Source organism: Melozone crissalis, unplaced genomic scaffold (genome assembly GCF_028551555.1).
Source record: "Melozone crissalis strain CALT ecotype California unplaced genomic scaffold, PUWL_Pcris_2 ptg000251l_1, whole genome shotgun sequence".
Lineage (NCBI taxonomy): Eukaryota > Metazoa > Chordata > Aves > Passeriformes > Passerellidae > Melozone > Melozone crissalis.
This window is the reverse complement of record NW_026536010.1, coordinates 423,579-493,811: the sequence shown is the minus strand read 5'-3', so window position 1 is coordinate 493,811 and position 70,233 is coordinate 423,579. Positions and strand designations below refer to the sequence as shown.

The window sequence follows — 70,233 nt, the reverse complement described above, 5'->3', positions numbered from 1 at the left end:
ACAGGAGCACTGCAATCTCTGCTGTGTCCCCTTCTCTCAGCTCCTCAGAGCAGCTCTGGGAAGCTGCTAGCATTCACGTTGTCCCAGATAAGTGAAAATTTGAACAGTAGGAATGTCCTTGCTAAGTACAATTAGCTGCCTGAAATAGCCCAGCGGAATTCTCCAGAGCCAGGCCTGGTCATTAGGAAAATCATCAGGATCTTACTGAAGAGAGAGCATTTATCAGCCTGTTTGGGAGCTGCCCCCGTGTCCCTGGAGCAGAAACAAGAGCTGTCCTTGCTGCAGGAGGTGTCTGATTGCACACCTTGAACTGCAGCCTCTGCCAGGCAGGGGCCCACAGCTCCTCCCGAGCAGAGCCACGGGAAAACCCCTCTGCATTTGGCTGGGATGAGCGCTGGGAATGCCAGCTGAGGGACAGGGAGCTGGCAGGAGCCAGCTGAGGGACAGGGAGGCAGGCAGGTGCCCGCTCAGGGACAGGGAGCTGGCAGGTGGCAGCTCAGTGCAGGACTGGCAGGGGACAGCATGGCAGGGCAGGGCAGGGCAGCACAGGCCTGCTTGCAGCAGCAGCAGGGGGTTAATCAGCTGGCTGCTTCCGTGACTGAGCTCCAAGCTCACAGAAAAGAGCTCCAGAGAGGAAAAGGCTTCTCCCTCATGAAAGAAACATCAGGGCTAATTGAATCCGGGTCCAGCCCAGCAGCACGCGACAGACCACGCTGCCTCATTCATATTTCATGCCTTGCTGTGCTTTGGCAGCAGAAAGCACGGTGCAAGAGGCGGGGGAGCCCTGCCTGGCATGGGAGAAGCCCAGGAGCATGAGGAGTGGCCAGGGGAGAGGGGAGCCCAGGGCTGAGCCCCATGTGGGCTGGGGCTGTGGGAGGGCCTTGCCAGCCAGTCCGTGATGTCCCGGGTAAGATCGAGACAGTGCTCGCCCATTTCAGGTCCTGGCCCCTGCAGGTCAGCAAAGCAAGTGAGTGGAACGGGAGTCTGTGGCTGCTGCAGGCTTCTCCTGGCCCCTGCATTTGGGCAGTTGCTCCTCAGTGCTGCTAGAGGTGGGTGAGAGCCCAAAGAAGTCCGAGCAAATCATGGCTAGCGAGGTGAGGAGAAGGCAGCCCCTATGACAGACAGTGACCGAGGTCTGTTTGCCTCCAAGGCATCTCTTTAGGGGCTTTACCCTTCTCTGGAAGGGACTGGGGGGGACCCTGCTGATGTGAGGTGGGGTGTGAGGCACAGGGACATTGCTGGGGCTGGAGAGGCAGACTGCAGGCAGGAGCCTCAGCCCATGGCAGGAACTGCACTGAGGTGCTGGAGCATATCCAGAGCAGGGCAGTGGATTTGGGGAAGGGCTGGAGCACAGGTTTGAACAGAAACAGCTGAGGGAGCTCAGGCACTCAGTTCAGAGGAAAGGAGGCTCAGGGGGGCTCATCACTCTCTGCATGTACTTGAAAGGAGCTTGGAGCCAGGTGGGGGTCAGGCTCTGCTCCCAAGTTCCTGTGCTCCCAGGGGAAGTTCTGGCTGGATATTACTGAAAATTCCTTCACTGAAAGGGCTGTCAGGCATTGGCAGAGGCTGCCCAGGACAGTTGTGGAGTCACCATCCCTGAAAGTTTTCAAAAACCTTGCAGATGGTGGCACTTGGCTACAGGGTTTAGTGGTGGCCCTGGAAGTGCTGGGTTTAGTGGCTGGACTCGATGACGTTAGAGGGATTTTCCAGCCTTAGTGTTTCTATGATTGCAAAGTTTCTGCTGTGCAGCAGCAGAGCAGTTTCTGTGATAGAGTAGCTGTGGGGGGGCTTGGCTGCAAACTGCCAGCAGGAATGGTGGAGGGAGGCATGCAGGGAAGGCTGATGAGCAGGAAGAGATAAAGCAGGATTAAAGAACACACAAGCTGGAAGTCAGACAAATGGGCAGGGAGCCATCCCCACTCCTTTTGGAGCTCTAACAGAAGGCACAGAGGAACAAGACAGGAAAGTCCCATTTTAGCTCCACTTGGCCCATTGCTGGTGCCTCTCCCCAGCGTGCCCAGGCAGTACAGCAGCTGGTGGCAGCTGGTGAGCCTGTCACTGGGAGAGCCTGCTGCCTTTCTCTTGCCTGTGCCAGGTTTCCAACCCCCGGCAGTTATTTCTGCTTTGGCCTTTCCTAGAATTACAGAATCATTAAGGTTTGAAAAGCCCTCTAAGACCATCAAGTCCCAGCACTAGCAGCTCCATCACTAAATCATGTCCCCAGGTCCCTCATTCACACATCTTTTGAATCCCACCAAGGATGCTGACTCCACCACTGCCCTGGGAAACCTGTGCCAATGCCTCACCACCCTTTCAGGGAAGAAATTGTTCCTAATATCCAACCTAAATGGATATGCCCCAACCTGAGGCTGTTTCCTCTTGTCATATCATGTCCTTCGATGTGGCTCAGGGATGCCATGGAGATTGTGTGGAGAAGCAGCTGATTTTGGTGGAAATATCACTGGTGCTGGCCTAGAACAGCCTGTGGTTGTCTGCAGGACAATCCATCCATCCCACCACTGTAGGAACGTGTCCCCTGTTGACAGAGTGACTAAATTATTCTTTGTCTGCTTAAAAAGGCAAAAAGCCCAGAAGTTTCTCTCCCAGTTTGGTACGAAGACACCTCATAGGACCTTTGGGACTTCAGACCTGGGGCTGCCAATTAGACAGAGGCCAAAAGGTCCCACTTAGGTAATTCACTAGAAAAGGAAGAGAACAAAGGAAATAATTGCTTTTGTGGGGTGTTTTAGCAGGAGCAAGAGCCTCTTGCCTCTGGCTCAGTTTTCCTCTGTAAGAGCTTTGTTATTTTGTCTTTTATTAAACCTTTTTCTGTTTCCAACACTACCTCAGAAGCCATCCTGCTAACTTTATGCCATTTGGGGTGGCTGGGCTGTCTCGGGTGTTATGGGTTCTCTGAGAGCTCATAAAAGCTGGCTTGAGGAGGAACCCATCACAGCCCCTTCAGCCCTGCCTTACTTCCACCCCTACTCCATGCCTGTGTCAGGAGCACAAAGAGCAGCAGAGATCCTCCTGCAGTTCAGTGGCAGCTGGTGGCTCCTGCCCTCCCCAAGGTGTGTCCTGAGCGCTCAGGCTGTGCTCCAGGGGTGACCAGGCTCCTTGCTGTGGCCAGATATGGGGTGTGAGCTCCAAGAGTAGAGTGCAGACATGTGCCAGGGAAAAACCTGGGCACCCCTGCACAAGACTGCTGTCTGCCTGGGACTGCAGCTGCTTCCAGCCAGAAGGCACCTCCTGGGCTCCCAAAGCCTTCCAGCCAAACCTGATGGCTCCTTTTGGCACCACGGGCACTGCCAGGCAGCTCCCCCCAGCTCTGTGGTGCCAGTGGGTCAGAGGCAGGGGAGACAGATCAGATCAGTCCTACAGCAGGAAGACACTGAGGCAGGAACTTTGCCAGTCAGGGGTACCAGAGCTGTGCAGGAGCAGGGAAATACCATTGAGGGAAGAGCAAAGGAAGGACTGGCAGGGGCAGCCACTGAGGCTGGGGCTCATCAGGGATTGCCACGAGGCTGTGGCATCCCTCACCCTCCTCCCAGGGCCCCAGAGGATGCTAAAATGTTCAGGGGTAGTGGCTGAAAAGGTGATTGAACCCTCCAGGCTCCAGGCTCCCACTGGTCTGGGGTGTTAGGCAGCATCCCACACTGTGACCTGTGCACAGGGAGGGGGCTGGAACTGGGAACCAGCAACCCCACATGTAGCAAGGGGCTCACCTGAGGGCAAACCCAACCTCCTGGAGGTGACCAGGTGTGGGAACTCAGCACATCACTCCTGATGTCCAGAGTTACCAAGACAACCCTTGGGGATCTCAGAAATCCTGGAATGTTGCCAGAAGCACCTGGTGAATTTGACCCTTCGAGGGATGTGCCACCTGTTTGAGGACATGAGAGTCACTTGGGAATGAATGGTGTAAGAATGATGTATTTACAGGGTGAAATATAGATTTTGGGATTTTGGTACAGGCGGGTTATGGAGACAAGAGGGAGGGATCAGGGCGTGTCTTGTCCTTCTTCTTTCTTCTTCTTGTCATCTATTTCCTGTGGTGATGTTGGCACTTTGGGATTGGTCCTTGGTGAAGGTGCATTTGCTAATATGGGTGAAAGGTATTGGGAAATAAAGGTAAATATGATGTACGTAGTTTTTAGTATAAAAAGAGACGACCGCCCAGTGGGAGGCCAGAGTGCCCTTGGCTGCCTTGCTGGTCAGACCTCTGTCGGGCTGGAAGAGAATTTTGTAGATAAGAAATAATAAACAATTTGAAGACTGAAAATTTGAAGAGTCCAGACTCGTCCTTTGAAGCGCGGGCTGTCCCAAGGCCATCCTACGTGTGTCTGAGCAGAGACAAACAGCCGGACTGGTCAACCAGCGCAGGGTGTACCTGTCCTGGCCCCATAAGCTGCAGGCTTGCATCCCCAGCTCTGCCCCAAGGGAAGATACTGAAACCACAACAGGGAGAAGAAGGATTCAGTGCAAGCAAACAAAAATACCAGCAATTTCCTGCATGGCCTCTCCAGATGGAGCCTTCCCTACCTCCTCTTCCCACTGAGTGTAAACTCACGACGTGTCTGCTCTCATGTCCTACACTTGAGCTTCCAAACCCACGCAAACACACAGGCACAGAAAGGGAGAGCCACAGCAGGATCTGTGGGCAGTCAGCACAGGTGCCTCCCATGGACACTGAACATTCTTTGAAAGCTGTGAATGTCACCCCAGCTGTGATGCTGGCCCTTGAAAACCTGCCCTAGGTGCCAACCCTCTGTACCAGTGCACCCTTTCCACTGCTCTTAAATTCCACAGTGTCCCCCAAGCCCCCCAACAGCCCTTGCAAAGCTCTGGGATGTAGAGAGGCTTGAAGAGTAAATGTGGATACAGACATGGTGGTGGACCTGGAAAATTGAAACAAATGATGCAGGACTAGAGAGCAGCAGCTGCTACAGAGCCTCTTGTCTTCCAAGGCTGTCTCATCAGGCTGCTGGAGAACTGGGCCTGGTGCTGCTCATCCTTGGGTTGCTTCTTTTCACCCCAACAGCTTGATCTTCAACACAGTCCCTCCCCATCGCACCACAGAACCAAAGAGAAGTTTGGGTTGGAAAATACCTTAAAGCTCATTCCATCCCACTCCCTGCTGTGCACAGGGACACCTTGACTGTCCCAGGTTGCTCCCAGCCCTGTCCAGCCTGGCCTTGGACACTTCCAAGGACAGGGCAGCCACAGCTTCTTTGGGCACCCTGTGCCAGGGCCTCCCCACCCTCACAGGGAAGAGTTTTTTCCCAATATGCCATTTAAACCCAGTCTCTTTCAGTTTGAAGTTTTTCCCCTTTGTCCTGTCACTCTCTGCCCATGAAAAAAGTTAAAATCCCTCTTTTTTTTAAGACCTTTGAGTACTGGAAGGCCACAATGAGATGTCCCAGTTACAGGCTGTGAGAATAAAGGTTTTTGCAGACTGCACCAGAGCTTTGGAATGGAACAGAATCCAGCTGTGGATTCTCAGCAAGGGCAGGGTGGGCAGGGAGGGCTCAGTCCCTGTTCCAAAGCTGTCATGTCAGGGGAAACAAGGGTGTGTAAAGGCTGAGGATGAGGTTTTGTCAGTGGTGGGGAGAGGATCAGACTGAAGGCACGGCTTTGCAGGGGCAGGGAGCTGGCAGCTGTCAGCTCTGGAGGGCTCATCAAAGCTCCCCCAGCTCCCAGAGCACACCCCGAGCATTGCTCAGCCCAGCCACGTCTGTCTGTCCATCCTGTCCTCCCAGAGGGGGGCGTCTCTGACAGGCTCTCTGCAGAGAGAAAACAAAACCCAGCTCCCCCAGTCCAGGCCCCTCCTGAATACATGTGCAGGGAATTTCAAATGTGCTGCATTTGCCAGGAAGGAGCTCTGTGCTGCCATCCACTTGCAGGCAGGGTATTGTCCCTGTCACAGCTGTCCTTCCTGGGCACTGCCCTGCTCACAGGACACTCTCAGGGAGGTGAAACAGAGTCTGAGACTGGGAGAGATCCTGCCATGGGCAGGGACACCTTCCACTGGCCCAGGCTGCTCCCAGCCCCATCCAGCCTGGCCTTGGGCACTGCCAGGGATGGAGCAGCCACAGCTGCTCTGGGCACCTGTGCCAGGGCCTGCCCACCCTCAGAGGGAAGAATTTATTCCCAATATCTTGTCCTAACATCCTAGTATCTATCAGAATGTCTGACATCCTAATTCCTAATATCAGGAGTGGGCACGTTGCCTAACCCTGCCTTCTTTAATTTTAAAACCATTCCCCCTTCTCCTATCCCTAGGTGAGTACCATGGAACCCCTGAGCACCCCAGATGTTTTCCCACCCTGCCCACTGCCCTCAGGAGGCTGTGAGGAAGCTGAAGGAGAGGAGGTGGAAGGCTTTCAGGAGCAGCTGAACATAGGGCAAGGGAAGGGTATGGAAACCAGAGCAGGTGAGCTACAAGAAGTCTCGTGGTCGCTTTCTTCCAGGACAGCGTCTCCAGGCTCAGAGCACAGCAAGGCTCTGCCTGCAGTCCCTGCTCCATTCCTTCTCTGCCATGTGCACACACAAGCTGAGCCTGCCACCGTTTCTCTCCTTTCCCAAGGCTGTCAGCTCTCCCTGCAGCCTGGACAGACCCACAGCCAGCCCTCCTGCTGCTGCCTGTGCACCCAGGGGATCTGGGACAGGCTCGAGGCAGGATGCTGCCTCTGCTGAAGGGCCAAGGCCTTGCTGCTGGAAAAGGTGAAGGTGGGGAAATGTCTCAGAAAGCTGTGTGATGACATTTAGGTGCTTTATGGGCAGCATTTATCAATGGGTTCTACTGCTTAGAGAGGTTTCACTGCCTGGAAATTGCATAGGATGGGGCAGGGCTGGTGACAGGGGCCTCGAGGTTCTCCTGGCCTGCATCATGTTTGTGGTGTCGCTGTCCCTTGTCACAGGTCAGGCTGTCCTGCAGCACTGTGTGTCCCATGCAGGGGTCCTGCCAGCCTCTCCTGATTGCAGGCTCCTCTGCTGCCTCTCCCCTGGCGGCCCAGCCCTGGGGCTCTCTGAGCAGGCAACCCCAGCCCACTGCAAGCACAGGTGTGTTTGATCCCTGTCAGACACAGGGCAGGCAAAGGAGCTGAGGCATGCAGGGCCAAGAGCTCAGTTTCTGGCTCAGAAAGGAACAGCACTCAGAAAGCACCAGGAAACAGAGGCAGGAACAGCACTGAGGAGATTCACACCTCCCCTCAGGCTGGATGTCCCTTACCCTGACAGAGCCTGAGAGGGGCTGTGCTGGCAATGACAAACCATGTCTGTGCCCCTTCCCTGAAGTACCAGAGCACTGATAAATGAAAGGACCTGGAAAAGCAAGGATTCAGGGAGGAAGATCAGGTATGGATAGGAGCAAGGGCTGGGGTTTGTTTTCTTGGTGAGACATGCACAGAAATGTGCCCATGGGCAGAGAAAGGGCGACACGCCAGCAAGTCCCATCCTGTTTTCATCTCTCTGAGCAGAGACACCAAAGATTTCACTAGAGCTTTTGTTTCCTTTGCAAAGCCTGTGCTCAGTAAACTTTTGCCTCTACTTATGAAAAGCCCTTTTCCACGCCAGGCACAGCTTGCCCTGGGCTCTTATTTCATCTACTGCCCCACTCAGGCCTACCTTGACTTCCCTGTGCTCCTTGTCTCCCTTCCCTCCTCCTCCTGCCTCAGCCACATCCTACTTCACCTGAATCTGTCCTATCCACCTTCCTGTGCCCACCACCCATCCCTCCATGTCTCCTGAAGAACTCTACTCCCTGGGCAAGGTGTTTCCTTGCAATGTTTCCACCTCAATGACAGGACTGCAGCAATGGAGCTGCTGGTGGACTTGTGTCTCCTCTGAAGTATCTGGAGTTAAGGAGGCTGCTGCTCTGCTCCTGAGACCCTGCAGAGCCCAGAGATTTGCAGCTGCCCAGCAGTGGGGACCTCTCCCCACACCCCAGCAGTGTCACATCAAAGAGCACAGCCTTTCTGTTTAGGCCCTGTTTGAAGTTTGCTGCTAATTTTTGGTATGCACGGAGTGGTGTTTGGCTCCTGCTTGTTCCTGGAATAAATGCTCATTGCATTGCTCTTAAATGATTGGGGACCTCCAATTTTAATCTTTTATTCATAATCTTCTTCCAGCTCAGATACAGAAAAAACATGTACATTCAAAACCTGCAAGAATTGAAAATTTCATAAGTGCTGCTGACCCTTCACTGGCAGCTCTGAATGTGAGAGAAATAAAGGAATTGCAATGAGGAACCTCGTTTTTGATAACAGGTTTAGAGGACCCAGGCATTAAATGGGGTTTCACATGTTCCTGCTGTGAGATGCCATCAGTGCTGCTGGGCAGGGACTGTGATCCTGCTGCTCCTGCCTCTCTGCCATCTCCTGCCTCTCCCTCTCATTGCGCCTGCTCTGAGGTGTGAGCTCACCTGGTGGCTTTGGGACATCCCTGCTGGTCCCCAAGCTCATGTCCCGTTGGCCACCAAAGCCCATCCACCCCAACTGCCTTGGTCCTGCTGTGTTCCCTCAGCTCCTGCCCAGGCACAAAGGCCACTGCTCCCCATGGCCTGCACCACATCCCTCACCTCTCTTAGAATCATGGAATGACAGAATCATGGAACATTCTCCATTGGGAGGGACCCTTGGGGATCATCCAGCTCAGCTCCTGGCCCTGCCCAGGACACCCCAACAATCCCATCCTGTACCTGAGCGTGCTGTCCCAATGCTCCTGGAGCTCTGGCAGTGCTGTGCCCATCCCTGGGGAGCCTGGGCAGTGCCTGCACCCTCTGGGGGAAGAACCTTTCCCTGATCTCCAGCCTAAACGTCCCCAAGCACATCTTCTGCCATTCCTTTGGGTCCTTGGTTCACCCATCCTCTGCAGCACTCTGTGCTTGGGAAGGAATATACCTGAACATTACCTGTTGTTACCTGCTCAGTGCCACCCCTGCCCACTCCCTGCAAGGACCACTTCTCAGGACAACTTTGTGAGAGGAGGTTTGGAAGGCAGGGAGGAAATGAGAGACATGATGAGTAATAAGAAATCTTTAAGAGTAAAAGGCTCTGGGGTCAGGCAGACAACAGTGAGTGCTGGGACAATATCACCTTTTTTCAGCATTAGCAAAATAAAAGACTTGTCATGGCTGAGGTTCAAGATCAGCAAGTGCCAAAGCCTTTACCCTTTCCACAAATTTCCCATGTGGTGTGCAACCCCTTTGTCCTTTTAATTCAGTAAACAAATTCTTGCTTTTTGTTTTTTTCTTCCTGCAATGAGTAGGATGGTGTAGGGAAATACTTCCAGCTCTGCATCCAGAAACTTTTCTGGCACTTGCAGATTATCTGCACTTCTATTCTAGACAGGCCATCATAAGCAGGAGATGTGCACTGGGGTTTCCCAAAACACAGCTGTCAGGAGTTTTCACCCAGGAAATGAAGAGGCTTTGTTTGACTGGATACTGGAGATTTTTTGACAGTGTGATATGTAATGTAGTTAATTCATGCTGTATAAACAGATATGTGTGGGTATAAAATATTGTAGAAATTATGTTTTAACCTCCCCAGCCAGGAATGGAGTTCTGTTCAGATTGTAACTAATTCCTGGCAGCTCAAGATATCGTGTTTAACATCTGAATGGGACCTTCCTGGACCATCATACCATCGGGGCCTTCCTGGCCCGTGATTAATTGCAGTGTCCCAAGAATTTCACTGGATTTAGACACATCCTGATTGCACCTGAGTACTCAGGGACTGATACCAACTTATTACATGTGAAAGCAAACTTCCCCTGTGTACCTAGACTTCTGTCTGCAGACCAGGATCCGTCTTTGTCTATTTCAACATTTGTATGGAAGTGGATTTACGTTCGAAGAAGTGAATAGAAAGATGTGGTCATCTTTGCCTCAGGCAGAATAAACTGTATATAAACTGGAGCTGGAAACACTCAGTGTGAACGTTTGAGGGGAAGCCATCACTCTGTTGGACAACGCTGTCTTGATTGTGGTGGTTGCTCGAAATTCTATTTTTTTTGTAATTGACCAAATAAATCATTGTTCAATTTTTCATAAATTTGGCTATCGATTTGATCATTTATAACAGACAGCCTGTTCACAAGAGGGCCCAACAAAGTGCTGAGGGTGCAGAGATGAGGATCCTGCTCACAGGCACAGCAGACCCTGCCATGCCAGGCCGTGGGGCTGGGACATTGCTCCCTGAGGAGCTGGGCTGTGGGGCTGCCCCTGCACTCCCTGAGGAGTGGATGCTGCAGGAGCAGTGGGGCTGCCTGGGATGTGCATCCCGTGCCTGCAGGCTCAGCCAGGCTCCTTAGTCCCGGGTTGCACCCACAGGAGAGAGGGGATGAAGGGCCATTGCCTTCCTCCTTCTTCTGTCACAGCAGGGACTGCTCTGAGATGTGAGACCCGCTCTCCTGATGTGAGACCCGCTCTTCTGATGTGAGACCTGCCTCTCTGCTCTGAGTCCTGCCCATATTCCAGGCCTGCAGCAGAAGTCAGGGTGGCTGCAGTCCCTGCTCATCTCTCCCCAAGCCTGGCTGGCTTGAGGTGGGGAGACATTGGGCTGGTGGCAGAGCAGGCACTTGTCATCCTGGGATGAGCTATGATGGAATCTCAGTCCTTGATGGTGATTTTCAAGATATGACCTATAGAACACTTCAAAACCCATGCAGAACTTGACCCATAATCCTTCCAAGAGTTAAAGCAGCAGCTGGGGCTGATATTTCTATCTTACATCAAATTATCCTGAGTAATTTATTTGGACATGATGCTAAACGACTGTGCTAAAAGCAAGGAGAGGAGGTGCTTTGGGAACACAGCCTTCTTGGCAGAGGAGGCTGGTGTGTGATCAGACAGGAATCGTACCAGGAAATCCGAAGCCGAGTTCACCATCTGTTTCTGCAGCCCCGGCGCCGTCTGACCCTGCACGGGGGCTGGCAGGAGCGAGGGGAGAGCCGGGCCGGGCTCAGCAGGGCTCAGCAGGGCCAGACTGCCACCTCCAGGCACTCGGAGCTCACAGAGCTCCCTGCTGATGGCACAGCCAAACCAAACCAGCCGGGAGCTGCCCGGGAAATGCTGCCCACAGGAGTTACTGGAAGCCTGGGGTGGTGCTGGTGTGAGTGGGAAAGAAAAGTGTTTTACCAGGGAGAGACCAGCTCCCAGTGTGCAAGATGGGATGAAATCCTCTTGGGGGACGTTTAAGCAGGTGTGAAAATCCTGAGGTCTCTTTTGGTACGGGAAGGGGTTTATTTGCTGGTGTATATGAACGAGGATGTCCATCACCTCTCCTTGGGTGGAACACCTTGCCTCTGGACCAGCCCCAGGATCCTCTTCCCAAGGGGTTTCCTGCTGAGCCATCAGGATCCTGGTGCAGCCCTGGCCCCAGCCTGGCCAGATGGGAGTGCAGGAGGTCTGAAACCATGGCTCTGTGTCCTGGACAAGTGTCTCCAGTGATGGACCTCTGCCAGGATGGCAATTCCCTGGCAATTTCTTTAACAATGACACAACTGAGCCTCATCTTCCTGAGGCTGTGAGCAGGGTGATGCCCTGGGCAATGCTGTAGTGGCCAGGCCCCTCCCCACACAAAGCCATGCACAGCAGCCTGGCTGAGTGCCCCTGCCCAGGGAAGGAGCCAGGCACCAGCATCATCCACCCTTCCAAAGGTTTGCTCTAAGGAATGTAAGAAAATCTTGCACGTTTTGCACAATGTGGACACTGGCTTTATTAATAACTGAGATACAGCAGTGACATGTGTTTGTGTGTCCTCAGTGCACAGCAACAGTTCCAGCATGCCCAGGCTGTCCCACTGTGCACAGTGGCAGCACTGGACCACGAGCAAGGGATGATGCAGCTGCTGCCCCGTCTGCATGATGTGATGGGGCTCTGAGCAGAGCCTGCACAGGTGTGTGCACTGCACAGGCACCTGGAGGGGTGGGATGAGGTGACCTTCAGGGATTCCATCTAACCATATTTATCACAGAATGGTTTGGGTTGGAAGGGACTTGAAAGCCCCTGTTCCCCACCACGTGCCATGGGCAGGGAGGGACACCTTCCGTAATTCCAGGCTGCTCCAAGCCCTGTCCAGCCTGGCCTTGGACCCTTCCAGGGATGGGGCAGCCACAGGAGAAGGGTCTGGAGAGAGTCAGGGTTATAGTGATGGGAGATGTAAATGCAGAAATGGGATAGGTGAAGGGGAATGCAGAGCACAGGACTTGTAAGCTCAGCCTCAGCACAGGGGCACTGAGCAGGAGCAGCCTGTCCAGCTGGGGCCTGTGCTGCTGTGAAAGGCCCCAGAGAGAGCAGTGGGAGGGAGCCTGTGAGGAAGGGAGCTCTGGATGGGCTGGCAGGATAACCTGGCAGTGTGCAGGGCTAGGACAGAGCCCTGGGCTGGCCTTTCCCCATGGCTGGGCTGGGGAGCAGAGCTGGGGGCAGTGAACAGTCACACTCCCTGTCCTTGAAGTGTGGCAAAGGCTGGGAGCACAAGAGCAGGCAGGGACAGCTTTAGAGCCAACCCCAGCCTGTGCTGTGGGGCCCTTTTGCTTTTATAGGGCATTTCCTGAAAATGGGGCTTTCTTTGTCCTGCAGCTCATCTGCTGGTAAATCCTTCTCTGAAGGGCAGCTGGAGCACAGCTAAACACCTTCAGGAAGAGTTTTGCAAGCAGACCTACAATATATTTCAGCTCAGATTTCAGGAGATGAGGGCTGAGGTTTTACTGGTTTGGTTTTTTGGTGTTAATTTTTGTTCTTTCTAAAAAAAATATATCTGCATCTCCAGAAGAAGTAAGGCTGAGTCTAGGGAAACCTGTAAGACACCCCTGAGGCTGAGAGCAGCCTGTGCACATGAGGAACCTTGTTCTTGCATCATGTCCTGCATGAGATGCTCCTACACAGCGAGGACTCGGTGGTTTTGGGGTGTCCTCTCCAGCCCACAGCACCCTCCCTGTGAGCCTACAAACATCCTCCAGGCTGTTCCCTGTGGGCCCATCCCGTGGATGCTCCTGCTTAGCAGGAAAGCATCCTTCACTTGTGGGAGGCTTTCTGGAGCAGGGGAGGTGGTGACTGGCTGAGATCTCAGTGCTGGTCCCCCTGAAGCAGCTGGGGTGTCCCCTGTCCTCACTGCAATAGTGACAGCTCTGTGCAGCCCAGTGACAGTAACAGGCAAGGAGATGGATCACGGAAAGAGGGATTTTTATTGTCCAGGGGGAAGCACACACTCTGAACATAAAAGGCAAACCCCGCCCCACCATCCCCACAGCCAGGAGCAGCGCAGGGACCCCACACTGCAGGATCTGACTCATGAACCACCTGCAAAGCGGCCATCTGGCAGCTCCCAGCCTCAGATCCTGCAGCCCACCTGGCTGGGGCTGCCCAGCAAACCCCAAGGACACAGGTGTGGCACTGCTCTGGCCTCTGCTCTCACAGGTGTCCATGACAGAGTCCCAAATGTTGGGAAGAGAGGACAGGGCCAGCACCAGCCCCCTGTGCTGCAGGGCTTGGCTGAGCTTCATCACACGCTGGCTGTGGGGAGGGAGTGTGCCAGGGCTGAGTGCAGGATGCAGGGTGCAATACAAATGAAACAACACATTGCATCTGTCCCCCTCACAAAAAGCTTCCATAGGAAGAAGTAAAATACCCACCATAGTCAGAGAATCCATCAGCACGCAAGTGCTCTGCATGGACAGCCAAGCCAGCCCCGGACAGGCTGGTTTAGCCAGGATTATTGCAGCTGAGAAATGGCTTTAACCCACCCCCCACCCCCCTGTGCCCCTGTGGCCTGGCAGGAGCAGCCCCCAGGCCCCATCCCACAGCACCTGCACTGGAGTGCTGCTGGGTTTGCTGTGCCGTGGGTTGAGCAGGCTGCTGTGGTCAGGCTGGACTCTGCAGGGACTGAGGCTCCTCCCCAGTGTCCCTCCCCTCCTGTCACCCCCCAGCCATGCTCCCAGCAGGTGTTTTTTGCAGTGAGATCAGCCCCACAACTGAGGCTTCTGTGCTTTGAGACCATTTTGTGTACCTAACATCCTACTTCAGTAAAACAGCTCCCAAACCCATAGAAAATTGTATTTACACCAAAAGGAAACTCCCAGCCCACAGCCTGCCCCACTCCCCAGTTCATGTGCACCTCTGCACCCAGCTCAGCTTCTTGGACCAGCTCCACACATCTCTGGAGGCCACTGCTCAGCACCAGGCAAGCTCACCCAGAGAGATGCTCCTGTGGAGGACAGACCACTCTCCCAGGGTCACCAGCAGGGAGATCTGTGCCCAGAGCCTCTGTCCCCAGCCACAGGATGCTGGATTGCAGCTGGAAACACGGCCAGGACCCCTCCTGTGCAGGTGATGAGCAGCCCTGGGCACTGGCAGCCAGGTGATGGCACAGCTCCTGGGCCTCTCTAGGACAGTGTAAGAACAAAGCAGAGCTGTTTCTCTGTCCCTCTATCGTGTGACATGGGAGCACACTCTCCCTTTCCTCTCTGTTCTGGGGGAGGCCAGGACGATTCTGCTGGCAGAGAAACCTGAGCTTGTGGCCCTAGAAAATATGCCTGGGCTGCCTGGAGGGCTGTGCTGGATCCATGGAGTAGTGCTGGTGGCTTGAAGAGGGGGAGAGTGTCCTGCAGCACGCCAGGGCTTCTTGAGTCTCCAGGCAGAAGGCCCTGGACAACTCTCCTCCCAGCTGGGCAGGATGGTCTGAGGGCAGAGCCAGGTGCTCCTGGCACTGCCACCTTGTTTTCTGTCCCCTGGAGGTGGGCCATGGAGTCACCTTCAGGCAGGTGCAGCTCGGGAGGCCCAGGCTGGAGCGTGCTGGGAGGTGCAGGGAGCAGGGCAGGCCCTGCTGTGTGCAGGGTGCAGATCCTGCTCCGTTCTGAGATCCCAGGAGCTCCCCAGCTGCCTGATCCACAGGAGCTGTGTGCCACGGCAAGCCCAGCCCACTGCTCCTGCTTATTGCTGATGTGGCTGATGCCCCTGCACCTGCAGGAGCAGCTGGACCATCCCACTGGGTGAAGGGGTTGTCTCCTGTCCTGCACAGCTGTGGGCAGACCCCCAGTCCCACAGGGAAATGGCAGAATCATGATGTGTCTGCCTGGAAGGCTGCTCCCCCCTTCCCCTGGGGGAAGGAAGCAGCAGGACCCCCAAGGTATCTGGAACACCACGTTTCCGCCAATGCTGAAATCACAGAGATGCTGGCAGGGCTCCAGCTGCTGGCGCCCCTGTTCCTGCTCACCACCCTGCAGCCCCTTTGCCAGGGTGAGAGTTAAGGAATGCCTGATGCAGCTCTGCAGAGCTTTTGGTCAGAGATGCCTCCTGGGGCCGTTTGTGTTCAGCAGCTGGGATCTCATGGCCTGGATGCTGCTCAAGATCTTCTTCTGGTGGCCCATCATGGTGATGCCCAGACTCCGAACATCCCTGAGAACAAAGACACTGTCAAAGACACCTGAGCCAGGCCCCAGGGAGACAACTGCACCATGGAGCAGCCTGTGCCTGGCTCTGCTCCACCTGCACATCAGCACAAGGCTGGTCCTGCCCAGGGTCCAGGGACATTCTCCCAGGGCCAGACAGACTGCCATTCTCTTGGACATGTCCTCCTGTGACAGCCCTGTGGGAGCAGGAGCAGCATCACTCCTGACAGGCTCACAGGTGACAAGATCGATGCTGTGAAATTGGATTCAGTTTTAGTGAGATGCCCTCAGATAACCCACTCAGAAGGATGGATGATGAGCCTTCCCCATTCAAAAGATTCTCTGATGTGCATGACAAACAAGGATCACTATCAGCTCAATCCCAGAGCAAAGGCCCCGTGTACAGCCCTGACCAATGCACATGACAACTCTCTGTATCTCTCTGCCTTCTCTTTCACTGCTACAGGAACCCCTGTCCAGCAGCTCCCTGCCTTTGGACAGGGAACAAGGCTCCTTAGAGGCTGAACAGGCTGTCACTCCTGCTAACAGCAAGGGATGAGAGATGTAAGCAGATATAAGGGAGGAGCTGACATAGTTGCCTTCTCTTCTGGTACTGCTTGGATGCTCCACTTGGAAACTCCCTAGACAGGTGGGAAATCAAGCTCCTTACAGCAGGAGAGTGATGAGACAGATCTTCTCCAGCTCTATCTACTTAACCCACCCTTGGTAACGTGTGAATGAGCTTCCAGTGATGTCTCCCTCCTGGCTGCACTGAGCAGGGAGCCAGTCCTGTGCACAGGGATCTGACAAAGCTCCAAGGTAATGCCCAGCCAAGGTTGTTTCCCAGTGATCCTGGAGAAGCTGTGCAGAATAGCACAGCCACACTCTAGTCCAGAGGTGCCTTTTGCAGGGAAACAAAGAGAAGAAGCACAAGAAGACAGCAACCCCCTGCCTGACCCTGCTGTGACCAGGAGGCTGGGTCAGCAACCCAACCTGAATCGCCCTATGGTGACATTGGAGAGCCACCACAGAGCACTGGAGGTGACCTGGAGCTCACAGCCCCTCAGTACAACTCACACACCTTCCCTCAAAGCTCAGTGCAGCCTTGGGCATTGGCCCAGGTGTCACCAGTGTGCCTGGAGATACCTCTCCAGCCCCAGGGACCAACCAGGCCGAGCAGCAGAGGCAGGAGGTCACTGTTTGGGGCTGGGGGGGTGCTGTGGGCCTGGGCACACCCAGACAGTGCTGTTTGCTCCCTGCTACTCACTCAAGGTTCATGTGCATCACCATGCCCAGGGAGGAGTAGCCAGCCATGGCGAAGTTGTCGCGGTAGTGCCCCAGGCGGATGGAGTCCAGCCAGTCCTCCACAGTCAGGCAGCTGCTGAGGTCCAGGAGACCCCTGTCCAGGCGTGTCTGGGTGAACCTGGGAGAGAACAGAAGGGGTTACACGAGAAACGTTGGTCCAAGGTGAGCAGGCTGTAGGGCCACCTGAATGCAGCTATGTGATCAGGAAAACATTAGGGATGGAAAAGCCCTCTAACATCATCAGCTCTAACTGTTGACTCAGCACTGCAAGGCTGCCACTAAACCATGTCCCCAAGTGCCACATCCACACCTCCAGGGGCGATGACTTCACCACTGCCCAGGGCAGCCTGTGCCAGGACCTGACCACCCTTTGTGTGAAAAAACTTTCCCTAATATCAAATCTAAACCTCCTGTGGCACAACTTGAGGCCATTTTCTCTTTTCCTGTCCCTCATTCCCTGGGACCAGAGGCCAACTGCTGCCTGGCTGCCCCCTCCTGTTGGGGAGTTGTGGAGAGCCAGAAGGTCCCCCTGAGCCTCCTTTTCCCCAGGCTGAGCCCCTCCCAGCTCCCTCAGTCTGGAGCCAGGGTGCTCCAGACCCTTCCCCAGCTCTGAACACACTCTACCCCTCCATTTTTGTCTTGTCATGAAGAGCCCAGAACTGACCCCAGGATTCAAGGTGGGGCCTCACCAGTGCCCAGCACAGGGGGGCAATCACTGCCCTGGTCCTGCTGGCCACATTACTCCAGATGCCATTGTTCTCCTGCCCATGTGGGCACACAGCTGTGACACAGCTGATCTGCAGATCGTGCAGAGCAGGACAGAGAGAGCCCTAGCAGGCAGGTAAAGGCAGGGATGCTGCTGCATGGGCACTGCTGCACTTCCTTGGCCTTGGCATGGGGATGCCGTGGTGGGAGCAAGGGGATGAAGTGCAGGAAGTTCCTCCCTACTCACCACAGCCTCTGTCCACGGGCCCTGTGCACGTCCATGCTCCCAAGGGCAGCCACTGGTGCTGCAGCCAGTCAGAACTGCAGCCCACATGCTCTGAGCAGGATCAGGTCATTGGGCCTGGGAGCCCTCACCTGTTGATGGTGCCTGTGCACTTGAGGCTGTCGGGGTTGCGGATCAGCTTGTCCAGGATGCCCACAATGTGGGAGAAGCGAGGCCGCTCGCTGCGCTCCTTCTGCCAGCAGTCCAGCATCAGCTGGTGCAGGGGGCTGGGGCAGCCCATGGGCGCAGGCAGGCGGTAGCCTTCCTCCACTGAGGTGATGACCTGCAAGGAAGCCACAGCTGCGGTGGGGCTGCACCCCATCCCACTCCAGCCCCACCGATGGGAAGGTGCATGGAAGCTGCTGGGGCCGTGGGATGGGAAGCAGAGGGATGTGCACAAGCTCCATGCTGAACAAGTGAATGGCTGCCTGCAGGCTCTGTGCAGAGCTGGCAGCGGGCTGGACTGTAGCAGACCCCATAGAATTGTCTAAGACCCTGTGGAGGGCTGAGACTTAACAGTAGGAATTGCTGAGTCATGATGAGATAGCACAATAAGCTCCTGTCTTCTGCCTCTCAGACCCCAGCTTATCTCTGTAACCCCACAGGTCACTTTCCCCTAACCCTTACTATTGGGCAAGTTTGGATCCCCCTTTACCCTATTAAAAGGGGCTGTTTTAGCCTGTTCAGGAGAAGAAGAGCTGTCACTGGAACCCTTCACAGACCCCTCAATAAACCATCACTGTGGAACCACCAGTACCCTCCTCCTCCTCTCTCTCGTCTGCTTCTCCCCATAGCCCTCTGGCACCTTAGCAAGCAAGCCAAGAGCTGAAATCATAAGAGAGCTGATAATCACTAAAGAGCTGAAATTCACTGAGCTTGCTTAAGGTAGCAGTGGCTACGAGCAGCCTGGGCATTCGGGCACTCTGTATCCAAGAGGGACTGAGCTATAGGGATAGGCCTGCCTTGCTTGGGGGCAAAGGCTGCTCTGCGGGCAGGGGAGACCTTTACTGGACATCACACATGCACAGGAAATCAGTGCAATGACAACGGAGTTGTTTAGTGGTCCAGTGGCCTAAAATATTGCAGCTTCCCTCCAGCAGACAAGCCATGAGGGCTGCACTCACACTCAGTTTTTCTACAGCTGGGATGTGGCACTGGTCAGCAAGGCTAGAGGAAACGCTGCTTGAAGAAATTTTGTGGAGGGGGTAGTGTAAGCCACTGCATTCATGCCCTACTGTCACCAAAGCCACCACAAAATAAAAAAAAAAAAAATAGGAAGAGAGGGGGCTCCCAGCACAGGGGGACATTTGTAGTACTCATAGGTAAAAAAAGGAGTCCTGTGGTTCTGCAGAGCCAAAATACTAATTTTACTGCCTCCTCTTGAAAATTTTGCCCTCAGGTTGTGGTCAGGATTATAACCTACATTTTCCTTCAGATTTTATGCTACCCTTGGGGTGAGAGTGGTTCCACACAACTCAGACAAGCCCAAAGCCTACAGCTGGGTGGTGCTAGGCTGAGGCTCTCAGCAGCCTCATTCGGACAGTGGAAGGGATGGATGCCCAGCAGTGGAACTGGCAGGCTGGTCCAGTGGGGCTGCCATGATCCTAGGAAGCCCTAACCCCTCCCAGGGACAGGGAAATGTGGCACAACATGAGCTGGCTCTCTCCAGCCAGCAGAAAGGCAGGATTGCAGACAGCCACAGAGCACACAGCCAGTGTGGCAGTGATCTCCCTGCCTGCATCTGTACTGGGAACTTGAGACAATGTCCCCAGGAACAGGGCAGGATTGGGAAGGGCCAGCAGGCAGGTCCATATATGAGCTCGGGTCACTCCTGGGTGCCGCGGGACTGCAAAGGCAAAGGCTGTGCGGCGCAGGGATGGAGCGCTGCCGGCACAGAGGGGACATGCACCCTGTGCACAGCCCTGGGGGATGTTTAGAGAGGCAGGAGCTGATCCTTGGGCCCTGCTGCCAGCCCCAGGCTGGCCGGGAGGGCAGGAGGGGCAGCTGGCAGCACTCACGTCGCGGTTGGTCATGTTCCAGTAGGGCCGCTCGCCGTAGGCCAGCACCTCCCACATGACGATCCCGTAGCTCCACACGTCGCTGGCCGAGGAGAACTTGCGGTACGCGATGGCCTCGGGAGCCGTCCAGCGGATCGGGATCTTCCCCCCCTGGAAAAGGAGCGGGAGTGGGGGCTCAGAGCGGGCAGGGCTCAGCATCCCGAGCTCTGCAGCTGGGACAGCTCTCGGACAAGCTGGGGTGGCATCTTCTAAAAAGGACTGAGGAGGGACTCTGCCCAAAAGAAGGCCAGAGGGGTATGCGAAGGACAACTTCAAGGTGTTTCCAGCAGAGCAAGGAGAACACTGTGCTCTTTTACAAGGTCTTCATGCACAATTTGGTTCCCCGGTGCTCAAGAGACAAGGAATTCAAAGTGATGAAGAGGAGCCCTGGGCTACCAGAGCACACAAGCACAGAGCTGACTCTGTGTGCAAGCAGAGAGCCTGACCTGGGCAGACAGGGAGAGTGATGGGATGTGCTCCCTGTCCTTCCCCGCTTTGACAGGCAAGGACTGAAAAGGCAGATGCATTCAATTAAAGGACCATGCAGACAAAAATCAGCAATATATGGACTAAGAATGCTTTTAAGTTGGAAATGTGGTTGCCAGCCATCTGAAGAGGAAAGTTGCAGCGTAGGGGACATTGAGTGGGCTTCCCAGAGCCCTGGGACAGGAATGGTGTGCCACCACCATTGAGGGACACCTGTGTAGGGAGAGCTGCCTCTACCCAGCTGAGTCCTGCCTGCTCTGGCACATGCCTTGATAAGGACTGAAGGTGAACAATGTGTCTTTTGGGAGAGTTCCTTGGGTGAAGCAATCTCCTGAGCATGTTGAAGACAACACAGGAGGAATACAAGTTTCTGAACACAAAAGAAACCGCATTTGTGGGGTACCCTGACTGAGACCTCACCAGAGATCTGACTCTGGCACTGCATCCTTGTGGTTCAGCTCTGCCCACACTATGCACTATCCAATCTTCCTCCAGAGCAACCAGCTCTGGTGGGTTTCACTGCACCAAGGTACCTCAAAGCACCAGAAACCAAGCAGCAGGAACCTTGCCCAAAGTGAAATTATCTGGGATGACATGCTGTTTCTTGAGGTACTAGAAGGAACAGATGAATGCATAGACACACACACAGAGGGAGCCCCTCTGGCTCAGCTTCTCCACTTTGCTGAAGCCAAGCAAAGACCATGAAAGGCCACATTCTTTAGGCTGGGCCATGGTGCACTCATCCCTCAGAGCTACAGCTGCTCTGGGTCATGCTCAGCATCAGCTACCCCAAAGGAGCCTGAAGCTCTTTCTGCTTCTGTAGTCTTGGTCCTTCTGAGAAATGATGCTGGTCCCTCTGCTACAGCTCCAAACTGGCCTCCATCAGGAACAGTCTGTCCACCAGGTGTGTTCCAGGGGAGCACACTAATTCTTTTCATGGCTAGAGAAGAGTAAACAGAGCTCGATTTATTTAACATATTTTATGTATTTCATGAAAATGTATTTCATTTTGCTCCTAATGACCTCCCACAGAGGAGGACATCAAGAAACAGAGCTGCCAGGTTGGCCAGAAAAATTTCAACAGGGCTTCACAGACAAAAGTGTCCTGCATGAAATAAAACCACAGGTTGCAAAATCAATTCCCACCTTTCCCACATCCATGAATGAGGTACAGTCACATGGAAAAACCAGTGTGTGGCCACAATGTTGAAGGGTGGAACAGAACACCCCACTATGGATCAAGGGCTCTAGGACAACTGTGGAGTGGATGGAGCTACAGAGCCTAGGGAAGGACTCCAGTGGGCACACAGAGGCCACACACACCCATGGGAGCAGTTGGCTGGGGATGTTTGATAACTCCCTGTCCTGCTGCTCTTTGTTCTCTGCACGCTCAGTTCTGGGATGTCCCTGTGCCAAGGACAATGCTTTAAGGCTCAGGAGCTCTTTGGGTTTGAACTGTTGGCTCGGATATCAGCAGGAAGTGACACTGCCATTCCTGCCCTACCTATTCTCACTTGAGAGTCTCTGACTTTTCCATGTGTCTGGGGCAGCAGCCAGCAGCAGGGACCAGCTCTGTGAGCCACCCACCGTGGTGGTGTAGGCAGCGTCGGGGTCGTCCTCCAGGATGCGGGAGAGGCCGAAGTCAGACACCTTGCACACCAGGTTGCTGTTGACCAGGATGTTGCGGGCAGCCAGGTCCCGGTGCACGTAGCCCAGGTCAGACAGGTACCTCATGCCTGCCCCAATGCCCCGCAGCATGCCCACCAGCTGGATGATGGTGAATTGCCCGTCGTGTTTCTGGCAAGGAAACAACCCAGAGTTCGCTTGTGGTGCTCACCACCATCCTGTTGGTGCTCCTGTCATTAAACCAGCCCCCAGTGCCTCTCATCTTTGGCTTTGCACATCCTCTGACCCCACTGCCTCCTGCATGTGCCCCTGCCCACTTCCTGCCCTCGCAGTGCCTGTGACACGTGCTCAGCTTTTGCAGTGTCACTTCAGGGAGCCAGACACAATGCCTGGAGCCTGTGTCTGCTGGAGAGGTGAGAGCCCAGCACCCACAGCTCTCTCTAAAACAGGGGTTTCACTGGCTGTGAGGCTGAGGAGCAGGAACCAGCCCCAGGGGATGTGCCGTGAATGTAAATACAAACTCACTCCTTACCCTGAGGAAGGTGTCTAGCGAGCCGTTCTCCATGTATTCAGTAACAATCATTACCAATTTGCCTGCACAAGACAAGGGAGGTCAAGTTAGCAGAGAAGTCACCTTCCTCCAGGAAGCCCAGTGCCAGGTTTTCACTTGGAGAGACATGAATTCACATCTGTGGGTCTTCTGCAGCCCCTCAGACTGGTGTCACCCCTGCAGTGGGCAGGACTGGCTCAATGATGGGGATGTGGCAACAACCCAGACAGGTATCCCTCCCTCCAGGTGCTATTCACATGGCTAGGTCAGTTTCGTTACCCTGCTGAAATTTGCATGCCGTTAGTGTGAGGCTTTGCATCAGAATGTGCCTTTTTGGAGGAAGACTTCAAATTATGATTCAGTACAGGCAGCCTTTAAAATAAATGCCTTTGAGTAGGACATCTCCCAAACCAACAATGATCTGGAGCACGCTGCAGAGCACTGCCATGGGGAACTTTGTTCTGGAAGAGAAGGCAAGGGGATGGCTGTCCCAGGTAAATGCACAAATCTGAAAAGCCACTGGGGCAGTGAAGGCTGGAGTGCACCCACAGTGAGCCCTGACCCACATCTCCCAGGCTGCCCACAGGGAGATGCATCCCAGCTCTGCTCTGCCATACACTCCCTCCTCTGCCAGCCACGTACTCCTGGTGACCACCCCCTCCAGGTGGATGACGTTGGGGTGGTCAAACTGTGCCATGATGCTGGCCTCGCTCAGGAAGTCCCGTCTCTGCTTCTCTGTGTAGCCAGCCTTCAGTGCTTTGATGGCCACGGGAATCTCCCTCTTCCCTGGCAGCTTCAGGCGGCCGTAGCACACCTCTCCAGACTCCCCTGCAAGGCAAGGGAAAGCGGGGGCATGGAGAGCTCCTCAGCTTCTTGTGCTCACCCACCAACACCATGAATCATCCAGCCTGTCAGCATACTCACAGCATGCCTCAGTCCCTCTGGGTTTCAGCCTGGATTTCCATCCCCTGCAACCCCTGCAGGATTCAATCCTCTGAAAGGATTTATCAGCTCTTGTTTCTAGTTCAGGAAGGGTGGGAACATCTGAAACCACCTCTCTCTGGTGCCTGTCACTGAAGGCAATGGGCCAAGGGCAGTGATTACAGTGGCATCATTCCTCTTGGTTCAGCCCTCAGGGTGCTGCTGGTGAAGTTCCAGCTCCAGCTCTGCACTGTGTTTCCACAAAGTCCCTGTTCCTATGCAAAATTCCCTTTTGTTCTGAAAATGTGCCATTTTGCTTGCAATTTCATTTGCATCTTGTCACCCAGGTTTTTTCATGGGTGCATGCTGGGACACCCGTGGGGACAGGCTGAGCCATCTGCTGTGTCAGCCTGAGCCACCAGTCCCACACCTGCTGACGAGCAAGCCCCTGCACAGGCTGCTCCAAAGGGTTTATTTCACTCCCCCAAAGCCCCACTCTGTCCAAGGTTTTGATCTCACAAGGCTCAGGAGCAAATGAAGCCCTGCTGAGCACGGCTCCCAGCGGGCCAGGAGCACAGCTCAGCCTCAGAGCATGGATTTCCCTGAGCAGACACCAAGCAAAGGGGCAGCTGGGCACCAGCACTCACCAGACCCGATGACCTTCTCAATCTTGATCCGGGAGGCCTCTATTTCCCGGGTGAACTCATGCACAGCTTGGCAGGGGTCCTCGTATGTGTGGGGGTCCACATAGAACTTGGACTCGGGGAACTTCACTGCCAGGTTGCAAAGTGGAGAGAGGAGATCAGCACTCTCAGGCAGCCCTGCTGGGAGGAGGGACACCAGCCACAGGGCAGAGGGTGGGCAGGGGCAGGACAGGCTGAGGAGCCATGGAGATGCAGCACAAGGAACCCTAAGTCACACTTTGGTGCAGCAGGGTCCCCAGAGCAGTTCAGGACCTGGCTGCCCAGGTGTTCTCCACATGATTGTCCCACTCCCCCACTCCTGCCCCTGGCCTGCTGCTCTCTGGGATGATCCTGCTGCACTCTCAGTGCACAGTGTTCAACATTTCAACCCCACTACCAGGATGCCCCTGGGATCTGATCGCCCACTCAAGTCTCCTAAGACACGTTCCCAGAAGAAGGCAAGATACAAAACCCTTCCTCCTGGAAACCACAGCACTGTCAGGGGGTAACAGTTCATCTCTGTCCATCCATGGGGCTGGAGCTCTTCCCAGAGAGTGTCCTACCTTGCCCATTCTGATAATGCATCTTCTCCTCATCAGAGTCCTGGAAAGCCTTGCTGTAGCCACAGTGCCTGCCACAGGAGGACAAGGGTCAGAAGAGAAGCCCCCATCCCTCACCCCCACAAGCATTCCAAAAGCAGGGTGGAAGGCAGTGCATGCTGGGGCTGGGGGCAGGCAGAGAAAACACTTGGCCATCCACCAGCTGCATCCCTGCATCTCACTGCACTGACACTTGGGTACTCTCCAGGTGCTCTCCCAGGCTTGGCAGTGCTAAAAGCATGTGTGCTCCACGTGCCTGGCTCAGCATGCTCATACAAAGCACACAGGCTCCCTCGGATCTGTCTGCTGTAGAAAAGATCTCTCCACCCCTGACCTACCCACCAGTCCATCCAGTCAGTTCTTGTACTGGTAGTGGTTCTGGTACTGGTATTGCTATTGCTCGTGCTACTGACATTCCATATATCATATATTATAATGTACACACTGATTTATTACTATTCAGCCTGCTAGCATGAGGGGAAGATCTGAAGACTGGCTCTGCCTCAGGGAAAGTGGTGACCCTTAAAAGAAGTCTCTTGGCTGCTTATTAACCCTGGACCTATAGATGCTCTGGACAAACTGAAAGGAGAAAAGTTGTGCCCAAGTTCTCCCCTCCCTCCTGTCCCTGCTGGAGACCTCCAGGAAACCTCACTAGCCTTGACAAAACTCTTACCTCTTCTTGCAGATCAGAACCAGCAGCAAGGTGACAAGGCCAGTGATGAGTGACAGGCAGATCCAGACAATCGTCATCGTGTCATACCGGAGAGACACTGGAAAAAGCAGGGTAGGAAGGGGCTGAGCTGGAATTCACTGCTGAGCTCAGGCACGTACCCACCCCATGGTTGTCAAAGACAAAGCCTTGGGCTGACAATGCGGTAATGGTCTTCAAAGATGAAGCACTGTCCCACCTAGTCGCAGTTTTGAGCCTCTCCCAGCGTACAGGGACTGTTTACATGTGGGGAAATCAAGGAGAGATCTGAGAAAGCCATGGTGACACAGCAAACCAGTACAGAGAGGAGACTGGAGCCTCAGGACCTCTCCAGGTCTTCCCTGCCCTAACTGCTGCATCCTTCCTCCCTTTTCTTTCTAATGTATAAGCATAGAATCACAGAATCATTAAGGTTGGAAAAGACCTCTAAGGTCATTGAGTGCAACCATTAACCCAGCATGGCCAAGGCCATCACTTAAACATGTCCCCTGGTGCCATATCAACAGATTGATCGAGCACTTCCAGGCATGGTGACTCTACCACTGCCCTGGGCAGCCTGTTCCAGTATTTTCTTTCAGTGAAGAAATATTTCCTATTATCCAACCTGAATCCTGTTTCAACTTGAGTCTGTTTCCTCTTGTTCCAAACATATCAGGAATGCAACCTGTAGCAATCCCTTCAGGCTGAAACACTGGGGGGATGTGCCTTCAGGTCCCCTCCCTGTGTGGCAGAGGAACAGTGGCCATGGGGAAGTATAGGGGCCTGAGTAAATATATGTATTGCAGTAAAAGATCTCTGTATTGTATAAGTGACCCTGCCCCGATACTAGTTATTGTAAATGGGCTGCAGCTGTGATGTCCTTAATTGGGCAGCAGCTGTAGCCTGTGGAGGTAGATGGGATAAAAGGGGGTGGGGCAGCAAGGGAGAGCTGGAGAGGAGCTCTGACTGAAAAGCAACAACAACACTGCTGTGAAGAGCTGTGTGTGAGAAAACCAGCCAGAGAAGGTATGGGACTCTAGAAATATGAATACAACCAGCGGTGACCCCAACGTGATAGAAGATAGGACAGCCAAGAGCTGTGGCAGCCTGAGAGCTGGGACTCTAGAAATATGAATACAACAGAGAAAAGCATCACCAGGCCCCGGGCCCCCTGCCCCACACTTCCCACACCCCATACCTGCACACACTCACCTGGCTTCCCCGTTTCCACCTCCACAGTCTGACTGAACCTCCCGCAGCCGGCAGAGGTGCGAGCCCGCACCTGGAAAATGTAGCGGGTTGCAGGCTTGAGCCCAGAGATGGTGGCAGTGGTGCTCTTGGATTTCAGAGTTGAGTAGCTCTGCATTTCCTTGTCCTGGGGAAAATCAACAACAAAACCTTCTCTGCATTAGCACAGCAACCACACGGTCTTCCAAAGAAGCCCCTTGTGCAAGGCTGGCTGGTAGCAGGGGCTCTCTGAGAAACAAGCTCAGTGTTACCTTCTCATAGTACTTGATCTCATACTCCAGGATGATGCCGTTGGGCTGGTCTGGCTCTTGCCACAGCAAGGTGACACTGTTCTGGCCTGTGCTCTCCTGATGCACCACCACCACCTGTGATGGGGCTGGGGACCAGACAGGGGGTTAGGTGCCTGCTGAGGGGGGCAGCAGGAGACAGCAACAGAGAAGGGTGGAACCAGAGCCCCAGGCAGGACCCCAGGCTTAAACCAGGTTTCTGTTTAATTAAAGCCATGTGGAGATGAGTGCTGTGATAGGGATTGCAAACAGGCTTTTCCTTGTTTTGGCTGCATCAGTCTCTTTCCCATGGAGTAAGGCAGCTCTGAGAAGATGAGGGGAGGGAATTGTCCCAGCACGGGCAGGAGGGGACATGGGTGACTTGTTGTGATCTGGAGCCAGAAAGGAGAAGGACCAGTGTGGTTGCAGGTCATGGAGAGTGTGCAGGCTGGTGGGCCTACACAAAAAGGGTCCGTTACAGTTTCTTGGATGGACAGACCCTAAGTCGGAAAAATCTCCTCTGTTCAAGGCAACTGAGCAAAGCCTCTCCCAGAATGCTTTGCTGTGTATGCAAATGTGCCCCAGTTCTACCTCTCTGGTTGGCCCGTTGGCCTCTCCACCCCTTTTTCCTTATATGTATATGCCCTAGAATGTTCTCCCTTCCCTGCTTACCCATTGGCCCCATATGGCCGCAGTGTCCTGCCCCCTTTACCCTATTGGCTGCCACCCCTTGTCCTGCCTCCGTACTGCCCTGAGCCCTCAGCCCATTGGCCCTGATGCTCTGCTCTGCCCCCTCTGTCCCCCATAGTTAAACCTGGACCCTCCACTGTTCTTTTATCTTTGTCCCTGGAACCTTTCATGCATGGCTGGAATAAATCTCCTCCTCAGAGCTCTATACAAAGACCCTTTCCACTTCTTTGTCATTGGTGATTCTACAAGAGCTACCTGAAGTGTGTGCTGGAGTGACTGTGTGCGTGTGTGTGCTGCAGTGACTGTGACTGTGCCTGTGCTGGAATGATTGTGCGTGTGTGCTGGAGTGACTGTGTGCGTGTGTGCTGGAGGGACTGTGTGTGCGTGTGCCTGTGACTGTGTGTGTGTGCTGCAGTGACTGTGTATGTGCTGCAATGGTTGTGTGTGTGTGACTGTGCCTGTGATGGTGTGTGTGTGTGTGCGCGTGTGCGCTGGCGTGACTCTGTGTGTGTGTGCTGGAGTGATTGTGTGTGTGTGCATGCTGCAGTGATGGTGTTTGTATGCTGGAGTGATTATGTGTGCCGCAGTGACTGTGTGTGTGCTGCTGTGATTGTGTGTGTGTGTGTGTGCTGGAGTGACTCTGTGTGTGTGTGCCTGTGCCACCGAGCGAGCAGCTCCATTACTGGAGACCTTTCTGGAAGGTCGGGCACTGCTGCATCTCACACCACTGCTAACGGGCCAGCGGCTCACAACAGGAGATCCCTACTGCACAGTCCCCTCTTGTTCTATCTGTGGTAAAGGGAGAAGGGCAGAGGAAGAGGGAAAGGGAAAATGGTAAGTGTGGTCAGGGTCTGAGCAGCAGTCTAAAAGTGCCTAGGGGTGCTCTACTGCCCTGGGATATTTGTCATCTTCCCAGTCCTGAGCTGGGAGCCTGTGACTCTGTTCTTGTACCTGTAGGCATGCCTGAACTGTAGCTGTCACAGCTGAAGGAACCAACTCACCAGACTCTTTTCCTACTGGGAAAATATCCACTGGGAGTTCCCCGGAGTGTGGTGGGTGCTGTGATGGCCGGGTGCAGCCATAGGGTCTGACCCATGGGAAGGTTTCGGGCCCCACTTGTGAGCTTCATTGTCAGGTGAAAAATGGGATGTGGCAGCTCTGGGGAAGACAGAGCTGCAGTGGCCATGGCTGCAGTGCAGGGGTGTCACCAGAGCAGCACAGAGACCAAAAGAGGCCACAGGGACTTCAGCAGCAATTTTAGCTCATTGGGGCTGGCTCCTCTGAGAAGCAGAAAATGCTGCTGGTACAGAGCACCCTGTACCAGATGGAGAGATGGGACAGGGTGGGATGGTGGGAATCAGTTAAACTGCTTGAGCAAGGGCAGTGCCTTTCCTCCAAACAGCCCAGGGAATCTGTGCTGCACTGCCTCAGCCTTTGGGGCTGGGGGCAAGGGTAACAGCAGCCAGGAGGTTCCCTCATGCAGCGTTGGGGTCCCTCAGGCCCCTGGAGGGCAGGGGGCTCTGTCACATGCAGCAGCTGGAGCACAGAAGCTGAACTACTGAATTCCCAACCCCGCTGCTTTCACAGCACCTGCTCAGAATCCATTTTGCAGCTGAATGGTCAAAATAGGAATACTCAGCACTTCCTGAGAGCATATCCGTCTGAGACATCAGGCTGAGGCAGCTCATCAGCACTTGGAGGGATTGTGAGGGATCAAGCCAGCAGGACTGAGCCATTTCCACATGCTGCAGAAGTGCTACAGGCTGGCATTAGTGACAAAGGGACCTGTTCTCATGCCAGCCATGAACTAACCAGCAAGGCTCCCAAGTTTCTCCCACTGGTACCCCTGCCACGAGACCAGAAGGGGCTCAGCATCACGGCAAGTTCTTGTGTGCTCATTTCAAACTGGGAGGGCTGACAAGGAGGGTCAGTCCCTGCCCTGATCTTTCTGCTGACAGTGTGCTCCATGGAAAAATGCCACAGAACAAAGTCCTGACCTACCTGGGCTAGAGCACTGCTCAGAGGAATTTCCTGAGGAAAGATCATTTTGCAGTGAGGGATTTGCAAAGGTGAGACATGCATGGCATTGGTGTAAGATAAGAGCAGAGTATGAACTGCTGCCTGGCCCTTTGGGAAGGGACAAAAGGCTGGAGGATCAGCCTGAAACAGTCATACTCCCCTTAGTGTTCCTGTCAATAAACAAGTGTTCTCTGTGTCCCCTGTCTCTTGCAGAAATGGAGCCATTTGTCTGCAAGCTGAAGTGAAGGGAACGGAGAAGGGAAAAGGACCCCATGAAGCAGAAGCAGAGCAGGGTAAGAGTTACCTTGGGCAGCAATTTATCCCCAGCCCATTCCAGTTCCCTGAACCCACCTCCAGCAGCATAGAGGACATGGGTCCCATTTCTTGGCTGTCCCAAGCCCATCACCAAACCAGCCCTTCACTGCCGGAGCAAGTTCTGGCTCCTGCAGTCTCAGCTGTCCCAAGCCCATCACCAAACCAGCCCTTCACTGCCGGAGCAGGTTCTGGCTCCTGCAGACACTGCCTGGAGCAATGCTGGAGGAACATCAGCATCACCCATGCAGGCCGGGTCTGGGGGTGGGTCTGCTTCTCCTACCTGCCTGGTTTGTCGTGATGTTGGCCACCGCGGCTCTCCTGGACTCCAGGCTGAGGTCGGAGACGCCGTTGACGGCCTCCACCCAGAAGGAGTAGTTGGTGTGTGCCAGCAGGTTGGTGACGGTGAGCGCTCCCTGCACCAGGCGCATCTGCTGCGGCACGAAGCGGATGCCGCTGCCGCAGGCCTCGCACGGCCCCGCGGCGCCCGCGCAGCGCCGGCACCGCACGTTGTACACGACGTCCGCGCGGCCGCCCTTGTCCAGCGGCGGGCCCCACTCCAGCATCACCGAGGTGCCGTTCACACTGGAGATCAGGTTCACCGGAGCAGAGGGCGGCCCTGCAAGACAGGCGGGGATTCAGGCAGGGCGAGGGCTGCTGGAGCATTGGAAATGGTGGCACCAATGGATGTTGGAACCCAGGACATTCCTCTGGCTGTCCTGGAGGGCTCCAGACCCTGGCAGGGGCTCAGAGACCTTGGCACAGAGTCAAAGACACCTGTGCCTTGGATTTTAGCGCATGAAAAAAACTCCCAACTTTGTATGAAGATGTACAAGCCACAAGAGTTTGAACAGAATGATAGTGAATTTACCACAGGGTGGAAAAGTAGACTTGTGGGGTTTTTAGAAAGGGGGTTCAAGAGGCAAGATGGAGGAATCTGGGTGTGTTCTGTCTTTTTCCTTCTTCTTCCTAGCCTCCATTTTCTGCTGTGATGGTGACAATTTTGGATTGGTTTAGACCAGAGACAGACTGTCTAACATAGGTGATAGGTATTGGGAAATTATTGTAAATAAAGTACATGTAGTTTTTAGTATAAAAAGATGACACCGGCCTGAGGGCAGTCAGTGTGCCTCAACTCGACCTGCCAGACAGTCTTCAGCAGGTCAGAAAAAGAATGTTATAGATAAGGAAAAATAAACAACCTTGAGAACGAAAGCCAAGGAATCCCGTCTTCTTCTTTGGTCTCAGGGCTGGGAAAAAGAGACTTTCTGACACCTTGGGGTCATCTTGACACCAGAGACCCCGGCAAATGGAGATGTGCCTTGGGCAGCAGGACCTGAGCTCACAAACACTGCTGCAAGGGACACAGAACTGCCCAGAGCAGCAAATGTGCTGGACATGAGACAGCAAAGACACAGGCAGGGCACAGGGTGAAATGCCCTGGAGGTAAAACAGTCAGGATCAGGATGCCAAGTGCCAGACAGCAAGAGCTGCTGTTAGCTCTGGGGGAAGCAGGAAGCAATGGTGAGGCATGAAGTTTTTTGGGGAGAGCCACAGTTGATGAGCTGGATATGCTCACCTAAAGGGAAAGGCGAACTCACATTTCCTTGGCAGATTAATAAACTTGGGTGGATATTCCTTAGGGAAACACAAGTCAGGTGCTGCTTATCCCTCCTTCACCCTGGCCTCAGCTAGCAATGCCACACCTGTCTGTCCTCCTGGGCCAACTGCAGAAAGGAGAACCCCCCCTGGGATGTCCTTGTCCCCTTTTAATAGCACTGGGCCCCTCCAAGCAGCATTTGCAAAGCTGAGCTGAGACCGTATGACAGACCCTGGTGTCACCCACAGAGGAGGAGAGCACAGCAACACTTGCACGGACCCCAGGGCTTCCCAGGGGTGTCTGACCACCCCGTGCACCTCTGGGAAGGGAAAGCTGGGCTGGGGTCAATCACTACTCCCAGGTAACAAGTGACAGGATAAGAGGAAATGGCCTCAGGCTGTGCCACAAGAGGGTTAGATTGGGTATTGGAGAAAATTGCCTCAAAGAAAGGACGGTCAGGCATTGGAACAGCCTGTCCAGGGAAAAGGTGGAGTTACCATCCCTGGAAGTGTTCCAAACAATGTGTGGATGTGGCCCTTGGGGGCACGGTTTAGGAGTGAGCTTGGTGGTGGTGCTGGGCTGATGGATGGACTTGACACACACAGAGGCTTTTCCAACCTTAATGATTCTGTGACTCTCTGAGCGTGGTCAGCTGTGCTTGGAGAGGCAGCTGGGGCTGACACAGAGGCAGCGAGGGAGTGCAGCCAAGGAGGGCTCTCAGCTCACATGCCAGAGAGATGCTCGGGGTTGTAGGGCTGGTGGAGCACCTTGGACAGCAGGTACAAGGGGGCTCAGGCAGGAGCAGCAGCCGAGGATGTGACACTGCCCCAGTGCAGCACAGTGGGCACAGGACAGCCAGGGGTGTTCAGGGGGTACTCAGGGGGTACTCGGGGGGTACTCAGGGGATACTTGGGGTACTCAGGGGATACACAGGGAGTACTCAGGGGATGCTCAGGGGATACTCAGGGGATGCTCAGGTGATACTCAGGGGGTACTTAGGGGATACTCAGGGGGCACTCAGGGGATAGGGGACACTCAGGGATACTCAGGGGATTCTCAGGGTACTCAGGAGATACTCAGGGGATACTTGGGGGATACTCAGGAGGTACTCAGGGGATTCTCAGGTTACTCAGGGGATACTCAGGGGGTACTCGGGTACTCGGGGGTACTCAGGTGATACTCAGGGGATACTCAGGCGATACTCAGGGGGTACTCAGGGGGTACTCGAGGGATACTCAGGCGATACTCAGGGGTACTCACGTGTGCAGGCGGCCGAGGGCGGGTCCTGCACGGCGCGGTAGAAGCTGCTGTCGCAGTGGCACACACGAGCTGCCCGGCTCTCCGAGTGGCTGTGCAGGGGACATTTGGCACACAGCTGGTCCCCAGGGGCTGATTTGTAAAATCCCAGCTGGCAGGCTGCAGGGAGAGGGGCACAGGTCACAGGGATGTGCCTGGATGAGGAGCATCCCACGGCTCAGCAGATCCCAGCAGCACAAAGCTCAGCTCTGCTCTCATGCAGGGTACAGCAAACCAGCCTTTCTCCCCTGCGCCTGGGCGAGTCCCCTCCAGCTGCTCGTCTGGAAACTGGGCTCTGTGGAAGCTTCTGTTCCCCCAGCTGCACTTACTGCCATCCTGACACCCGTTCCCCACTGCTTCACAAGCAAACTTGGGTGCCTCTGCTGTTCAGGAGCTGCCTGCAAAGCTCCAGGTATTGTTGCCCCTGTGCCTGCTGTCCAGCACTGTCTGCCCTCAGGACAGAGAGCATTGCAAGGATCAAACCAAGGAAGCACTGGAAATCTATTGGCAGCTACTCCAAAATACCATTTATGGGGCAAATTTACAACACAGTCCTCACTTCACAGGGGTTGCCACAAACACTGGCTATGTCCAGGCTCCCAAAAGCATCTATGTGGGAAGTTTCAGAAATTAAATCTCCACATCTGGGACATGGTACATGTCCCTCTGCAAGACCCCGGGGAGCTGCCACACAGAGCAATGAGTTTTCTTACACAAAAGGATAGGGAAAGAGCCTCTCTTGTTGCATAGCACAGCAAAAAGGCACTGCACGCCTGCTGCCCTCCCTCTGGAGGCAGAGGGACACTCAGGCCAAATGAGACAGCCTTGGAAAAAAGTTTTTTTCTGACAATACAACCTGCCTGCAGTTCCTCTGCCTCCTCCTGACGCAGGAGCTCATCCCACACCCATTGCTCTGCTTCATCCTACCCCTTCTCTCTGCAGCCCCTCAGGTAGATCATTTGTCACACAAACAAACAGCTTGTCTCTCGTTAAAAATCGATTTCTTCAAGAGTGATATGTGGCATGTCAGGTATCTGTCTGGGGGTGGAAGGATCTGCCCTCTCCTGCAGACTCAGATTCCAAATAAGGGAAATCAGGCTCTGTCTGGGTCCCTGTACTCATGAGGCACTTTTAGGACCAGTTCTAGTGATTCAAGGATTATTCCTGACTCTGACTCATCTCTGGTTTTTCCCACTGAGGTAGTAATACCTTCATTTTCTCATCTTTACTTCCAGTGGCCAGATTTGCATACAAGCCTCAATCTTTGCTTTCAGGCATGCAAAAGGGTTTTTTTGTGATCCAGCATCCTCAGTGGGCTGTGTCCCTCCATGCTGTTTGTTCTGTTTCAAGGTGCTGATTTGTTTTCTTATTAATAGCACTCCTTTCCTTGCCACAGATCTCCCTGGACTGATGCTACCAGCACATTCCACCTCTCACACACTGTACAGTGACACAAGGGCCTTTTTATAACTGACCACTCTAGCAATGGCAGCTGAAGGCAGTGCTCCAGTCATGTATCCCTGGTGTGGGGAGCACTTGCTGGTCCCTCTCTGGGCTCTGTCTCCAGTTTCTGTGGCACTTTTAGACCAAATGCTCAGGAGTGATACCACTGGCAGGATGGACATGTGCTGCATGTGCCAGAGGTGGTGGCACAGGCTGGTGTCACACCTTGGTACAGCAAAGGCCAGCAGTTCCAGACTTTGTTCCTAAATTTCTGCTTCTGCACTCCCCAAAGGGCATCAGGGCAAGGAGCAGAAATGCCCAAAAGTGTGGATGCAAGGGAAGGCAGATGTGAAATTGCAGCAGCTTGGGGCTGGTTTTGTTCCCCAGCTCTTCTGGCACCTTTCACCTCCTCAAGGGCATCAGGAGAGCAGAGAATATGGGGGATGCAAATTTTCAGGGGATTTCATGTCCTCCCAAGGACAGCCCGAAACATTTGGCAGGCTCTGGTGCTGACTGGTCCTGAGGATGCCAAGAGATTCAGGGACTCTGCCCTTGCCAAGTGCCCCCTGATGCAGCACCCTCCAGTCTGCATTACATGAGCACGGATACACCCTGTTCTCATGTGGGGACAAACCTGGGAGGAAGCCCGCTGGTGGGAAAAACCCCAACCAAACTCCCAAAATAAATCATAAGAAAGAAAATTTCCCAGTTTTCCTGCGTGGGAAAGGATGAAGACGCTGCATGAGCACGGATGGGAGCTGAGCAATGGGACAGCCCCAGCTGGTGCTGGGCAGGTGCAGGACAGGAACTGCTGCCTTTAACTTGTGAATGTCCCTTAGACCTGCAAACCATCACCTCCACCCATGCAGCAAGCAGCCACTTGTGGCTCCAGAGGCACTGGAGTGCTTCCCTCCACCTCTGTTTAATTAAGGGCAGAGAAATCAGTGCTACTTCAGGTAGGAAAAGACAGGCAGCAGGAAGGATGGGAACATGAAGCACAGCAGATTTGCACAGAGCAATTGTAATCACTTAGCATTTAATGCTGTAAAAAAACCATTAATTACCTGTAGCAACGAGTCACAATTATTTTAGATGCACTCAAGGGGAAAATTATACTAAATGACAAATTACAGGTGAATTTGTGCGCCAGGGCAGAGCCATCAGGAGCCAGCTCCCAGCACATGGACAGCGTGGGCAGGCAGGGAGGGCTGGGGAGCACCTGGTGCTGGGACAGGCACTGCTCAGGGGGTCATGCACCTCTGGGTGTCTCAGTGCCCACTTCTGAGGGGAGCCGGACATGTGCAAAGCCTTCACGGGAGAGGGCACCAGCTCCAGCCTGCACACAGTATGAGACACCTTCAGTACAGGATGCCAGGCATGTCCTGCTCTGGACTGGGCTCTCTCATGCCATGCCAGTGACACGTGGGAGGCCAGGACGTCCCAGGTTAGCTCTGGGAAGGGCAAACAGCAGAGCACTGACCAGTAGGAAAAATTCAATCAAATGCACCAGGTCTGAAACACACTGGGCTGCACAGCCGTGGTTGTGGCACACACAGGAGCCTCCCAAGTCTGCAGCCAGCCAGCAGAGAGGTGCAGAGTGGCTGTTCTGCTGTTTTCACGGCAGTCAACTATGGCCACCTGCCAGAAGTGCCCTCCCTGGAGCCCTGGGCAAAGTGAGGGTTTCTTTTATTCCTATTATTTTATGTAGTTGACACCCTTGCCCTGAATGTGAGGATCTCAGGTCCTGCCTCTTTGTGAGCCACCAGAAGTGCTGCCATGTCCCAGTGCCAGCCCCTGCTGCCTGTCCCTGCAGTTTGGTCTCACATGCACAGTGGGACAGGAGCAGCCCTTCACCTGCCACTCAGCCCAGAACTTGTACACCTGCATTCTTCCTGCAGCCCAGACCCCTGGGTGATCCTGGTGTCACCAGCAGAGCCTACAAACCCAGTGCTGAACGTGGGCAGAGCACATCTCCAGCCCTGTATTGCACAGGTGAGTCCCCTATGATCACTCTAGACCTGTCTGGGGGGGCTTGCACTGGTCCCCCCACCCTGCACTGCCCACCTGGCCTGTCTGCCCAGCCCACCAGCCCCACTGGCACGTGTCACCTGCCCAAAGGACCCTGCAGCAGCAGGTTTGTCTCAGGAACAGGGGACGTGGAGGGCCCTGCCAGCCATCTGGAGTTCGGTCCATTTGTTTCACTCCCCCTCCATCCTCTGGGGACAGGACAACATCTGCTAATGAGCTGGCAGAGCTCAGGAGATGATGGATGGAGCTGTCAGGGATCCGCTAGCAGGGAATGAGCTGCTCCTCTCCCTCTCAAGTGCTGCCTGGAAGCAGAGCTCTGCAGGTGGCCCTGGTGGGACCACCAAGGGCTGCTCCAGCAGGGCTGCAAATGCCAGCACTGCCCTCATGTCAGCCTCTCCTGGCTCTGTGCTCTGCCCAGGAGCTCTGGGCAGGGTGAGGGCATGGCTGAGGGTGACATGGGGCAGCCCTGCGACACTGGTGCCACCCTGCCTGACCCTTCAACAGATCTGGGCATCTGCAAGCAGCAGAAGAGCAGCCATGTGTCTCCCTTTGGCCATGCTGGGAAGAGATAGAGATGGAAATAAAGGTGTCACAGCCACTGTGACAGCCAGAGACAGGCACCAGTCCCAGAGCCCCCCAGGCTGCACAAGCCAGCACAGAAAATCCCAGCCTCCTTTCAATCCAGTTTCAGCATGATGCCTCAAATCTCAGCTCCCATATGACACAGACACTGAAACAGAAGCCAGTTATTCTCAGTCATGTCTTAAAATGACACATTTGCCTCACTGCCCAAAATCTTCTGTTTTAGCAGGGCTGTGCTCCGGTTTCCCTGCAATCCCAGGTCAGCCCGGGCTCTGTGGCCTGCAGGGAGTCTGGGGGCCTGGCTGGGCTGGTGCTTTCAGTGAGCTCCTGGTGCAGAGGTCGTGCCTGGCCCCAGGGCCTGCTGGTGCTCACAGACCCTCCTTGTGCTGCTTGTCTCCACCCTGCCTCAGCCCTGGTCACCACATCGGCCTGCCCACAGCCCCACTCCCACCCTGCAGCCCCTTTGCACCCCTCACAGATCTTCCCACCCCCAACACAACCCATCTCACCACCACACACCCCTGAACTTGTCTCCTGCTGCCCCAGACTCCACCTCACATCACTTCCCCACTTCTTGGCCCTTCTTCCCACAATTAACCCACTTCACACCCCACTGTACCCCTGAGTCTTTCAGAGGGGGAAACAGGAGGAATTTTTTACCCATGAAAGCTTTGCAAAGCCAGAAGGACCCTGTGCTTGGGGTCCCAGCAAATGGCACACACAGCAAAGGACAGCCTGTATCCTTCTTGGTGACACCCAGATTTCACTGCCACCAGAACAAGTTGTATTTAGGAGGGTCCTGGCCTTCCAAGTGGAGTAATTGCACTTGTAGTGCTGGGAAAACTGGAGCTGCAGTTGTACAGACTGGCTGCATCCCAAACTGGAAATCTGCATGATGCTGCCATAGAAAAATCAGCAGGTCTCAGAGTCACAGAATCACTCAGAACCACACCTCTAGCACAGAATTCCAGAATCCCAGAGCGGTTTGGTTTGGAAGGGACCTCAAAGATCATCCAGCTCCCCTTCCACCTTCCGCTAGACCAGATTGCTCACATCCCCATTCAGCCTGATTTTACACCTGACACTCTTCTCTTTCCCACATCTTAAAAAAAATGCAAAATAAAAGCAGGAAACACCCAAGTCCCAGTTTGCTGTGAGTGCTGCTCTGCTGCCTGGTGCAGACATCTCCTGTGGGAGTGGAGGTGAGGCTGTGAAGATTTGTGTAGGTGAGACACCCTGACATGCTCAGAGCAAAGGCTTTTTTATAAAGCTTATCCAGGGAAAGGCTACAGCTTGCTGGAGTAGCATGGAAACAGGCAGCCTAGTGCCAGAATTAGAAAAAAAGCTGTTTCCCAAACTCAGTCTTGTCAAAGAGTTTTAGACAGAAGTATCCAAAGCTTCTGAAAAACCCCACAGATTTCACCAGGCCAGAAGCAAACCCAGAAAGCACAGTGTAGAGGAAGGGGTGTCACGCCTGGAGGTGACAGTGCTGGAGGTAGCTCTGTGTCCACGGCAAGGCAAGGAAGAGGAAAGAACACACAGGACACCAAGAGCTCCATCCCATCCCTGGCAGGAGCTGCAGGGCAGTTTGGGGGGCACGGCATGGCATCCCTATGGCTGTGGGTGTGTAGAGGGGCTGAGCTGTGAAATGAGGGTGCCCAGAGATGCCAGGGCCAGCACAGCCCTCACTCCTCTGCTGGGCTCCACCAGCCTCGGGATCTTTCTCCTTCCTGCACAAGTGGCAGCAGCAGTTTTCAGAAGGGGAAGAAGCCCTGACACAAGCAGTGACATAAGTGGCATCTGGAGCTCCTGCCAAGGGAGAACAAGTTTCTGGCAGGGCCCTCCTGCTCTGTGGGATGAGGAGAATCTTCCCCATGCAAGGCAGTCTCACCAAGCCTCTGAATGTGCTGGTGGGGAATTTGAGATTCCCGCCCCACACTGTGTTACACTATCCCCAGTGCAAGGACTGGTGCAAAATTCCAGGTCTTTCTGGTGTTCTGTGCCCTAACTCCCCAACAACAGATTCCCAGGCAGCTGCACACTGGAAATCCAGAGGAACAGCCTGTGTTCACCACCCAAAGGCAGCCAAGTTTTATGGAAGAATTCAAAATAAAAATCTCCTGAAAAAAATCCACATTCCCAAACTGGAGAATGTCCTCATCCATCATAGCCCAGCTGCTCCTCACCACTCCTCAGAGGGACACAGAGACCTGCTAAGCACAAATAAAATTTGATTAATCCCCATCACTACCCTGAACTCCAGCTCACTATCATTCTCACCCTTCATTTCTGTCAGCACCGAAACACAGAAAACTCAGAGGAAAAGTGGCACACAAAATATTCAGCCAAGGACAAACCCTATATTGTTGTGTTGGTGAAATACAGTGGTGCTCTGCAGGCAGCTCCATCCTTTCTGTTTGTTCCTTAGCAGAGAAATAAGTAAAGGGATGTTGGGGTTCTGCTTTGTTTTGTTTTCCAAGCAAATGCAATTAGCCACTGCATTTTAGAGGTGGGAGTGATGCTGGAGATCCTGGGATCACTCTGTCCTGCCTTCTCCAGGGATCTCACTGGGCTGAATTAGCCACACACACAGCCCAGCACCCCTGGGCTCCCAGCCTGAAGCCAGGTCTGTGACAGTGAGCTGGAGCTCCTGGTATGAGACAAGTGTGAACCCAAGGGTCCCCCCAAGGCTGGATAAGCCTCTAGAAGAAGAAGTCTTTCCTAATGAAAAAATAAAGAGAGCAGGTTTAGATGGCATATTGGGAGAAATTCCTCCCTGTGAGGGTGGGCAGGCCCTGGCACAGGGTGCCCCGAGCAGCTGTGGCTGCCCCTGGATCCCTGGCAGTGCCCCAGGCCAGGCTGGACAGGGCTGGGAGCAGCCTGGGACAGTGGAAGGTGTCCCTGCCATGGCAGGGGATTGGAACGAGGTGAGCTTTAAGGTCCCTTCCAGCCCAAACCTTTCTATGATTCTGTGTTCTGTGCTCCTACATAGTAACAGCTTATGCGTCTTGGAAGACAAACTGGCTTCTTTCTCTTTTCTTTCTTTCTCTTTCTTTCTTTCTTTCTTTCTTTCTTTCTTTCTTTCTTTCTTTCTTTCTTTCTTTCTTTCTTTCTTTCTTTCTTCCTTCCTTCCTTCCTTCCTTCCTTCCTTCCTTCCTTCCTTTCTTTCTTTCTCTCTCTCTCTCTCTCTCTCTCTCTCTCGGGAGGATGCAGAGCTTTGGGATAACCAGGAGGTGACATGATCTCACCAGCAAGTATTCCCTGTATTTTACAGAGCAGCTGATGGCCTTGCAAACCACAATGAAAACCTTGTGAGTCCCCAACTTTTTTTGATTCTGTTGTCTGGCATCACAGAAAGGACTTTTGCATAACTCCCACAGCACCACTTTGGAACTGTTTCTGCTCCTGGCCTTGGAAGCTTTCTCTTGGTACACTCATGGCAGAGCCCCTCTGTGTGGGACACCTGGGGCATTGGTGCCACCAGCTCTGGGTACCAGGTACAGCAGGCAGAGGATGCTGCAGGCAGGCAAGGCTGTGGCTTGGGCCTGCCATGTGTGTGCTGGGACTTGCACAGAAATTCCTCTTGAAATCCACACCAAGAAAACTAAAACATCTTCCAAGATGTTTGCTTGGAGCTGCCACAATGGGATATTCTCATAGAAACATGGAATCACCAAATGGTTTGGACTGGAAGGGACCTCAAGCCCATCTCATTCCACGTATGGCTGGGACACCTTCCAGTAGACCAGGCTGCTCCAATCCCCATCCAGTGCCTTCTCCTGGCACGTTTCTCCCCAGGTGTTTCCAGGGCTGTCCCTGCCCCTGTTCCAGGCTTTGCCCCCAGCACAGCACATGGGAAAGGGTTTCCCCTCCTTTCACACAGCTCTGCACCCCCCTCGCCCCACCAGCTGTGGGACTTCCTTCATAAATGTCCATGGATACAAAACTGTATTCACAAGCACATAATTACCAAGCTGGGTATTTTCTCCTCTTAATTAGCAATGCCGTGGTGCTTTAATTGCTCGATTAAAGTTGCCCACAAGGAAGTTTTAAGGTACATTAAATCTGCTGATTGGTTCATCAGCATGAATCCCACCAACTGGAAAAAATTAACTGGCTTCCAGATTGCTAACCAGACTCTCCAGATCCATTTCCACCAGCTGTGTACCACAGGAGGCACGAGAGAGCTCAGCAGTCCTTCGTCTGTTCCCACCTCTCCTTCATTTTGGGGGCTGGAGGGGAAGGGTCCCAGTAGTGGCAGTGTCCCTCCTCTTGTCCAGAGGAAAAAGGCCATTTTCCTGCTGAAGCAGAGCTGGGTACAATCTAACCCAGGGCCAGATCCTCGTTCAGCCACACACATCAGACCTGTGTTTGGTGGCTGTTCTCACTCAGGCTGCAAACACCCATCCTCAGGTACAAATGGGCTGCTGGAGCAGGAATTAGGAATTGCTCAGTTCTTGCTCCCTCATCACCATTTTCCAAACTGAAGGTCCCAAGAATGGAGGGAAAGCAGCCAGAGCAACCAGAACACCCAGAGGATAAGATGTATGTTTCCAAACTTCAGAGAGAAATGTCTGAACAACTCCTGAAAGCTGTTGGATGGATATTGAACATGGATATTCAACAAAGAAACTCTTTGGGAGTGGCATTTCTGCCAAAGGCTCATCCATCCACTCTGACAACAGGAAAGAGAGCCTGCTCTCTGTTCCACTTGATTATTGACAAAAACTCTTCCTGGGAGATTCTGTGCTCCTGGGGGTCCCCCATGGCTGGATGCTGGATGGGTTTGTGTCAGCTCCCAGAGAGCAGCACCATGATCTGTGGCCATGGCACTGCTGCTGCTGCAAACAAACTCCCTCTGCATGTACGACCTGTGAGCAGCTCAACAGATTTTAGCCCAACTTGGAGTTTTGCTCACTGATAGCTGGCGAGAGATGCAGCCCAAGAAATAATTGGGACTTGACTCAAAAGGGGGACCCTGATGCAAGGACCATGGATTTACATGGTCCAAGGACCAGGGTCTATCCACCAAGGACCACCACCAAAACCCAAGGTCTCGGTGGCTCAGGAGGCTGACAGCCCTCCCCAAGAGGGGCTGACCAAGGCTGGTAGAGGGCTGTGGCTGAAGATCCACTGCCCCACCTGCCTGACCCTCCGTGTCCACCTCTCCATCCATCCATCCATCCATCCATCCATCCATCCATCCATCCATCATCCATCCATCCACACACAGGACAGGGTACCAATGCCCCAGCTCTCAGCCTTTAGGTGGATTATGTGCCCTTCCCTGCCCACAGAAGCACAACCAGGCTCCCCTTTCCCATCCCTCCAATTGCACTGACCTTATTGAAATGGGTATCTATGTGCCCTGCACAGCAGTTGCATATCAATAAGGCGAATTATGCTGATTGTCTCCTTATCTGATAAATTGCTGGGACAGATCCCTTTCCCTCCTGCTCTTGCTTATTCTGCTGTTTAGGGAGAGCAGTTGCTATTTGCTGTGTGTAAGAGATGTTAATGTGTTGTGTGTGGACCGTTGCATTTCAAGGAGGAAAGAGCAGTCTGAGGCTGTGGGTTAGGGGGCGAGGGGAGAAAAGTCCTTCAGAACCTTGAAAACAGAGGGAAAAACAAGCAGGCTGTGCTGTGCCAGGAGGAGTTTTATCCTTGGGGTGGCTGTGGCACAAGATACTGTGGGGCTAAATGTTGGGAATGTTGGGAGCTGGCAGACCCCAGGACGTCATCAACAGATGTAGGAATTCCAGCTCAAATCCCATTTCTGTCCAGTAAGGTGCTGTAGCACACGTGCCCAGTCCCAGCTGGAGAAGGGGGCTCTCTGGAGAGGAATCTGGCAGAGGCATTAGGCACAGATCTGGGGACAAATGTCTGGTGTGTGGGGGCTGTGATTCAATGCCAAGCCAGCTGGCATCTTCAGACAATCCCAGTGCCCCTGGGCTGAGATCTGGCCCCCTCAATCCCATGGAAACTGCCCCTCACATCCTTATTGCAAACAGCAGAACATCAAAGCAAGGCAAAATGCGGATCCTGCTGGGATGAGTGCAGGAGTCAGAGACCCCAGCCACCATCCCCCTGCCCCAAAAAAGGGCAGAAGGATCCAGCATGATAGATGACAGCCAAGCCCCATCCCTGCAAGGCCAGGCTGGACAGGGCTTGGAGCAACCTGGTCAAGTGGAAGATGTCCCTGCCCATGGCAGATGGTGGAACAGGATAAGCTTTAAGATCCCGTTCAACCCAAACCAGTCTGGGATTCTACAACTCTGTAATGGGGGTGAAAGGCAAAGAAGTTCCCAATGTTCCTATACATCATTCACCATGTCCCACCTCACCCCTTCCCTCCCAGGCCTGTGGCACTGCCTCACTTCTCCTCTGAAGGGCTGGGAACAGCCCTGGCCATGGTCTGGTTTCCTGAGCTGTCTTCCATCACTCTGGCAGGCCCTTAGGAAAATGAATGTTAAAGAGGAGGGGAAGAAACCTCCACTGTTCAAATATCTTTAGCTTTGACAAATAAGGCGTCTGGCTGTGAAAGGCAGAAGGAAATTAATTTGGAATCATATTTTAAACACTGCCATAGAGGCAAAGTATCTTCTCTAATTTCTCCCCCTCCACACCTCCTCTCCCCAAGCAAAAAATGAATTTCCCTGATATTTATAGAAAGATTATTAGGGCCACAAGGAGTGATTTATACCATCTCATCCCTGTGACTGAGAATGAAAAATCGCTGGGGCAACGGCCACTGGAATCCTGCTTTTATCTGCCTGACAATTAAAACGGCTAATTTCCAACTCCAACAGATCTGCTGGGCTTATAAATCATCCCCAAAAGCCACTTTTCAGCCTGAAAAATGAACTCTGCCCCAATCAGGCACAAGATCAGAGATTTGCATCTGTTTGCCTTCATGTGTAAATACACATCCTGCTGCCCCACCAAAGGAGATGCAGGAAAGGAGGTGCTGCCCCTGTTCACTCAACGTTGGGTCATCAAACTGTGCTGGAGCCAGAAAAATGCTACGGGGAAGGCAGGAGGGTGAGACAACACCGTGTCAGAGAAAGCCCAGTGACATTTCTGTCCTGTTTCTGATGCCACAAGGCTTGGAGAGTTTTACCAGAGAGCATTGCTGGGTCTGAGTCCGTCTGTGGGGCCACCTGGGGTCACCTGCTGGACCACACTTCCTCCTGCGCCACACCTGTGGTGGGAGCAACCCCACCAGAAACAGGCAGGAGGGCAGAGAAGGGGCTCTGCAGGAGAGAGCAAACCTATCCCAGGAATCATATGAAAATGAGGCAGGCAGAGCCCAGCACCAACGCCACAGCCTTGCTCAGCCTCCTGCCTTTGGGGGATGTCCTGGGGCAGGGTGAGCAGCACAGCACTGCTGCAGGGGAGCAGTAGCAAGGGCTGGTTTGTCTGTCTGAGCCAACCTGCAGCTCCTTGCAGTGGTGGGGCCGGCACAGCCAACCAGGAGGCCCATGCCAGTGTCCCATCCTGCAGCAGCACACGCCTGGCCCTGTAGTGAGAATCCTATGTATTGGATAAGTGGGTCCTAGCTATTCTAAATGAGCCACAGCTGCTGCCCAACTAAGGACTTCACAGCTGTGACTCATTTAGAATAGCTAGGACCCACCTATCCAATACATAGGACTCTCACTACACGGCCCCACATACATCTTGCACCCACTCTTTAACATGATGGAAGACCTTTCCTGAGTTATTAGATCTATCCCAGGACAACTTTCAAATCGACTGTCACAGACAGAAGGAGTTTCAGATAAAAGCATTTATTCTGCCCATCCTTCCCACTCTGTAACTGGAGACCTGCAGGAGCCAGCGTGGGTCCCAGCAGCCCCTGGATCCATTCCAGTCTGGTGTCGGACGTCCTGACCTTGAGCCAAGCGTCCCTAACTTGACGTTACCACGAAACTCAAACAAACGCCCCACACTCATATTTGTGCTGCTCCCCCTCAACACATCCCATGAAGAAACAGAGAGCAAACAAATCTGTGTGGAGGGGTCTCCCGGGGAGCCCGTGCTCTGTAAGCACACATCCCTGTGCTGCTGCTGGTCACCCCAGTTCCTTATCACAGTTTGTTCAGTTGGCAGCTCAAAGCTGCCCAGTGGCACTGAGGGCCCCTGGGAAGGCTCCCCACACCCTGCATGAGGGGCTCTGCAGCAGCCCTGGGAGGTGAGAGATGGAGGCAATGACCTTGCTCCATGAAAGCTCAGTGTTTTCCTTTTTGCTTTTCTCCCTTTTAAACCCGTTCCAGCAGTGGGTGTTTTGGAGAGGCCAAGTAGTGCCTTGCTGGAGCACACCAGAGATCTCAGCACCAGCCAGAGCTGCTGGGGGCACTGAGCTGGGATCTCTGGGCCAGTGATCCATGGCACAGAAAGATGGAACCAGAGCAGGCCCTGTCTTGCTGCCAGCCAGTCCCCATCCCAAAGCCCCGCCCTGTGCACCAGGACCTGTCAGAGCCACAGGAACTCCCAGGGAGCTTGTCAGTCATACCAGCCACATATTTTGGAAGCATGAAGCCATCCAGCAAAGGCATGGACAGCCCTAGGCCTCCACAGAGACTGGCTGTCCCAGTTTCTGTGAGTAGGCTTCTGTCTTCAGCCCTTCCCCAAAGAGGCAAGAGCCCCTTGCAGGCAGCCCTTCCCTCACAGGCACTCACCCATGCAGGAATCCCGCTGCTCCTCATAGCCAGCGCTGCACACACACTTCCCGATGGGCACCAGCCACTCTCCCTCGGCACTGCAGTACATCTTGGGGGTGTCCCTCTCCTCGGAATGGCCCACGCACTCTCCCCGCACTTCCACCAGGGAAGACGAGTCTGCCCCGGTCACGGCCTCGGAGAAGGACGCCAAGTTCCTCACGGTGGCCGGGCACTTCTTGTAGTACACGCGCACCGAGACGATGGCGATGCAGGCGCCGATGTCCTGGAAGGCCAGGTAGAAGCCCCTCTTGCTCAGCGGCCCCACGCCCCGCACCTCCGTGTTGAGCTTCAGGCGCCGCACGCCCAGGTCCACGTTGGTGAAGCTCTCATCTGCAGCGATGGTGTCGATCTTGAGGAACTGGCTCTCGCGGGTGCTGGTGCCCAGGTCCCGGTCGGACTCCATGTAGTAGAGGTTGAAGGTCTCCTTGCAGGTGCCCAGCACGCCTGGCATGCTGTTACAGTCCCTCAGCGTGAATTTGATCTCTGCATACACGCGCCGCGCCCCGTCCCGCTGCACCCAGTTGGTCCGGAGCCAGTTGTTCTGGTTGGGGGTCATGACGTTACACACCTGGTAGGTGTGGATGGGGCTGAAAAACTCATCCATTTCATTGATTGAATCCCACTGCAGGACAGAGAAAACGGGTCATTCCAGACGCTCCCATCCCCTGGGGGAGCAGGGAGCATGCAGGGGTGTGTGCTATCTCTGCTGCTGTGTCTGGATGGGAGGTCACTGCTGCCACAGAGCAAAGGGAAATGAGGAGTACTCATTAGCTGCACTAATTTGGGCAGTGACACCCAGGTGTAGCACTGTGGGAGGTGCAGCCCTGCTTGAAGAAGGAACACTAGCTGAGGTCCTGGCAGAAGCTGATGGCAATGTGTGTTTGGGAGGGCTCCAAACCCTCCAGGTCATGTCTGCGAGTGCCTTTCCTTGGTGCTCAGCCTGTCATTCCCAGCAGCAGCAGGAACCACCTGCCTTGTGCTCACCTGGATCTCCACTGGCTCGTGCACTGCCCATGCACAAACTAAACTGAGTGCTTTCCATCTGGAGAAGGAGTTTCGGGGTGGATACCAGAGGGTGAAGGGGAAGCCTGTACTGAGCACAGCACTGTCAGCAAGAAATGTGGACTCATGGGGGCTCAGAGGTCTCTTCTTCCCTGCAAGGTGGTGCCAGTGTGGCTCCTCAGTGTGAGCCCACAGTGCCCAACCCAGCTGAGAGGCTGGATCAGGGCAGGCTCTGGGAACCAGAATGTTCATGGCTTGACAGCTCCGGGGTGAAAATTCCATATACTTGTGGCTGCAGGGAAAACCTGGGGAAGTGATACTGGCAAAAGAAGGTTGCAGCAAGCAGGATTGCAATGGAGGGTGGTCTGGATGAGTTTAGAGGGACAGGGACATGGGCATCACACAAGGGAGGGATGCTACATGGGTTTAAGTGATAGGAAGTGAGAAGAAGTAGTGACATTTTGGATATGAGTTCCATAGGTGAGGAACAAGTAGAACTTAGCTGTTGGGAGCTACATGACACTTCTGGGGGCTCAGTCTTGCCTGGCGTCTCCCTCTCCACTCTCACCAAATGCCTCACCAGGACACACAGACTTTTGCTGCACTGGGGGCTTCTCACCACCTCTTTAGCTCACATTTCTGCTCAAACCAGGTACTCCAATCACACCCCCATGGATGGGTCTGGGAGCCCTGAATTCACAGGAGAGCAAGGGAGGAGAAAGAGGAGCAGAGGAGAACTTCCAACTTCAAACTTTGCCTTTTCCCCAAACTCAGAAACAGGCTTTGAAGTCCCACCCCCATGCCCAAGCCCAGCCGTAAGGGACAGCCTCAGATGCAATGCTGCAGAAACTGGGGAAGGCTCTGGCACTCCTGCTCCTTTGCCTTCCAAATGATCACCACCTTTCCACCCCCAGCCTCAGCATCCCCCTCCAGCACCTTCCTGGGGTCCTGGCTGTGCCTGGAAGCTGGCAGGGAGCAGCCCCACCTGGGCACCTGTGTGTACCCAGCTGTCTGTGGGGGCTGGGGGAGCCAGGTAAATCCCCAGCCATGCTGCACAGAGCATGAAAACAAATCTTTTAGGCAGCATTTTTAAGTACTTTAAATTAAACCTCTAGGCTCGCTCTGACAGGGCAAAAATGGTGTTTTCTTATGCAAGTGGTGACTTGTGTTTCATTAGACACAAACCAGCAGTCCCGAGAGAAGGATGCTCTGCTCCAAGGAGGTGAGCTGCAGCCTTTACCCCGGTGATATGGGAGCTGACAAGGATGCAGATCCCTGGGACCTGCACCCTCCAGCCTTGCTGGGTGCTGCCAGCAGTGCAGGGACAGGGCACAGCTAGGAGAGGGCAGCACCCCTCCAGAACACAAGAGATACAGGAAAGAGGCATCAGTGATACCTGTAAATCAGTCCAGTCGCTTCTCCCCTCTCAGATGGGAATGTCCTTCCCTGTTTGACCTCCCTGACCTGCAATCCTGGGGACGTGTTGTCACGCCTTCTGCTCGTGTGAGGGTGATCAGAGCACTCACTGCACTCATGTACATCTTCAGTTTTCTCCAGCATCTCCAGTTCTCTCCTGCATTTAGGAGAAAACCCTGCTTCTCTGTCCTAAAGAGCCTAAAGTAACCTGGAAAAGGCAGCAGCTCCAGGTGCAAACTACAATGGAAGCTCATTTTAAGGGGAATATGCTGGCAAAGGGGTTCAAAATCAAACCATTCCCAGGGAAGAAAAATGTTTTGTGATGCATTTAAAAAAATTGCCTTCTGAATTCCCAGAAATGTCCAGGTTTGTCCTGGGGTCACTGGGAACATGCCCTGCACTCCAGTACTCAGGTGGACAACGTGGAAAAGGGCCAGGCTACAGGTCAGCTTGGCCAGAGGGATGAGGGCAGCAGCCCAGGGACGAGCCTGTCAAAGGTGCTGTGCCACCCAGGACCCTGCCCTGCTGCACAGGGGCCCTGGCAGTGTGTGCCAGCCCTGGCAGTGTGTGCCAGCCCTGGCAGTGCTGCAGAGCAGAGCAGCTCCAGTCCCACTCCCACTGGCGCTCAGGGTGCTGCTGCGGCGCTTCCGAGGGGGTGGAAGCCGCTGTCGAAATTAATTGAGCACAAATTAACACAACATCTGTTTCCTGTCTTTTCCCTGCTGAGTTTCCCGGGGGAAGGGAAGCAGAGCTGTGCACGGGAGGAGCCACACAGTGTGAGGGCAGAGCTGTGGGGGTGAGCAGGGGTGTCCCCACAATGCACAGGGATGTCCCCACAATGCACAGCCGTCTCCCCTCGGCACTGCCCGGGCGGGCAGGGCTCTCTGCGAGGGTCTGGCAAGGGAAAAATGAGGTTATTGTGAGCACCAAAATGCTTTGGATCCAGCTCATCTGGTTGGTTTTGGTCTCCAGACATTCTCTCCTAAATCTGGCAGAGGAGATGGAGCTCCCTACTGACACGTCCCCACATGGCAGTCCCCATGTGGCAGTCCCAGAGCGGGCAGCATCCTCCCTGTTGACAGAGCAGGAGATAAAAAATGCCCACCTCCAAGTACCAGCAATAGCCAGTGTCAGCCACACCTCCAGCCTCTGGGGTGAATTTGGAGAGTTTGCACATGCACCATCACCCTTTCAAACTTAGTGCTGTTTTGCACAGCAGCTGCACTGTCAGTTCTGTCCCACAGTCCCTTGGGATCCCAGTCTGAGACCAGCCCAAAATGCCACACCTGGCCTGCAGGGAAAGTGCACTAAGAATGGGGCAGGCAGGCTACCTGAGCTCGTGGCTCACATGCCACAGATTCATCTCCCAGCATGTCACAGCTCAACCAAGGTCCCATAGGCCCTACCAGGTCCCAGGAGTTACAGGGCCTTTGGGATCACAGAATCCAAGAAATTATTTGGATTGGAAGTGACCATCTTGTTCCAACCCCCTGCCATGGCAGGGACACCTTCCACTATCCCAGGCTGCTCCAAGCCCTGCCCAGCCTGGCCTTGGACACTTCCAGAGATGGGGCAGCCACAGCTGCTCTGGGCACCCTGTGCCAGGGCCTGCCCACCCTCACAGGGAAGAATTTTTTCCCAATTTCCCATTCTAAATATACCCTCCCTCAGCTTAAAGCCATTATCCCTTATTCTATCACTGCTTAACCTTGCAAAAAGTCCCTCTCCAACCCTCCTGTAGGCCCTTTTAGGTACCGAAAGGGAGATAAAAGGACCTGCTTCAGGAATGCCCATGACTGGAGGGGTTTTCCTGTCTCACCTTAGTTCCAGGCTCTGTGGGCAGGAGGGGACCTGCGTGACACTGGGCACCACTGGTTCAGGAATGCAGGCAGCATGCACACCCCAGGCACTGCTGGCTCTCCGTTCATGGGCTGAGATGGTTTTTTGAACCAAAGATCAGCTGGGCCCCACCAGTGTGATAAGATCCCCCAGCGAGATGGAAATGAGGACATCATAATTAACGGGGTGAGCGCGCGCGCTGGGGAGGATGCGATTGCATCTGCATTCAGGAGTTTGCCTAATCGTTTAAATTAAAGTCAACACCAGTTATAAAATATTTGCCAGATTATGAAAGGCAAGAGATGCAAACACCAGATATCTGGGCAGCTGAGTAAGGTCTTATAAGTGTCCCAGGGCCTGTGTGGCACAGCAGAGGAGAAGGAGGAGGAGCAGAGGAGAAGCTGTGTCCCCCTGGCAGCAGCTCAGCCTCCCACCATCCTCAGAGTGCAAAGGAATGAGTGTCCCCAGCCCTGGGACAGCTTCCAGGAGGGATGCCAGGTCTGCCTGGCATAGCAAAGCTTTTGTGGCCACTGAGACATCCAGCACTTTCCTTCCCAGCACGCCATGGCACCTTCTCACACCATTGTCACTGGGAGAGGAAAAAAAGAGAAGGCTGTTATTGAAGCTATAAATCATTAGATGGGAGGCCTTAATGGAGATAATCCCCATGAAATCAGTCACTGCTGTGCCTAAGGAGGGATTTGTCAGGCAGTTAACTACCCTGAGCTTCACTGCAGGTGATTAACTACTGGTAGTGACCAGCATCTGGGGAATTAGCAATAACCCAGGATTTACTGAACAAGCACTGGGAGATGAGCTTTTATCTCAATTACCAGTCTAAATCTTTATTTTCCAATGTTCCTTTCCTACACTTTTTTTTTTTCCCCCAAAGAAAATTAATTTCACTACAGCTTGAGCTGTAACTTGCTGGTACTTTGGACCCAGGTAGAGGCTCCAGCTTGGAAGAGAAACCCAAGAAATACAATAGGGACATCAAAGTGAAGGAGAGCAGAGACATGACCTAGGCACATGGGAGAGCCCCAATATATCTTGGTGGTCTGAGAAGAAGAGATGAACCTGAAGGGGGGTGGAATAGCAAGGACACAGCACAGCTCACACTGGGGATGGGATTTTACAGGGTGAGCTTGGGGCAAAGGGAGACCCTGCTTCATGACACATGAGGCTCATCCCAGCCATGAACTGGCTGCTGGCTGCAGGATCAGACCCAGGCACAAAATGTCTCCTGGTGTGTAGGCATGGCTGTACAAATAGTTCAGTCCCAGGGCTGAAATCCCCATTCTTAATGCACAAATACTGCTGGGAGACCATCCTGTGGCCATGTCTGTGCTTTCAGCTGGGGGTTTCAGCAGATCTGGTGCCTTTCTGACAGTGTTCTCTCTGGGTACTGTAGGATGAAGGAGGAGCACCCTTGGCTAACTGTCCCCAGGGGCTTCAGGCTGGATCTCTTTCTGAGGAGCAAAGGAGCAGGGATGGGGAGATCCACAGCCCTCTGAAGTTCTTTCCTGATTCCCATCAACAAAGCCAACATGGAGCATGCCAGGTGGGATTGCTGGGGATTGTACAGGGCCAGGAGCTGGACTGGATGACCCTTGTGGCTCCTCCCAGCTCAGGACAGTCCATGACTCTGTGACAGATGCTGGGGCAGCTGCCTGGGTGGCAATGCCCAGCAGCTCTCTGGGCTGGCCCCAGCCCCTGCTGCAAGAGGGAAACTGTGGGGCCACCACAGAAGGTGCTGGTGGGAGTGGATGGGGAGGTCATGGGCAGCATGGGGGGCCTTCCTCCAGCACTCAAGGTGCTTCCATTCTAATTAGCTTTTGCAAGGCATCATTCAAGCTCCTTAGATGCCCTGTGTCTGAACAAAATAATTTCCTGTTTGACTTTGTAAATCAAAGTAGACGATACAATAATTATTAATAATATGTTGACTTATCTCATCAGTGTTTTAATTAGTCAGTAGAAAGGCAATTTGCAGCGGGGCCGATCAGCTCCCTCTGATCCAGCAGGCCACGTGCCCAGCCAGGAGAAGGGAGAGAAGGGCACTGGGGCACTGGGGCGTTTGGCTGGGGAGAACTGGGATACAGGAGGCATGGCAAGGGAGGGGGTTGACCACACTGAAAAGAGTTTAATTTTCAATGCAAAGAGAATTGTTCTGGGAAAGGAGCGAGCTGCAAAGCTCCTGGGAGCCCTTTGAAGTTATAATTGAGAGGAGCCGCAGCCTGCGGGACAGGGATGCTCCCGGTGACCCCTCTGCTTCCTGCACGTGTCTCTGGGGTGGAGGTGAGGGGGGGGATGCAATTAAACCCCTGAGCAGCAATTACAGCCAATTACCCCTCAGTTAATTGTCTGTCAAGAGAAAATGTCAAAACAGGCCAGGCATGGCTCCCTGATGGCCTGACATTCCCCAGGGCCCACGGCACTGCTGACCCTCACTGTGTGCCCACTGCTCCCAGCTCCTGCTGGCCCTGGCAAAGCCAGACAGGCAAGGAACCTTCCAGTGAGGCAAGGAACCTTCCAGTGAGGGAAGAAGTTCACCTTGCCCACAGGTGTGATGAATGGCACCCGTCCGGTTTTGCCTTGGCGGTGCAGGTAGCTCTGGGATCTCCCAGCCAGAGGATGAAGCCTCTGAAGCTGCTGCCTTTCCTCTGGCTCCCCAGGTGTGACAGGACCTGCAGGTGCCACAGGGCGAGCCATAGGGCACTAGGCAGTGAAATAGCAGACACAAGTCCTCTTCAGAAGCTCCTCAGGCTGGGGACCAAGGCTCTGTGCTGCTTAGTGCCATGAAAAGACCCAGGCAGAGCTACCCACCTGCTACTGTCTGTCACACCCATGTGGTGGCCCTGGGGGGAATGGAGATGTGGGTAAAGCAAAAGGAACAGGACTTCAGCCAGCAGTGCTGGACCCTTGGTAGAGGATGCTGTGTCTGCCCACGGACGGAGCTGACACACTGTGGGGAAATCCTGCACTGAGGCCCAGGCAGGACAGCTGGGAGGTAGCAGGAATGGGGGGCCACTGCCACCAATCTTTCAGCTAGAGTATCTAAATTAAGGAAATGGCAGTAAAAATAAACAATCTCCATGAAAATGATGATCTTAAAGGTCTCTTCCAACCTAGAAATTCTGTGAAAATCTGGCTTCACAGTACAATGCTTCTATACAAGCCCAGCCCATAGCTACAGCACGGGGCAGGGACAGCCCTAGGGACATCCAAAGCACTGGGCACAGATGGTGACCAGCAAAGGGAGTTCCTTCCTCAGTGCAGGGATCACAGCAGATCTCTCCAACCTAAGCCTGAGCTGCACTCTGGGGGCTGCTTGGGAGGCATCTGCTGAGAGCCAAAGCATTGGCACTGCCAGCAAGGATTCCACCCCAGCTCCCCTGAGACACCAGCACCCCAATGCAGCTCCTGGTGACAGCAAACAGATCCCAGAGCAAATTTCCTACTCGGAAAGGGCCTGGAGGTGAAGGACCAGCAGGGAGGGAAAGGAGTAAGATGTGGTTTCCAGATTAGTGATACAATGGCCCATGGAGGAAAAACCATGGTCCAGACCAGTGTTTAGAGGAGCCATTAAAATATCCAGCTGGAAAAATATATGAAAAGTTGAGGGTGTTCAAGACAGTTTCCACACAGGTATGTGGTCATCCTGTCGGTAACAGGGCCAAAATTTGGGCAAAAGCACAGGGTAAGTGCACAGTGGAGTTACCCCACGCCTGACTAAGGTCCTGTAGGACTCAGCAGCATGGTCAAGAGGTGGCTCTGGTGTTGGGTGGTACACAGCATTTAATGTTGTGAGCCTTTTTGGTTTTCTTTTACTTTTTTGGCATCCAGTATTATAATTTTGTTTTATTCTTTGTTATATTTATTTACTATTTTTAAAATTTACTTACTGTTTAATTCATTACATATCATTTAATTTATTATATAGATTATTCATTATATTATGATTTATTTTTAATAAACATCACCAATAAGGTGGAGAACTCAGATGTACTGGTGTTCAAGAGCTGCTGGTGAAGGACTGCTGGGCATCTGCTGCAGAGAGCCCTGAGACTCAGCCCCAGCCCCTGTGGTCACCGTGCAGTCACAGCTGACAGTCCAGATGGGGTGGGGCTCTGGATTCATCCCTGGATTTCTCAGTGTCCAGCACAGGATACTTAGCTGGCCAAGGAAGTCCCTGGTGTGCTGAGAATGGGGCTCCTGTAGGCTCAATCCTTTTGTCTGCTTTGGGAGTGCAAGGCCCTGCCCAGCACAGCCAGCCCAGGGGATTCACCCTCCCCAAGGCACCTCAGTGATGCAATGGATTCCACCTGCACTCCTGACAGGGTCACCCAGAAGGACAATCCTGGGCAGTCTGCAGGCAGCAGGTGGCCTGACCATGGGCAGGGGTTAAGGACAGATGTGGACAATGGAAAACAGCCCTGTCTCCCAGAAAATCCCAAAAACATTCTCCCTTGCAGGAGAGCAGAGGAAGCCCTGAATGTGTGTCAGGCTCCTGCAGGATGCCACAGTCTGGCAGCAGGGCTGGGATGAGATGACAGCTGATTAGTGACAGGACAGCAGTGACAGCCAAGGGCAGCCATGAGCAGGACAGCATCTGCCTCACGCAGGCAGAGGCAGAGGAAGGTCCCTGGCTGCAGACCAGGGGCAGGCAAACTCTCGCAGAAATCGCTTTTAACAGAGGCACGTTAACAGCATCACCACAGGACCTGCAGCATTTACCAGCAGCAGCAATTTTGCAGCCAAGAATGCTTTTTCCTCAAAGCTGTGCTGCTCTCAGAGCTGAATGAATTGACAGGTCTGAAGGCCCGTATTTATGCAGGAGATCACATCACATTAGTTCCACAGTCCCCTCTGACCTTGTACCTCTCAATCTCTTACATTCCCAGGATACTCATCATTGCAACAACTAACTGCTAAAATTAGACTTGAGTTAACAATTTAATATATTTACATATATGATAAAGCCTGATAGAAATCTGATCATTGGTATTATTATGAATTCACTGTTCTGATCACTCCTGCTCAAGCAGTGCAGGGACTGAAAGTCTCAAGAAACAGATCAATGAAAATTATTAGAGACCTGGGAAGATTTCTGTGGGAGGTGGAATTGAAAAGATTAGGACCATTTAGTTCAGAGAGAGGATAAAAAGAATGGACATGAAAAATCAACACAGCAGCAACAGCCAGGTAGGCACCCCAATTTTGCACGTTTTGTGCCTGCAGAAAGCCCCACTGTGCCTTGCAGTTGGTCCTGTGGGTATTTATGGGATTGTTTCTGTTCACTAAATGAATGAGAAAAATCCTTCCAGCCAGGTCACCCTGACATCTGAAACTTACTATTTCCAGAAAGGTACTGTGTCAGGAAAACCTGGGCATGGAACTGCAAGTGAAGGGAGAGTGTGGGAAGGATCCAGCTGGTGGAGATGGCAGGCTCCTGTGGGGGTCACCAGTCACCATCCCTCCTCTGCACCCCCATTGCTGTAGGATGCCATCCACAGGGGAGGCTCCCCTGCCCCTCCTGCCCAGTGCTCACAGAAATTCCCTGGATTCCAGCTGGTTGGGAGCTTCCTGGTCATTTGGGGCTGTTCCCCCTGGTGCTCACCAGTGCAGTGAGGAATGAGACACTTCTTAGCATGTCCCAGCTCTTGAGTCCCTTCAGAGTTCAGGACCTGGTGACGGCCTGGTCCTTACCAGGGGACACGGAGGGTTAAATGGCATTTCCAAAACAGCTGTATCCCTCTGCCAGTCTATCAGGCTGGCATTTTCCCAACAGACATGGTCTGTTTGCCTCATCAGCACTGACTTGGGGCTGAGATGTCCATTCCCTGCCACAGTGTCCCATGGTGACCCATCCCACTGGGCTCCCCCTGCCAACAGTCCCTCCATACTTACCCCGTGTGAGGGATAAGTCATCCAGCCCCAGTCTCCCAGGATTGTTGACGTGTCTAGCAAGTTCACTGGAAAACACAGGAGTGAAAGCTGTGTTAGAAAGCTTTGTCCCCATCCCCAAGGAATTGAGCCACCATGAAGAAGCCCTCTTCACTTGCCATTTCCTGGAAAATGCCCCCCATCCATCAATCTTTCTTCAGGGACTGCCTGGCTGGATATGAGGCAAGTATGGAGTTTGGGGATGGCAATAAGGGATGCTCCCCAGAGCTGGTGGTTCAGGATAGAGCTGAGTCCTGGCCCCAGCACTGAGAGCAGTGTGACCTTTGGGGGGAGGAAGCTGCAAAGAGCAGGTTGGAGGGAATGCAAAGCAAGGAAGGGTTGTGGAAACAAACTCCCAGCATCAGTTTGTCCACCAGTCCCACTGTGGGCCAAGATTGATGCAACTGGAGCATCATTTCTCAGCTGGACACTTTTCCTCTGGAAGCCCTTTAGGCTCAGCTCCCTCTCAGCATCCCTGGTTTGAAGTCTGCACTCCAGCAGCTGCTGTAATTGCACACTGCAGTGCCCAGCTCCAGCACAAAGAGACTCCCCATGGTCCTGGCTGACACCCCACTGGAGAAGTCCATCAAAGCCAGCCCCTCCAAATCCCTGCCACCACCAGGAGCCCGACTTAAAGAGGAGATAGAGGCAAACTGCAGGAAGAGGGGAGCAGATTGCGTGGTAGGAGAGGTGAGGATGCCTTCCAGTGTGCTCAGAAGCTTCCTGTGGAAACCTGTGCAGTGGCAGCAGTGGAGGAAAGCAGGATGCCATGGAACTGCTGCCTCTGAGCCATCTGAGCCCCACGCTCAGACCCCACAGCATCAAGCAGAGGAGAACCTTGCCTTGCCTGATAAGCTCGAGTTGCTCAGCACCTGGGGAAGGAGCCCCAGCTCCATGGTGCAGACCCAGAGGGATGGAGGCTTGGGGGAGGCTGCCAGCAAGGTGCCTTGACCCTTGGTGCAGTGGGCACCAGGACCCTGATGCCTCAACACCCCCCAAGAGCACCAGGCTCCCACAGGGACCCCCAGTGCCTCAGCTTTCCCCATTCCCTTTATCCTGAAGCCACCCTGTGAGGTCAATGCCACAGGAAGCTTCACCCTTGCTGGCTGCCTTTCCTCACCCTTGAGGAGCACCAAAGTGGACCTGGAGGCACCTGGTCACAGCATCCCTCTGCAGCACCAGGGCTGGGCTGGCCCCGGGCTCACGAGGGATGGTGCTCTTGCTGCCAGGACCAGCTTGTCACAGCAGGGACAGGGCATATCAGGACAGTGGCTCCAGTCCCTGCAGAGCCTGGGCTCAGCGTGAGGCTGCTCTCTGTAGCCTGAGGAACGGGTGCCACTTTCATTTACTATTACCAGGCAGGGAAGGAGAGGGGAGGAGAGAGGAGCAGAGACGTGAGCTGGCTGTGAAACACCCGGACGTCATGCTCCTGACAGAGCAGATTAGGAGCTTTTGAGGCATTTATTAATGTTAGCAGAACAATTTGAAAGAATTTCCAGGGTTTCTTGTGTGGTTCCATTGGCCCAACAGCAGGCCAAGCCCCTCCACTCCCTGCGCAGCACTGCTCCCACTGCTAAAGAGGCCCCTTGCCCTCAGCACAGAGTAATTACCTCAGAGATCTCAAATCCATTTTTATTTGTTATTGTTAATCTGAAGATTTTCTGCCTATTTTCCCTGGGTAATTCACCCAGCAGGAGCCCAGGCTTGGGAGTTTCCCTGTTCACAGTGCAGGACCACAGTCCTGGTGACCCTCAGCAGGCAGGTTGCACAGAGGGGACAGCTTTTGCAGACCCTCTCTCCCCCCCACCGTGGTCTCTGCACCCTCTTTCCCACGCTGGGATGCTCAGCAATGGATGTGGCTGCCTCCCCCTGCTCTGCAAGCAGCAGGAGGAGCCTGCATGAACTGGGGTCCAGCGGGATCATCGCATTGTGAGGAATGATGCTGAGAGCATACAGTGGGTGTACCCCAGACTTGTCTGCCAACAGCCTGTGGGACCTGGAGCCAGCTTGCTACACCTCATCCCACCACCCTGACCATGTGGTCATCACCCAGTCTCACAGAGATGTTGTCATGACCTGAAGGAGTCCTCCTTTCGGTTGCTTTGGTTCCCAGACAACCTATGCCAGCTTGCATCCCACCCATCGTCAGATTCCTCTTTGCAGGGAGAGGGATAAGTTTCTTTTACTCCCTCACTTCAGCCAAGTGCACAGAGCCCTGCATTTTAAGCCCACACAGCAAGCACAGCACAAACACAAAGGCACTGTGTGTCCTAGAGCTCCTGTTAACTCGTGGATAGCCCACCCCCTGTGGATCCCAGTGTCCATCCAGCAGCACTGTGACACACTCCTATATGGGGACACCAACACTCCCCCCAAAACCCGTCTGGTTACAGCGCAGGTTACAGCCCAGCTCCAAGGGCAGCTGCCACCCCCAGTGCCTGCTGTGCCCCGTGCAGCGAGCTCCCGGCCGCGCTGCCCCGCGGGGCCGATGCTCTGAGCCCCCTGCGAAGCCGCAGAGTGAGCAAGACCACCACAAAGGACCCCTTTCAGCTCAAACATTTTTTCAGAAAATGTGCTGGTTTGGGAGACCTCTCTCCTACAGCTGGGCAATTCTCTTTGATGCTATGGACTGTCTGCACGTATCAGTCTCAAACCGTGAGCTCCATTTTGTTTTCCTCAGCACCATTTTGTCATTTCCCCATTCTGTGCCTTGGCCTTGCCTCGAGTATTGAGCCAAAACACCAGGAGGTGTCAGGGGAAATTCTCGCCCTGGTGGAAAAGCTGTCAAGCCTGATTGCCCATTCAAATGTAAGCACCTAGGAGAGAGCAGGTCAGTTCCCAGCACAACTGGGGTCTGCAGACAGAGCCTCACGTAGGGCAGACCCTCATGCTGCATAAAGTTGCATCGTGCAATGGTGCGTGAGCAGTGGACATTGCAGCCTCATAGATACAGACCAGGCAGGAGTCAAAGTGTGCAAATCAGTATATGATCTATGTATATATTGTATTTATACCTATATCTCTACAGCTGGATCTATATCTGTATCCATTTCCATACCCATATCTACCAAATCCTATATCCTGCTTGGGATAAGTGAGAGACCTGAGAGTGGGACTAGCATCCAGAGGATGTGAGTTTTACTTGGGACCGTATATCTCTTGCCATATATCTGTATCTATATCTATTTCTATCTATATCTATATCTATATCTATATCTATGTCATCATCTGTATATCTCTATCTTATCTCTATATTTATATCAATATCTATGTTTATATCTGTATCATATATATCTATATCATCTATATCTATATCAATATCATCTGTATATCTCTATATTATCTATATATTTATATCCATATCTATATCTATATCTATATCTATATCTATATCTATATCTATATCTATATCTATATCATCTGTATATCTCTATCTTATCTCTATATTTATATCAATATCTATGTTTATATCTGTATCATATATATCTATATCATCTATAAAGAGTGAGTGCTTACATACCCTTCCCAACACTTTCACTGCTGGCCACAGGTCCTGCAGGGATGTACTGCATCCCTACAAACAGATGTGGGAGCACACTGGAATCTCACATCCAAGCATCCTGGGCTCAGGAATGGGCTTGTGGTACCTAGGGGAGCTTGTGCATCCTCAGCCCACCCCGGGTTCATGGTGGGGTGGTGGAACAAGCCTGGGGGTGACACACTGGTGGATGTGCTGAGTCCCAGCCTCTGGAAAAACAGTGGGGGACCAAAGAGGGCTCTGAGCACCCTCACTAATTGTTAACCCACTGTGGTCCTCCCTCTAATTACTCCACCATCTCCCTCTTAGGCAGGGGCTTTGTAGCGCAGGCGTGGGGAGGAAGGGTCACTGGGAGCAGCCCTGTTCCCTTGGGCTTCAGTTCCTCTCCATCACAACTTCAAAGGCCTCCCAAGATTCACAGCAAGGCTCCCCCCCCCAATGCAACAATGCCTTTTGCATCGATAATTAAACTCTTACCAGCACAGCTTGGCTGCTCCCCACTACCCAAAGACCAGCAGGCTCAGCTCCACAACTCTGCACAGCCCCACAGCCCCAGCCCCTCTTCATGGGGGAATGACACAGGGATGGTTATCCACAGTGGGAAGAGAGGCAGCAAAAGGCTTCCTGAGAGGAGGGGAACGAGAGCCAGTGGCATTCATTTCTTGTAATCTGGGGCAGAACTTGGTGGGGCCAGGGTGGGTCAGATGTTTGTGTCCCACCACTTAATGCAGGGGCCAGCTGAACAGGCAGCTGTGACCTTTCCAAATCAGGAGGCAAAGCTGAGACACAAAGTCAAGTCTTACTGGCCTTGGAACATGGCGAGAGGACGGGATGGGAAGCTTTGCTTTCAGCCTCCTGATCCCTGGGACAGTATTTATCTTTAAGGGATGAAAATTAGCCATTTATTCCCCAAGACATGAGGCCAATGGGGAGGGCTCAGAGGGAGGAGCAGCCCGCCTGGAGGGCAGGTCAGCTCCCCCCTTTTGGGAGCTTGTGCAGGGATGCTCCCCACAGATCCAGGCCAGCAGTGGGTTGCTGCTCTGCCAGACCAGCAGCCGGATTCAGGCAGGATTTTCCTGCAGCTGCTCATCCACAAGGCTCCACATACTCAGGACACAGCGGGGATGGGCCTGCCCTCGGCACCCACTGGCCTCGAGAAGGAGTTTAGAAAAGCAGTGCGGGTAGATCCGGGAAATATCATCAAATCTGGCAGGAATTTTGGATTTCCACACTTCTGGAAATGCCAGAATCAGGCTGGAAAACAAAATAAAACAAAGCAAAATAAAATAAAGGGGGGGAAAAAAAAAACAGAGAAGAAAAATACCAAACAAACCAAAGAAATAAAAAATAAACACCAAAAAAAAACCCACCAAAAACCAACCCACCAAGCTAAAAAGAAACATTTTCAAATGAAAGCAGTGCTGCTTTTTGGCTGTGCCCTAATTCCCATTTCAGGATTTCTTCTCAGACCTCCAGATTGTTGCTGTGAACTTTCTGCATTTAATTTTATATCATTTTGTAATGCATCAGGAGCGGCAATGCCCATAAGGACTGCCCAGAGGGTCATCCCTTTTCACTATACCCAGAGCAGGAGATACTTTGATGTAGGAAGAAAGCTTGTTTGTTCAATCAGTGCTAACAAAAAGCCTCAGTTCAGGTTTTAAAAATAAAATTATCAACCTGATCCTTCCAGCCCCTGCATGATATCATGTGAGATAATGTGCAGTGCAAGAGCACCTTACCTACCCGTGGTAGGACTGAGGTGTTGTGAAATAATGCAAAAAATGAAACAAAACAAAACACCCTGAATAAAGTATTTCTAAGGCTAAAAACCTTGAAATTATAGGGCAGGTTTTTTCTTCCCAGAAAAAAAAAAAAAAAAAAAGCACATCAAAAGCCGAACAACAAAAAGATGTTCCCTCTCAAAACTACAGGTGAGAAAATAGAGATGTAAAATGGTCATGTATCCTCCTGGCTTAAAGACTCCCAATGCTTGTGTGCAGAGGGGCAGACAGGGAGAACTGGGCATGCTGGTGTAGGAGACCCAGATTAAACATACTACCCACCACTGGGCAGGGTGTAACAGTACAGGTGTGCATGGCAGTACAGGTGTGCAGCCATCCCCAGTACAGGTGTGCATCGCAGTACAGGTGTGTACCCATCCCCAGTACAGGTGTGCAGCCCCAGTACAGGTGTGTACCCATCCCCAGTACAGGTGTGCATCGCAGTACAGGTGTGCAACCATGCCCAGTACATGTGTGCAGCCCTGGTACAGGTGTGTACCCATCCCCAGTACAGGTGTGCATCGCAGTACAGGTGTGCAACCATGCCCAGTACATGTGTGCAGCCCTGGTACAGGTGTGTACCCATCCCCAGTACAGGTGTGCATCGCAGTACAGGTGTGCAGCCATCCCCAGTACATGTGTGCAGCCCTGGTACAGGTGTGCAGCCATCCCCAGTTCAGGTGCCCATCCCCAGTACAGGTGTGCAGCCCCAGTACAGGTGTGCAACCATCCCCAGTACAGGTGTGCATCGCAGTACAGGTGTGCAACCATCCCCAGTACAGGTGTGCAGCCCCAGTACAGGTGTGTACCCATCCCCAGTACAGGTGTGCAGCCCTGGTACAGGTGTGTACCCATCCCCAGTACAGGTGTGCATCGCAGTACAGGTGTGCAGCCATCCCCAGTTCAGGTGTGCAGCCCCAGTACAGGTGTGTACCCATCCCCAGTACAGGTGTGCAGCCCTGGTACAGATGTGTACCCATCCCTAGTACAGGTGTGTACCCATCCCCAGTACAGGTGTGCAGCCTGGCACTGTGGCACTCACTGGTTCCAGTGCAAGCTGAAACTGGAAATGTCAGGACGCCCCGGGCTGTCCCAGGGCTCGAGGATGAGCATGCAGGGCTGGACAGGGCTCTGAGTGAGGGTGACCCCACACTCCCATGTCCCTGGTCCTGCAGCCGGTGGGGAAGGAACTGTTTCAGGCTCTAGGGGTGACTGGGCTCGCTGTAATCCAGGGCAGAAGCCAGAGGAAGAGGTGGGAAGGCCCTGGGGACAGGGGTGTGAGAAAGGTCAGGGATTCAAGAAATTCCATGGAAACAAGCAAAGTGAGCAGGGGAAGAAGCAAGACTGCAGTGAGGCTGGGGATGGAGCACTGGGGTCCCTGTGGCCCTGGAGGAGGCAGAGCTGGTGCCCCCAGGTCTGGATTTGGCCATCTGGGAGTCACACGTGTCTTTTCTTCCGCAACATCCCCAGCCTGAGGGACAGCACAACGACACGGCCCTGTCCATGAGCAGAGAGGAGCCCATGCCTGGCACAGCCACCCCTTGGTATCTCATCTGGCTAAAGCCCTGTGAGAACAGATCTATTCAGCTCCCACACCACCAAAGAGTGGCTCCTGGCATCCTTGACCAAAGCCAGAAGCTTGAGGAACAGGTAATGGACCTGTGCCCTCCCTCTGAGCTGCAGTTCAGGTACAGGGACAGCCTGAACACCTCATGGTACCAGTAACGCAATATTGTGACAGCCTTTAAAAATGACACAGGAGTTTTCTAACACAAGATAAATGTCTTCTGCTTGCAGTCAGCAACACCTCTGTGGTACAGAGTCCAAGAAAGGGGAGCTGTGTCCAGAGGGCTTTGTCCCAGTGTCCTCACACTAGTCTTGACTCCTTCTCTTTTCTCACATCCATTTGGTATAATAAAATAGACATAAATGCATTTTCAGCTTTAGTCACCAAGTTTTCCAACCTCTGCTGCATTTTTTGGACATTGAAGCTCATGCCACGTATGCTGCTAACACTGTCCCAAGTCCTTTTCCCAGACTATCTCACTCCCCACACGTAGAGCTGCGTGCCCCCTCAGTTATCTCCTGCCTGTTTGGGATCTGGAAGATTTCTTATTCCATACTGCCACTTCTTCCCATGCCGCCCAGGCAAACCTGGCACTGGAGATCTGTGTCCGTATCAGATCCAGGCAAGCCTTGCAGCACCCTGAAAATGCCATTCTGCCCTTCCCACCCTTTCCATGTGTCCCTGCAGTCCTGGTAAAGCTTTGAGTGTTATCCTCTCTGGAATCCTCACTAGGGAAACGTGGGTTTTACAAATGTGCTCGCTTATCTGGATTATCTGGAGGGGCTTTGCATGGCAGTTTTTCAGGCTGTCGTATGCTTTTTCCCTAATTTCTCTGAGGACATCTTTGCTCTCGCACCAGTTGGCCACCCTAAACTGTGCTGAGCTGTTTGTACCCCAATGACATTTTAAAAGCAAGATAATTTCTTTTAAAGGCTTTTGCCTTTGCTCTCTTAAAAATAGCTTTCTAAAATGGAACATTTTCACAGACAAAAATACCAATACTAACTGCCTTTGAGGGGACAGGCTGAATATCTCATACCACTGGTAATTAAATATCACAAAAGTCTTTAATAATTGCATGGAAGGTGCATAATATAGAAGGTATTTCATCCAAGGAAAGACCTGGAACTTGCGGCATCATTGATGCTGGGATGGAGCTGGGATGGATTCATCTATCCAGCTGCAGCCAGCACTGTTGTCACTAACTAATGTGGTAAATAAGCATTTTAAATATGAGAAACTGGACATAGAGCAGAAGATACCATAGGCACAACTATGATAACCAGGGCTGGAGGTAAAGAAAAATCACAGAAGGGAACCTGCAGAGCCCAATCTGTTCGTGCCCACAAGGGCTGCGAGGTGCACGGGTTGAGTTTATCACTTTCATCACCAAAAAAGACGGGCTCTCTAATCCTGCAGGAAAAGCCTAACAAGAACAAACGGCTGGAAGGTGAAGCCAGGGAAATTTGTATTAGGGAATGAGGGGCGTGATTTTTAAAGGCTGGGGCTGACGAGCCCTTGGAAGGGATTATTAAAAGCAGCGTTGCCTTTGCCGATGTTTTCAGATAAATGGTGAATACTTTTCTGGCCGCTATCCCTGGGCCAAATACACTTCATTAGGCTTTATTGGTGTGCCTGGATCTGATCCATCAAGGAGTTCCATCCTTTACACAGTTGTTTATGACACCGAGTATCGCGCACCGACACGGGCAGGACGGGGGGTTTTGTTTCATTTTGAAGGTAATACAAGTGCAGGGCAGGACAGGGAGTTTTGTTTCATTTTGAAGGTAATACAAATGCATTATCTGACCACTGCCTTTGGGACTGGTAAGGCTGAAGGGGTTAATCGCCTCAGTGACACAGGAATCATTTTGAGTGTTGGCCAGGCAAACAGGCTGGGTTAGAAGAATGAACTATCAAAAACTGTCAGGGCATGAATAGAGTTATCATATGAATGGATGTGCCCCTGGAGATAAAGGCAGCACCGAAGACTGCCAGCGAGGCCAGCAGGGACAGGCAGAACACAGGACCCGAGCAGAACAAAGAGCGGAGGTGGCGGGATGTCTCCAGAACACCAGCGCTCCCCGAGCCCTGCCGCCGGCACCCAGCACTGACCTGCCATGTGTGGGATGAGCTTCCACCCTTCCTGAGCATCTTTGGGGCTGGGGTTCGCTGCTGGCTTGTTGAGGTTTTTTTTGAGCAAAATATTTTGCTAACCGCCTTTCAGCAATCGAAAAAATAAGGAATTCTTTCCTCTCCAAAGCAATTCATCAGGTTTTCAGTTGTACTTAAATTTGGCTTCATCAGATCCATTTCCACCATCACCAAAATGGGTGCTCGTTTATTGTCACTGGAAACAACCCCTTGCAATTTCAGGAAACGAGAATTCAAGGAGAATGAAAAACCTGCCAAAGTAGGGGTGTTTCGTACACAGGTGTGTTATTTTTCTGCAAATTTTAGAGGTTGATTTTCCAGAAGTTTTATGAGCTATTAATACAAGAGGGACAGAAATGAAGATGGTACCAGAAACATATCCCCGTAAGCCTACCTAAAATTACGCAAATATTTGCTTTATATCAGCATTTTGGGAGCAATCAAAAAATTAAACACCCCCAGATTTTTTTTTCACTAATGTAGCCTAAACCAGCTCCCTGTTTTAAACCAATGCTTCTCCATCCCCCATCATCAAAAGTCCATAAGCTTAAACACTCTTTCTTGTTTCCTATCCTCAGAGAGGAGCACAGACCCCCACAGCCTTTTTAAAACGGAAAAGGCGATTTCCTCTCCCTTTCAATGTCTTGCTTTTCCCGCAGCCCCGACTTCGGCATTGCTGCAGAGAAGTAGGAAAGAAGCATTGAATAAACATGCAGATGAGTTTTTACCTTTTTTTCTGTTTGAGCAGAGGGGCAATTAATGAGATTACAATGAGAGATTAGCGGGGGAGACCCCCATGAACCCTTCCTGTGGCCCCCGTTTCAGCAGCGCAGCGAGCGGCTGGGTTTTCCCAAGGATTCTGGTGCCTTCCCGCACCCCATCCCTGTTGAGTGGAGGAACAAAACCCCATCACTGTGGGACAAGGAAAAGATGAGCATCCCCTCCTCGGCTCAGCATCCTCCCCTGCACATCACCCCATCCCCATCACCTGCTGTTTGCCTCAGCCAGCGCGATGTGCCCCAAAAAGCTGGGGAAATGTCCCCAAATCCCCCTCCCCTGCTTCACCAGGTCCCCACATGGAGCTCTCCAAGCTCTCCCGCGGGCCACGGGGTCCATGTTGTGATGGGGAGGAAGGTCACCCGTCTCACGGACGGAGGGCAGAGCTGAGCTGGGGGCACCACCTGGGACGGAGTAAACCCCCAGCAGCAGCATTTGAAGTGCCATTTTTTGACAGAAAATACAATTTTGTTACCCCCCACGCAAGTTCCAAATGTGGTGATTTCTGCTTGTCTGATTTTCTTTCAATTTAACGAAGATATTTTGTATTTTATTGTTTAACTTCAATTTGTGCTATAATATAAAATACCTGCTTTAATATTTTCACCTATGCAACTCAGTCTGCAATAGTGTAAATATTTTTAGTCTCTCATACTTCATATTATTGAAATATCTTATATTGAACTTTCATATATATTGAGAATAATTTTTCTACCTCCCTGCTCTAAAGCAATTTAATAATTTCAGACAATTCTTTTTTCAGTACTCCAAATAAAAATCTTCCACATCCTGCAAATTTTTACCCCCCTTTAAAAAAAATCTGAGTTTTGGCTTTCAATGCATTTCGCAATGGCTGCCGTGCTGAAATGGGGGATTTCCCATGGAATAGCGATTCCCTTTTCCTCTTATTTCTCGGACACGCCTGTACACAAGGCTGAAAGGAATAAAAAATATAAGCTTAAAACTTCTTGGAACAAATATTTCAGGAAAGAGAAAGGCACTGGGAGCTCTTGGAAAGAAAAAAAAATTGGGTTGAAGCTGTTTTTTTAAACAGGTTAATACATGTTTTTATGCACCAACTGCCTCCCAATACATGCATGCAGAGTGTAGCACACCGTGGCCTGAAATTTGCTTTGTGGTTGTAATTTTCTACCTTGTGGTTCCCAAACCAGCCCTGGGTTTGCTCGGCAGCACAGCCAGGAATGCAGGGCACGGAGAGGCTGTGGGAGCAGGCAGAGCTGATGGGCAAACAGGCTACACCCTCACGCCGTGCCCGTAGCCGCCACACGCTCTGGGACGGGGCAGCCAAGCCTGGCACAGTTGGAGGGTGGCATGCACCAAGGCTGGGCTCTGCTCTGCAGCATCTCCCACATTTCCAGTCCCATCCCACGCCAGGGTGCTCAACGACCGCCACCACAGCCGATCCCGCGCGGGCGCTGCTCCCAGCCCAGCCCAGCCCAGCCCAGCCGCACTGGGGACCGGCAGAGCCACGGCCACATCCCAGCTCCAGTGCTCGTGTTGCGGACCTGGCTGGCACTGTGTGCTCCATGCCAGGGCACAGCAGGGCCCCAGGATCCGCGGGGCCATGAGCATCATCGCCGTGGTGGATGGAGCACCACCAGCTTTCTGCAGGCTCCCACACCTTTTCTTGATGCCATTCAGTGCCTCCTGTCTGGTCTAATTGAGATCCAGACTGCTCGGTCTGCCCCAGAGCCCAGCACATCCCCAGCCCTGTGCAACCTCCTGAGCAAGGCTGTGATTGAGGATAGCTTTCTTTTCCAACAAATCTTGTGGGAAAGCCAGGTCTGTCCCAGCTGGCAACAGGCAGACAGCAGTGCAGGGCCTGGCCGTCCATGCAGACACCACAAAGCATCCAGGATCTCCTCCTTAGAGTAGAGCACGGAGGCCCTTGCCTCACTTGTCAGAGCCCAGCATGCACCACGTCTGGGCAGGGCTGTTTGGCTTTGCAGGGCTGCAGCACTGAGAGCCTGGCGCTGCACAGGCAGCATCCTGCAGCACTCCCTGCCCGGGACATGGGGCTGAGGGCAGCTGCTGCATCCCAGAGCAAAGACCAAGCAAGGGCTGGGAGTGTCGGGGTGCTGGGGCCCCATTCTGCACTGTCACAGCCCATCCCCAGCAGTGAGACCCCAATGCATCCCCCTGTGTGGGCAGCAAAGCAGATGGGAAAAGGAGCAGGAAGAAGGCCAGGAAGTAGGCATTTGGCAGAAAACGGAGCTAGGACCAGCAAATAGCTGGAACATGGGGAAAAAGTGAGGAAAATGCTGGTGGGTGTTGGATGATGGCAGTAAGCACAAGGACCCAACCCAGCAGGGTTCTTCAAAGTGCATGAGGCACAGGGGCGGCAGCCCTTGGGCCCCGGTGTGCTGGAAGGATGGCAGAGATGCAGGGGCAGGAGAAGGGAGAGATGCCACCACCTCCATGGGGCAGGGGCACCGGCCCCGGGGCTCGCTGCAGAGCCTGTGCCGTGCTGGCCGTGGTTCTCAAGCACAGCAGAAGGCAGGAAGGATGCTGCTGCCGGTGCCAAGGACACGCTCGGAGCGGGAACAGCAGATCCCTGGCGATGAAGATCAGCAGACCTGGGAAGCAGCCGTGCCGCCGCTGCCAGCACAGAGGGAGACAGGCGAGCGGGTGGGTGGCAGGAGCAGCACTGCCGAAAGCCAGAGGGGCCTGGAATACTGGAGAAGGGACACGGACGAGGGCCGGGGAAGAGGGCAGCCGGCAGCTGGGTAGAGTGGCCGGCTGGAGAGAGCAGGCCTGACGTGGCTGACACCAAGATGTCGGGAGAGGATCCTCAGCTGCATCCCTGCTTCCTACTTCAGAAGTTTCCAGCCCTTTCTCTCATGAGAAGTTTCCCACCTGAATGCTCTTTCCAGCTCCCCTCATCCTCCGCACACCTTCCAGTGCCCACCCACTCGCTCCATCACAGCCCACGCTGCTCGGCCAACGCGCCCGGCCCCGCTGCTGCCAGCTCCAGGGATGGGGATCTCCATGGCTGAGCTGGTGCCGGTGTCCCTGTCCTCTCTGCAGCCACCCCTGCATGCTGCAGCAGAGCCCGGGCACAGGAGGAAGGCAGAGCTGCCGGCATTGCTGCAGAGTCAGGTTCTCCTGACCAGCTCCGAAGTTTTGCCTCTGGTGCAAAAGCTCCAGGATTAGCAAACTCAGGCAGGCAGGAACCTGGAGCTGCACTCCCCTGGGAGCACAGAGAAGCAAAGCCCGGCAGGGCTGAGCCCATGTGGGCTCATCCGAACAGCCACAGCGATCCCGCGGGTGCCCCTAACACTGCCCCGTCACTCCAGGGCCACCCCGGTTCCTACCTTCGCTGGTGGTGGCCGAGAGGCAGGCAGCCAAGGTTATGACGATGGAGAGCGAGGATGTCAGATCTCCCTGTGCCCATGCCATGGTCCGGCGGGGGCCACCAGCGCAGGGCCACCTCGGTTGTCCCAGCACCTCTGCGAGCGAGCTGCCTCTGCCCGGAGCTCCGGCAGTGGCCGGCAATGCAAAGGCACTTTGCGCTCATTGCTCGCAGCCACACGGGCGGGCGGCAGGGAGGGAGCAGCCTGCCCGTCACCGCTCGCAAGCCAATGGGCTGGGTGGGCTCTGCAGCGAGCCCCCCTTCCCGCGCCACACGCGCTCTGTGCCCGGAGCCGGGCTGGCCCGGGCTCCCGCTGCCCGCTGTCCCGCAGCCCCGCCCGCGGGCGGCTCCCACAGCCCCCGCTGTCCCGCACCCCGCCCTCGGGCTGCTCCGAGAGCCCCCGGTGCACCGTGTGCCCCCCGGCCTCGGGCGGCTCCCACAGCCCCCGCTGTCCCGTGTGCCCCCGTCCCGCTCCGCTCTCCTCACCGGCCGCAGCCAGACACAAACTTGCGGCGCTGAGGGGAGCCCTGCGCTCGGCCGGGGTCAGGTGTGAAGGGGATGGGGTTACCCGTCCCTCCCGGTGTGCAAGGAGAGGAAAACCCCTGGTAACTGCTGCCCTTCACCCCCATCCCGATGCTTTCCGTGCCACATCCTTGTGGGACAGACACTCTGCTCGCAATTGACCTGTGGCAGTGGGAGCAGGGGGCAGCGCACGGGGCTCACAACGCGCTGTTTGCTGTCACCTGACGGAGGGTCAACCCTCTCCGAAGCAGTTTGGGAAGACACAGCAATTGTGCCAAGGCAGAAAGGCTGGGCACTGGGCAAGGGTGTCCTGGGACAGGCTCCTGGGATTACCCAGGAAACACAAAGCATCCTTCCCACAGCCTCTGCATCCCTCTTGCTTGGAGCCACCAGAATTGCCAAGCCAGGTGAGTACCTTGCTCAGCATTAAACACTCGACATCTGTCAACAGACCCCCTACAGCCACCGCTGCTTCCCCATCTAAATGCTGAACAATCATTAATACCTGCCCGTGGTAACCACAGATGCTGACTCCCATCCACGCCACGTGCAGTGACTCATTTTCTCCTTCATGCACTTGTGGCCAGTGCATTGTGACTGCAGCTCTACCCTGCCCCAGGAGCCACCCCTGGGCAAGGCACACAGGGCAGGATAGGCATCTCTTCTGTTGCCTGTCAGGCCATCTCTTGGAAATGGAGATTTGCTCAGTGGGGACAGGGAAGGAGAGGGGTGCTGCACACCCTCCATGCCACTCTGTGCACCCTGCATGTTCCCTGGAGATGCTAGAGCCCGTGCTGGGGCACCCCATGGTGCAG

At 53.6% G+C, this 70,233-nt stretch overlaps 1 protein-coding gene across 2 annotated transcripts; it reads right to left on the bottom strand.

Annotated features, from left to right (window-relative positions):
- Positions 1-14,938: 14,938 nt before the first annotated feature.
- EPHA8 (EPH receptor A8) lies at positions 14,939-68,943 on the bottom strand. Of its 2 annotated transcripts, none has more exons than XM_054294499.1 (17): positions 68,859-68,943; positions 55,668-55,732; positions 45,459-46,122; positions 32,689-32,844; positions 30,112-30,447; positions 26,793-26,917; positions 26,506-26,668; positions 25,279-25,375; positions 24,570-24,637; positions 23,971-24,147; positions 23,045-23,230; positions 22,385-22,446; positions 21,814-22,023; positions 19,702-19,851; positions 17,776-17,966; positions 16,658-16,813; positions 14,939-15,397 (listed from the first exon to the last, which is right to left on the bottom strand). In XM_054294499.1, the coding sequence occupies exons 1-17, from the start codon at positions 68,941-68,943 to the stop codon at positions 15,283-15,285; spliced, it is 3,006 nt and encodes a 1,001-aa protein (XP_054150474.1). In that variant the 3' UTR covers positions 14,939-15,282. The 2 variants fall into 2 exon arrangements, with proteins under 2 accessions (XP_054150474.1, XP_054150475.1); XM_054294500.1 differs by having other exon boundaries at positions 23,971-24,096.
- Between the last annotated feature and the right edge of the window lie 1,290 nt (positions 68,944-70,233).

Excerpts from the sequence above, each read along its gene's own strand:
- EPHA8 (XM_054294499.1), bottom strand. The coding sequence starts at position 68,943 with ATGGCATGGGCACAGGGAGATCTGACATCCTCGCTCTCCATCGTCATA. Across the intron at positions 55,733-68,858 it reads CTCGGCCACCACCAGCGAAG|TGAACTTGCTAGACACGTCA; the intron begins GTAGGAACCGGG and ends TGTGTTTTCCAG. Across the intron at positions 46,123-55,667 it reads TGACTTATCCCTCACACGGG|TGGGATTCAATCAATGAAAT; the intron begins GTAAGTATGGAG and ends TCTGTCCTGCAG.